Source organism: Diospyros lotus, chromosome 6 (assembly GCF_014633365.1).
Source record: "Diospyros lotus cultivar Yz01 chromosome 6, ASM1463336v1, whole genome shotgun sequence".
Classification (NCBI taxonomy): Eukaryota; Viridiplantae; Streptophyta; class Magnoliopsida; order Ericales; family Ebenaceae; genus Diospyros; species Diospyros lotus.
Window position 1 is genome coordinate 46,556,150 of NC_068343.1, and position 59,258 is coordinate 46,615,407.

Below are 59,258 nucleotides of genomic sequence, written 5' to 3' on the forward strand. Positions count from 1 at the left end.
TATTTGTGTTTATTTCTTGATTGAATTCCTTTGTAGCTACTTTTGATCGCCAAACCTCTTTAACCAGTTTACTTTCAGGGCATACATAAAAGAACTAACATAAATGGAAGGCCAGCTAGTTCGTCGAATCAATACCATATGTGTGCTATGTAGCTCTCAACTCGGGAGCAAGAAGGATTCTCATTTCCACATCCACCGTTGAGGAGCTGCTAGAAAAATTACACGCTTATACTCCACGGCATGATCCTGATGAGCCACAGATAGATTGGTCTAAGGCAATCAGAAGCAAGCGACAAATGAGTCTGATTAACTTGGAATTATCACTGTAAGGAGTACTTTATATTAAGATGGCTGAGTAAGGAGTACTTTTTGTTACTCTTAAGACGCATCTGTTTATTTTATGTTGGTATAAAAAAAAAAAAAAAGAGAAAGAGAATGTGGAATGCCTTATTATTTTTTTTTATCAAGGGTAAATATGTATATTGATAAAAAATGAACTGTACAAAATCACTAAGCATACCCAGGAACACAAAACAATGATCAAGACTAAAACCCTATTGCAAGGGCTTCAAAGTGGGATAAAACATTAGGATATAAAGTAAAAATAACTCTATATACATGTGTTTCAACCCTCTTAATGATAACCTCCACTAAAGGACTTTGAGCTTCAAAAACATGAAGGTTCTTACTGTCCATAATAAGTAAACAACATGAGCAAACACAACTTTCTTTGCCATGAACAGCCAAGATGACCCACGAGTAGGGGTGTGCAAAAAATCGGATAAACCAATTTAATCAAACTGAACCGATCGGTTCGGTTGGTTCGGTTCGGTTCAGTTATGTTGATAAAAATAACCCAAAATCGAACCGAACCGTGGAGTGGAATATGCTGGTCGGTTCGATTCGGTTCGTAATTTTTGGACGATTCGTTTCGATTATAACCCGATTGCACACCCCTACCCACAAGCCTCCTCCTTAAGCCATTTCAGCCCAGTAGCAATGGTAGACATAGACCCTCTGAATACCAATCCAAGCACTAATATGATTCCAAATCTGAGAACTGATTGGGCACTAGAAAAAAATGTGTTGAGGAGACTCCTCACTGGACCCACATGAACCACAATTTTTATCAATATCCAAAAAAGTGCAGTTTGTCCTTTAGTAAGAACCTTAGATTTAGCAGTCAACCATAAAACAAAAGCATGCTTGGGAGTGATGGCAGCATTCCAAACCTCATTGGCCCACATCACGGAATGGGCCTTAGGACGTAAAAAATGATAAGCCGTTGAAACACTGATGAGTCCCCATGCTCCCAGGTTTGCATCATCCTTCTTGAAGAATTCTTTGAAACACTAATGACGTAAAAAATGATAATGTGTCTCTGATTTCAAGAATTCTTTTAATAAGAGGCGAATCATCCTTCTTGGGTAATCTGTCCCACACCGAACCACTGCCATGGTAATTGTGATTGACCCAACGGATCCATAGAGAGTCCCTTTTCTTATGAATGTTCCATAGGGTCTTAGCAAGGAGAGCCATGTTCCACGAATAATTTAAATCTTTGAAGCCAAGGCCCCCTTCCTTTTTCGGAAAACTTTCCTCCTTCCACCCAATGATAGAATGCTGTGAGTTCCATAGAAATCCACGACAAAGCCTGTAGATCTTATCAATAACCCAGTTGGAAGTGGAAGAATAGAGAGCCAGAAGCATTCCACCCCCTGGAACACCGACTTGATCAATTTGGCCCTCCCCGCATATGACATAGACGCAGATTTCCAGCCTGTAATATGATCCGCAATCTGATTAGTGAACGGAGGAAAATGGCTGATTTTAAGCTTCTCCGCTGCTAACGGAATCCCCAAGTACCGAAAAGGCATGAGGCCACTGGAGAAATTTGTAAGTCTATGAATAGTCTCAAGATCAGTAGCAGGAATTCCAGCAGTGAACATATTAGACTTCAGCTCATTGATATTTAAACCTGAAATCGCAGCAAAATTCCTTAGGCGGTCCATTATAATTTTAACCGAGATAATATCCCTTCTAGCCAATAACATCAAGTCGTCAGCAAAAGCCAAATAAGTAATCTTCATGGGCCCACATTTTGGGTGGAAATTAAAGTCAGAGCAATCCGTGGCAATCCTGATAGACTTGCACAAATACTCCAAACATAGAACAAAAAGAGGGGGGAAAGAGGATCCCCTTGTCTCAAGCCTTTTCTCCTTTTAAAGAAACCACATAAACCTCCATTAATGATCAATGAAAAAGTGGTAGAAGTAATGCATTCCATTATCCAAAAAATAAAAGTAGAGGGGAAACCGAGACCTTCCAGGGTGCGTCGAAGGAAAACCCAGTTGATAGAGTCATATGCTTTCTTGATATCAACCTCGGCAATCCACCTAGGGGAGCTCCTTTTCCTGTTGTACTTTCTTAATAATTCTTGGGCCAAGTGAATACTGTCAACCATACCTATACTTGGAACAAACCCTAATTGAGCTTGATCGATCAAAGAAGGCAGAATCTGGCCAACCGAACAGCTAAGATTGTTGAAATGGCCTTATAGGTAACATTACAACAAGAAATCGGCCGAAAGTCATGCACAGAAGAGGAATGAGAGGATTTAGGAATCAAGGTAATTGGTGAATGATTAACCCGTTTTAACAGAAAGAAACTCAAAAAACTCCTCATTTGCCTCATAGAAAGAGTCTCCAACAATGTGCCGGGCCCTTTTAAAGAAACACGAAGTATAACTGTCTGGGCCGGGGGACTTGTCTTCACCAATACTAAATAGAGCATCCTTTACCTCCTGTCTACAAATTGGCCTTGTAAGGAAATGAGCTTGTTGAGGGGTAACTTTAGCACTAGAACAAAAAATGTTAGGGTCAATATCCACACAGGCCAAGTCAGTGCCCAGAAGGCCTTGAAAAAAATGAATAAATTCCAATTCCACCTGCTGCTGGGACGAAGTAAATGATCCATCCTGCTTCATAACAGCCGCAATGAAATTCTGTTTAGCATTATGTTTAGCCAACGCATGGAATAACTTCGTGCATTTATCAGTAAATCCTTTCAGTTAAAACAACTAAGATTAGTAAAAAAAGGGGTCTCTCTCAATCACTGATTATGTGCTTAAAATCAAGACTATAGGCCACGCCCTTACTGCTATAGGAGAGTCACTTAGTGACAAAGACTTGCTGCTAGCAATCCTGAATGGTCTACATAGTGATTATGAGACTGTTGTAAGTCTTATCACTTATCAAATGGATGATATTGACTTAGAGAAGGTTCAATACCTATTGTTGATGCATGAACAAAGGCTAAATTCTAAGAATTTGCCTCGGTCCTCACTTAATATGGAGTCTTTTATGCCAAATGCAAATGTAGCTTCCTTTACAATACAAGGTGGTGGAAGTTTTAATGGTAGAGGTACTATGACACAAAAGAGAGGTGGATTTATTTCAAGAGGAGGAAGAGGTAGAGGCAGACAATCAAATAGAAGGATCTATTGTTAGCTCTGTGACAAGTCAGGGCACTTTACTGACCGTTGTTATCATCGATATGACAACAACCTTTAGAGAAATCAAGTTTCTATGACTTGACAACCAAATTTTAGCAAATCAGTGATGTTTTTGTAGTCAAATTCAAGAGCATTTGTAGCTTCCATTAGTGACTCTAATGAGTCCTACATGATTGACTTAGGCTCTATTAAAGAATCTTATCCTAATCACTTCAATTCTTCTATTGATATTTCTTCGTCATCAGTTCAAGGACAGCTTTCTTTTGCTCATCCTTCTTGGTGTGTTGATTCGGGAGCAACCAATCATATGGCCTCTAGCCTTAACCAACTGTCATTGCATGCTTCTTACAATAGCGATGGAAGAGTTTCAGTTGGCAATGGTAAAAAACTCTCTATTCCAAACATTGGTCTTGGACATTTACCCACACAAACTAAACTTATCTTTACCATCTCTTTACCAAATGCTTTGCATGTTCCCAATATAACTAAAAATCTATTCAATGTCTCTCAACTCACATGAGATCATGATTTAGTTACTGAATTTGACTCTCAATGTTGTTTGATTAAGGACAAGAAGTCAGGCCAGGTGCGACTCAGAGGATGCTTTAATGATGTACATTATAGGCTGCATTCAACACCTCTTTCTGTTGTTTCTAGCAATCCAATTCATCCTACTCTTTTCATTCAGCTATTAACAGGACATTGACTTCGTTTTGTAATGATTTTTCAGCTAATGAATGTACAAGACAACATTCATTTACTCATGAATTGTCCTCTAGATCTTTAATTTCTCCTTCAACTCAGTTGTATAAACGATGGCATGCCAAATTGGGCCATCTTTCTTTCAATGTACTATGTTTAGTATTAAGTAAAATTCGTATTCCTTGTGTTCAATCTATGTCTTCATTTTGTGATTCGTGTCATGTTAGAAAACTCCATTAGCTTTCATTTGTTGATTGTCTAATTACAGCAAAGCATCCTTTAGATATAGTTTATTCATATCTTTGGGGACCTTCATTTATTGTGTCAGTTGAAGGTTTTTGTTACGACATGGTGATAGTTAATGCCTATAAAAGGTTTACATGGCTATACCTATTGAAACTTAAATCTGATGCCTTGTCTACATTCCTTACTTTCCATAAGCAAGCTGAAACTAAACTTTTAGCTAAACTTAAAGCCTTTCAATCAGACAACGGGGGGGAATTCAAAGAGTTTGTACCTTACCTTTTAAATAATGGGATACAACCCCAGTTTACTTGCCCCTATACACACCAACAAATTGGTGTTGCATAGAGGAAACATCGTCATGCTATTGAAATGGGCCTCACCTTGTTGTTATATGCTAGAATGCCTCTCAAATTCTGGGTTGAAGCTTTTCAAATTGCAGTTTCCCTTATCAATTTGCTGCCCTCTACTCCTCTCAAATTTTAGACCCCTTTTGAGCTCCTACATCACAGAAAACCCAATTATCACAATTTGCAGCCTTTGGTTGTGGCTGTTTTCCTTACCTGAGACCTTAGAACAACACAAGTGAGTTTCATTCTACTAAATGTATCTTCATTGGGTATAGTCATATTCAAGTTGGGTATAAGTGCCTACATCCATCTAGTCAAGTTTATTTATCTCGGAATGTTCAATTCAATCCATATGAATTTCCATTTCCGAATTTGTTTTACAATTCTTCAAGTGTCTCTAAGTCAGAGTCAAAGGAGTTTTCCACACTATGCTTTCAGCCACAATTTTCTTTCAAATGGTCACCCACTTTAGTAGCACCTACTGGTCTTCCCTTCTTGTCAACAAGACATCCATTTTCTGCTTCTTCTTCTATGCACTCATCTTCACCTATTGATTCATCCCCTGCCAGTATATCTATCTCAAGACCTATTAGACTTCCTATAATTCCTGCTCCCTCAATTCATCCAATGCAAACTTAGTCCAAGACCAGCCAACTCTTGCATAACTCTCCTATTGCCTTAGTGGGATCCCCAGAGCCTACCTTAGTTTGTGAGGCCTTATTAGATTCACATTGGGTTCAAGTTATGCAAGATGAATTAATTTGCAGCCTTGGAACATAACCGTGCCTGGGAGCTAGTTCCATTTTCTAAAGATATAAACTTAATTGGCTGCAAATGGGTGTTTCGAGTTAATTATAACCCTGATTGTTCAATTCTTAAACATAAGCCTCGACTGGTTGCAAAGGGTTTTCATCAAACCCCAGGGATTTATTTAGGTGAGACTTTCAATCAGGTGATAAAACCTCCTACAATCGGGGTGTTATTTACTCTAGCTATCACCTTTGGATGGATTATTCAACAAGTTAACATGAATAATGTGTTTTTGAACAGTGATTTGACTGAATCAATGTTTACGATGAAGGTAGAAGGGTTTATCCATCCACAGTATCCTAATCATGTTTGCAAACTTCGGAAGTCTTTATATGGCTAAAACAAGCACCTCGTGCTTGATTTACCAAATTGAAATCTGCCTTACAGTCATGAGGATTTATTAGAGCCATTTTCAATGCTTCATTGTTCATCAAGAAGACATCACAGTTTGTCTTGTTTGTTTTAGTCTATGTAGATGGCATCTTGATCATAGGGTTTGATAATGGTGCTCTTAGAGGCTTTATCAAGGATTTGGATACTAATTTTGCTCTAAAAACACTTGGTTTAGTCAATTATTTTCTTGGTTTTAAGGCTCATCGAAATTCTGAAGGAATTTATCTCACATAATCCAAATATACTCTGAAGGAATTTATCTCTGGACATACAAGAAAGATGCTTTTATCCAAGATAATTCTTTTCTGATGTAGAAGATCAAACAAAGTTGCGACCACAAAGCATTCTAAGAATTTCTTGAAAAAAGACTAACACTTTCGTAACCAATAGCTTTGATACCACTTGTTGGGAAAAATAGGATAGAGATTCGAACAATCGCAGAAGCTTCTCAGAATCACATTTTCCCATCACGAAATAGAACACAAGAAGAAAATAGAAGAGACAAAAATTTAACGTGGAAAACCCTCTAATATTGAGGGAAAAACCATAGGGCAAGCTCTGAGCAATATTCCACTATAATAAGGATAATTAAAAAAAATCCTCACACACTCTACTATCTTTCAAATGATACAACAATATAGTGGCACTCACAAAACACCATCACTTTGAAGCCTTTGCTTCCTTGCCTCTCTTCTCTAATTTAAACTAGAATGCTCAAGCTTTGAATGGATAATTTGGGATGAATAAAACCTTATATTTATACTTGAGGCTTACCCCCCAAAAGCATAAGTTAGACAATAGTTAGGCAACCTAAAATTAGGCATGTTAGATAGCCTAACATAATTAGGCTGGAACCCATCATGATACACCCATGAATTTAATTAGCAGTTCATTTAACTGATGAAGTTGATTGTTATATTCATCCATCTCTATAAAAACAATTATTGGGTCATTGCAATATTTGACTTATACCTAACCTGATATATCTCATTTGCGGTGAATGTTTGCCAATTTTTATCCTCTCTTATATAGCAACACTAGCTGGCCTGTAAGATACTCCTTAGATATCTTAAATGTACTGTCGAATTGGGCTTATTCTTTGGTCCAGCATCTATTGACCTTCCTTTGGTGGTTTATACAGACTCTGACTATGTTGGTTGTCTAGTCACTAGATGCTCCACGAGTGGGGTTTGTGTTTGTCTTGGAAATAACTTGATTGTGTGGAGTTCTCAAAAGCAACATGTTGTTGCCCGATCAGTAGGGGAAGTTGAATATCGAGCCATTACTCAAGGGGTGATTGAACTACTATGGTTAAACTCTCTCTTTATAGAGTTGGGCTATAAAAGTGAGCACACACCTATAGTATGGACTGATAAAATAGCTGCCAAGAGTATATCAGAGAATCCAATGTTTCATTCTCACACAAAACATATTGAATTCAATGTTCATTTTGTGCTAGTCAGCTTGCTGATTTGTTTACAAAGAGTTTACCTTAAGTTAGATTTCAATGGCTATGTAACAAGATTTGTTTACGGAAGTCACCTACTCAAATAGCAATTACTAACGGATCAGTCAAGGAAAACTCAAGGAGAAGGGAGTCTAATCTTCTAGGGAATGTGAAAGAACTTATCACGTGATTTTATGCTATTTCTGTTTATATCTTATAGTGGCACGTGTAATGTTTTATTTATGTTAGTTGTTAGTTATATGTTGTTGTTTGTTATTTTTATATCTATGTAAGGCGGTTATGTTGTGCCTATATAAAAGCCTTTCCAGCCATATTCTGTTTAGGTTGTTCATTTCTGAATTTTCTTTGAATCAGACGAGCCTCGTTTTCTCTTTACCTAAAACCCTAGCTTGCCTCTGTTTCTCATTTCACACCGTTGATGATGATAATGATAGTATATTGTATATTGGAAAAATAACATTAGTCCAACAAAATGATTTAATTAAATCCAAAATGATGAGAATATGATTTTATTCCACTCGTAGAATAGGAAAATTAAATGTTTTGTGGGTACTGTAATTAGGCCATTTTTTTGTTTTCTATTATTTATCAAGAACATATATTTTTTTCCTATGGCTTTCTCTTAATATTCTTTAATACTTACCAAAACTTATTGTGAATTTACTAAAGTATTCAATCTTTTTATTTGTATTTCTTCTCTCTCTCTCTCTCTTCTGGGTTTTTGTTGCTTTATTACACATGTTAACTAGGTTTATTTATTAATTTGTATTGCTGTTCTAGTTAATTTTTTACATCTATCTAATTGTCTTTTTATTTGTTGAGAAGGACTTGGATATACTAGAGAATGGAAACAAGGAAGAGCATTTTTCTAGGTCTGCTAGCAAAGGTGAGCTCCTTTCTCTTGTCTGTGGAAGAAGTATCACATGTACCCTCAAGGCAATGAAATGCTTAAATTTTGTAACTCATAATGAATGGTTTCAGGCCCTGCTACTGATAACGTAGCTATTAATGAGGATACTTGTGATAAATTCAATGGAGTTGATGCCATGAGTAATATTGCTGATGATGAACAGGAAAATTTTTTTGATATTGAAGATAATGAGGTATGAATCCAAATCCTTTAAAATAATTTTTCTTTAAAGTTTTTTTTTTTTTTTAAATGTGTTGGCGGTGATTAGATCTTGTGCCTGCTAGTTGTCCTATTGGGCTATGTTACATGGACTTCGACTAATAGGCATTGTACCAGTGTCAACATAAGAAGACACTGGTGCTGGTACAGAATATGCGTCAGAGCCAGCATCTCTCCAATCAGCAAACCTCGCTCCACTCAACTTATCTCAAAAGAAATACCCAGATCTCAGTTGTTGCAAACCAAGATGTGGGTTTGTACAAGCCAAATCTGGGTTGTGATGTGAGAATTGGACTTACCTAGTTTGTGCCCTGTGTTGGCTCTAATCGCAACTACCTTGCTCTGAACAAGTTCTTGGCCTTCAACAAACATGTTTGGTGGTGTTTCTTAGTGATTACCTCTGACAACAAGATCTTCTCGGCAAGCTTCTCAGCTTTAAGCAACTACCACCTCTGGTTCCATTCTTGAAACTCTTAACTCATCTCTAATGTCATGAACATTAGAAGGAAATAAGTTATAGATAAATAATAAATCATCTTTCTTATTGCAGACGGAGTGGACTTTCATTTGGGCTTTCAAAGATAATGAAGATTAATAGGAAAAAAAAAATTCTTTTTGTGATTTAGAAGAGAATATATGTAACTTTTATAATTAAAAAAAATATTAACCCACTACAATTTAAATTTCAAATATAAAATGAATTCAATTTTTAAATATACACATAATAGTTAACAATTAATGAATCCTAATTAATCCTGTTACAAATAACAGGAGATAGTAAACACTCGCTCAAGCCAAAATCACACACTGCTGAATAAAACTCAAATAGCCGAGAGTATAAACATAAACACAGCAGATATCAAAAATAAAAAACGTAACAAGAGGCAAGAAATTTATAGTGGTTCACCCCAAATAGGGGCTACATCCACTTGAGCTCCGGTGAAAAGAGCTCACTGCACTATATGAATAAATCTGATTACACCCATATAAACAAGATCAGACTGAATAACCCTGGTTCTCTAAAAACGCTCAAAATCACTTAATACAAATTAGGAGCTTACCTTAAACGAACCAGAGAACACATAAGAATGAAAACGAGGACGAAGACTGTACAAAGGATTTACAGAGAGAGAGAGAGAGAATAAAACCCTAACAAAGATGAACAACTCTCGACCACCCCCTCTTTTCTTTCATCTCCCAATTTCATTCACCAATCTCGAGACCGCGAGATAAATAAGGCAATTGGAGGCTATGATGGTAAAGGATAAAGGAACAGCAACGACTCGGATGTCATCATGCAACACGATCTGCAGCAGGTTAAGAGACAAAATTAAAGGCCTTAGGCTTGGGCCAAAAAGAGGCTGCCAAAGTGGCCATCCAGTGGGCGCCCAAAGGAAAGCCCACAGTTGCCAAGTGACCCCCCATTTTTTTGGCATCATTTGATGCTTCATTAAAACAACAAACTCCGCCTTGAAGCATCAAATGACTAGGAAACCAGATCTGTCATATGAGTGCAGCATGCTACAATTCTCACCCTCACTACTCTAGATGGCTGAAGAATTAGCCATCATCGATATGCAACAAGTTTAAGCAATGCTTAAACTTGGTTGCAGTTAATACCTTGGTGCCCATGTCAGTAGGATTGTTGGCTGTAGAAACTTTTTGGATACCCATAGTTCCATTTGCTATCATTTCCCTTACATAATGATATTTCACATCCACATGTTTGGTTCGATCATGATACACTGGATTTTTGGACAAATGGATGGCACTTTGGCTATCCGAGAAAACCACCACTTTGCTTTATAGGAAGTGAATTTCCTTGAGAATACCTTGAAGCCATATGGCTTCCTTGAAGGCATCAGTTATAGCCACGTACTCCGCCTCAGTAGAGGACAAGGCAACAAGTGGCTGCAATTGAGACTTTCAGATGATACAATTTCCACCCAAGGTAAAATAAAAGGCAGTGGTGGATTTTTTGGAATCTCTATCCCCTGCAAAATCAGAGTCAACATACCCAACATAATCAAGTGTATCAAACCTTTTCTTAAAATTTAAACCAATACCTACAGAACCATTTATGTACCTAAGCAAATGTTTTAAAGCATCCCAATGAAGTTTCCCAGGGTTTGACATGAATCAATTGAGTAAGGGACATTTTCCTTTTCTACAATTTCAGAATTGAATGTGGGACACTAAGATTTAGATAAAATAAAATGTCCAGCCAAGAGAACTATAACAGTTTTACAATTTTGTATTCCAAATTTATGAACAGCTTTTACCAAATAATCATGCTGATGTATTTTGAGGCTATTGTTGCTTCTATTTCTCTCAATTTTCATTCATAATATTTTCTTAGCAGGGCCTAAGTCTTTCATATCAAAGGTTATGTTTAGCATTGATTTTAACTCCTTAATCTTTGACTTAGACTTGCTAATTAGCAAGATATAATCTACATACAACAGTAGATAAATAGGAATATCGAAGAGCATAAAGTAAAAGCAATTATCATATTGACTTCTAACAAAACTAGCCCCTAGAACAAAATTGTCAAATTTTTTATACCATTGTCTTGGGGCTTGTTTTAAGCCATACAAGGATTTTTTCAACAAACAGGCATGATCAGATTTATCTAAAACAACATAACCAGTAGGCTGAACCATGTAAATGTGTTCATCAAGGTCACCATGTAAAAATATAGTTTTAACATCTAATTATTCAAATTCTAAATCAAATTGAACAACAACTGCAAGCATCATGCAGATTGTTTTGAATTTAACCACAGGAGAAAAAAATTATGTATAGTTTATTCCCTCCCTTTGAGTAAACCCCTTAGCTACTAGTCTTTCCTTATATCTAATATGGTCATTAGAAGACATACCTTCTTTTAGTTTGAACAACCACTTACACTGGATCAACTTTTGATTTGTTAGACGAGGGACAAGAATCCATGTTCTGTTGGCCATCAAGAAGGCTATTTCTTTGTCCATGTCTTGCTGCCATTTTTTATTGTCCTTAGAGCTGATAGCCTCCTCATAAGAGGAAGGCTCACTACTCCTCATTTCAACACCTGCTAAGTTTGAATAAGCATACATAGCAGGAGGTCTTACAATCCTCCTGCTTCTATCTCGGGCAAGTTTGTAATCACCAAGATCATGTTGAGGGGAGTCATGCTGCTCCACCTCAATCTTAGTTTCACCATTTTATTCCTCATGATCAGAGGTCTGGTCTAAGTTTGATATGGGTGAGGGATCACCTTTTGGTTGAGGTTCTAGTATAACTGGAGCACCAGGTGGGTTATCATTTATAGCTAGGTTCTCCACCTCAATTTGATTTCCTCTTAAGCTGATAAAATTATTTGTGTTACTATATTGGGTTGTTTCTTCTGTTTTAGATCATTTGCAAGGGAAAATAGCTTCATTAAATATAACATCACGGCTAATAATAATTTTAACACCCTTAGACTGTCTTTCCCATAGCCTATATCCTTTAGTCCCTTCTTGCTCCCCAACAAATACACACTTTATGGATCTCGATTCCAGCTTACCTTCAGATTGATGAGCATAGGCTTTATAACCAAAAATTCTTAGGTATTTTAAATTTAATTTTCTTCTGGTCCACTTTTCTTCAGGGCATTTAAAATTAAGGGTAGTAGAAGAACTTTTGCTTACTAGGTGTGAAGCTATTGCCAATGCCTCTCCCCATAAGGATTTAGGTATAACAGAAGTGAACAAAAGGCACCTCACTTTTTCCATGAGGGTTTGGTTCATTCTTTTAGCTACCCCATTTTATCGGGGTGTGTTTCTAATAGTTTTATGCCTAAGTATATCCTGGGAATTGCAAAATTCATCAAACTCTTTGCTACAGAATTCTAACCCATTATCTGTTCTAAGAGTTTTGATTTTCCTATCAACTTGATTCTCTACTAAGATCTTCCAAGTTTTGAATTTCTCTAATGTTTGATCTTTTGTTTTTAATAGAAATACCCAAACCTTCCTAGTAAAGTCATCCACAATAGAGAGGAAATACCTGTTACCACCATGGGTGGGAACCTGGGAAGGTCCCCACAAGTCTGCATGTAAGTACTCAAGGCATGCCTTCACCAGTGAGTTCCCTTATGGAAACTCATCCTATGTTGCTTACCTAGCACACATGGTTCACAAAAATCGAGGGACTCAGTAGACACTGAACTAAAGTATCCTTGGTTTGATAGTGTCTGCAAACCTTTCAGGCTCATGTGACCAAGTCTCTAGTGCCATAGTTATGTCTTATCAGTATTAACATAGCATACAGAGTTTGATTTAACAAAGGAGTGAAAACAACCATTTAAAACATATAAACCATTTTTCTTTGCATCAGTTAGGATTAAATCTTCTCCTTTAAAAAAATTCATAGAACCATTTTTAGCTTTGTAAGAAAATCCTAACTCGTCAAGTGTACCGAGAGAAATCAAATTTCTTTTAAGACTAGGTACATATCTTACATTAGTGAGTGTTCTTACTTTGTTATCATGCAACTTAAGACTAATATCACCTATACCTTGAACACTACATGAATGGTTGTTAGCTATATAAACTATTCCACTTTCCTTGTTATTAAAGTTATGAAACCAGTTAATATTGTGACATATATGAAAAGAACAGTCAGAGTCCATAATCCATTCATTTTTAACAGAACAATTAGATACATTAAGCACCTCAACTAAATAGTTAGAACTACTAGCTGCTACAGTTACATTACTCCCTTGTTTCTATTTTCTTAAATAATCATAGCAATATTTCTTTATATGTCCCTCTTTCCCACAATGGTAACATTTCTATTTCGTTTGTTTTTGTTTTCCCTTTTTGTCTTTCTTTTTTCCCTCCTACCCTGACCCATTAAATTGTTCAGCATTCTCTGTATTATTTCTTTTATCAGCATTTCCTTTTACAAACAAGTTATTGCCCATTTTCTTAGATGTGCTAAGTTCCAGTTCCCTAGCCTTAATACCAAAAATAACAAGTTCCATACTAGGGACTATACCAGTATAACGCAAAGCATGCTTCACAACATCATAGTCATTAGGTAATGAGTTTAACAGAATCATAGCTTCACTAGTATCACCTAATGCCTGATCAGTACCTCTTAATAACAAAGCAAGTCTAGTAAATTCATCAATGTTTTCATCCATAGATTTAGAGGTATTCATCTTAAAATTAAACAACGTGCCTTTTAAATAAACCAAATTAGGAGCAAACATTATAAAATACAAAGATTCTAATCTATTCTAGAGATCAATGGGGTTAATCATACCGTCAACCTTACGGATTATAGAATCACCAAGGTGGAGGAATATCAAATTGAAAGCCTCATCTCTGATTTCATTAGTTCGAGCTAGCTGCTCAGGTGACCATTTACTGTCATCTGCCTCGAGTGCTATAAGCACTTTGTGATGAGAGAGAAAAACTCTCATCTTCTTTTTCCAACTTCCAAAATCCTCCTTTCCATCGAATGTACTGATTTCAAATCGGGTTGATGTCATCACAAAGTGCACAAAACCTAGATTACTGACTCAGACTTGCACAACAAACACCCGCTGACAAAGGCTCCTTAGAAAAACCCTAGGATTTAAAATAACACCTTCACAGAGAAAAGAAAGGAAACCCTAGATTTTGAGAAAAAGGTCAAACACGGTTTTGACTTAGAAAACTCTAGGACACAGAAACTGAGCTCTGATACCACTATTACAAATAACAGGAGATAGCAAACACTCGCTCAAGCCAAAATCACACATTGCTGAATAAAACTCAAATGGCTGAGAGTATAAACATAAACACAACAGATATCAAAAATAAAAAACGTAACAAGAGGCAAGAGATTTATAGTGGTTCACCCCAAATAGGGGCTACGTCCACTTGAGCTCCGGTGAAAAGAGTTCACTGTACTATATGAATAAATCCGATTACACCCATACAAACAAGATCAAATTGAACAACCCTGGTTCTCTAAAAACGCTCAAAACCACTTAATACAAGTTAAGAGCTTACCTTAAACGAACTAGAGAACACATTAGAATGAAAATAAGGATGAAGACTATACAAAGGATTTACAGAAAGAGAGAGAATAAAACCCTAACAAAAATAAACAACTCTTGGCCACCCCCTCTTTTCTTTCGTCTCCCGATTTCATTCACCAATCTCGAGGTCGCATGATAAATAAGGCAACTGGATGGTTGCGATGGAAAAGGATAATGGCAACAGCAACGGTTCGGATGTCATCATGCAACACAATCTGCAGTAGGTTAAGAGACAAAATTAAAGGGCTTGGGCTTGGGCCAAAAAAAGGCTGCCAAAGTGGCCAACTAGTGGGCACCCAAAGGGAGGCCCACGGTTGCCAAGTGACCCCCCATCTTTTTGGAATCATTTGATGCTTCATTAAAACAACAAATCCATAACCTTAATTTTTAGTTATAGAACTAATAAGTGTAGGGGTAGGTTAGCGAGATTTATTGTTCTCTATGTTGTATTCTTGTGTCGTGTCTTATGTTCGGATGAAATTCATGAAATTGACAAGTCTGACCTCTAGATACATACCAATATCTGATATTTGTACCCAAGTCTATGTAACATAGCTCTTGGGTATATACAATCAATTTAAGGGTGCTATGAACTATTGAAATGTTTGCACATAATCTGATTATGAAATTGAAAAAATATATTTTTCACAATGCTCCTATTTTGTTTTCTCTGATAATTTAATTTTCAATTTATATGATGATTTCCTAGATGAAGATGACTTCTTTAATGTCACATTGTGTGCTTTCAGGTGCACCTAGTGGTTCTTTATTCATTAGTAGTTTGTTGTTTGGTTGTTGCAGGTTTCTAGCTACCTTCTCAATGAGCAGGAGAAACAATACAAAAAGAAAATCTGGGAAGAAATGAACAAGGAGTATAGACAGGTGATCTAATTGCGAATTGCAATTGATTATTGACTATTGTCATAGTGTGAATATAAGTGACTTTATATTATTTATTAATCATTTTAGAGGGTATTTTTTTTACTCATTGTAACACCCGGTGTAACCGGTGTTAAGAAAATAGGAAAGGAAGTAAATATACTTCCAAAAATGCCCTTGAGAAAGTGATGATCCTTGAGAGTGAGAATGCCCATGAGAAGGGTATTTCGATAATTTGGATAGAGAAATCCAATAAAGGGTATTTTGATAAATTAAAAATAATTCCTATGTGGAATTAGGTGTATAAGTGAATAAAAAAAATCCCAATATGGTATTTATGAGGAAATATGTGGGATTAATAAATTCACAAATAGTATTTGGGAATTTTGGAGAGATGCCATGAAGGAAATTAATTTTGGAAATAGGGAAAATGGTGGATAATAAATTATTTGAGGAGAATAATTAAATTTTCCCTAAGTTAGTGAATTAATGTGGTAATGCCACATGGAGGACCAAGATAAAGAATTGGAAGCCAAGTTTGTGTCTTAGAGTGACACTTGGCATAATCTTGGAAATTTAAGAGAAATTATATATGTGGATTTATGAGTTGGAGAAGGAATTAATTAAATGCAAAAGATATGATAATTGGTCTTGTAAGCATTTAATGTGAAGCATAATTATATGGATTAAAGTAAATCCAAAAGAAAATGGTAAATGGTCACCATTAATGCCTTGGAAAATATGAGATTTAAATAAATCTAATGAAAAATGGGAAAATGGTCACCCATTAATGCTTGGAAAATTGTGGGATTTATTTAAATGAGAAAGAAAGTATTATGTCTTTCAAGTGGTCTCTCATGTGATGGTTATGAAAATAGTCCCATTAATTTAAATGGGAAAGAAAGGATAATTTCAAGGGATGAGATTAATTCTTGAAATGGGAAAGTGATCCAAGGGTTGCCATTAAATCTTGGAAGTTGGCATGGATTGCCAAATGGTGGAGAGATGTTGAAAGAGAAATGATTGGAAGGTGGAGATTTAATCTCCAAATTAAATCAAAGGCTAGGATTAAAACCTAGCAAAGCACATGGATTGTGCTTCCTTTGGATGGCTAAGATGTTGTCTTGTAAAGTGAGAAAAGATCCAATGGTGGACTTTAAACAAGACTTAATGCCATGGATTGTGTTAGTTTGGATGGTGAGGATTTATTCTCACCAAATAAATCTAATGGCTAGGATGCATTCTTGAAATATGAGGGAACTAGTATAAAATGGCAAGAAGTGAGGTCTTGGTTTCCTTTGGCCATTTGGAGATAGAAATGAAGAAGAGAGAAAGAAGAAGAAGAAAGAGAAGAAGAAATCCAAGAAGCCTAGAGGTAAAGGTTTCTTAATTTTCTTGTATTCCTCATTTTTAAAGGATTTCTTTATAATCCTAGGCTTGTTTTTCATGTAAGGAGTTTGAGGAAATTAAAGGAAGTGATTTTGGAGGCTTGAAGTTGTTGGAAACTTGAAGATCCATGGAGTATGAGGTAAGGGGAAAGCCCCAAGTGGATGGTGGCTAGCATGACTTTTGTATGCATTTTAACATTTTGTGCTTGCTTTGCATATGCTTGTGTGTATGAGACTCATGGCCATGAAATTGTGTGTTGGAATGGGTATGTTGAAGCCTTTAACCTTGAGGGTTGAGGTATTGGAACCCTAGGCACTTGCATATGGCATTAGCATCTATGTTGTTAATTTCCATACTTTATGTCATTGCACCCTTATTGAGCTCTTGGAGCTCATGAGGTTTATTTGACCTCTTGTAGGTATTGAAGCATGCTATGGAAGGGTTTGGCAAGAGAAAGAAGCTTGAGCATGAAGGCATTAAATATTTTTCTCAAATGGTGTAATTTATGCTTAAAATTGTATATGCTTTAAGTAAGGGTTTCTTAAGCCTAAAGTGTATATTTTGAGTGTATATTTCTTGAAGTGTTGATTTTTTTTAGTGAATGAGATTGAGGCTTATGGCATGTTGAAGCCTAGGCAAAACCTCACTTTGGTATGATATGTTGTATATTCATCAAGAGGTGGATTAAGCCTTAATTATGGAGAATTAAAGGCAAACCAAAGTGAATGTGAGGTTTATTTCTTTAAATAAAATTCTGGAAAATTTGGGGTTTTATAGCCCAAAAAAAAAAAAAAAAAAAAAGGAAGAAAAAAAAGTAGGGAACCGGCAGCTGGAAGCTGCTGGAAATCAGCAGCAGCAGGCTGCTGCCTGCGCGCGGGCTGCCGCGGCCGCGCCCGCGTGCCGGCGGGCGCGTGCGGGCGGCCGCGCGGCATGCACGGCCAGCCCGCGCAGCTAGCGCCAGCGGGGCCCCGCGCGGGCCCCGGGCGTGCCAGTGGGCCCCGCCGGCCAATTTTTTTAAAAAATTGGAATTTTGGGAGAAATAAGGGGCATTTCTTAATCGATTTTGGGCCCCGGAGGAATTTTCAAAATAAATGGAATTTCGGGCATTTTTGGAGAAAACGCCGAAATTTTGGGAAATTGAAAATGATGAGTTTTTCCTCCAAAAAAAAAAATTGGTGATCCATCAATGGATTGGTCTGGATGGTGATTTTGGGAGCCCGGTAAAAATTCTTCAATGGAAAGAATTAAATATAAAAAAAAAAAAATGGCGGTTGGGCGCTTGAAGGAGATTTTCTTTATAGCCAATGCGGTGTGGCTAAAGCCCAATTCTGCTAGCGAATCCTGGGATTCAGCGAAGGGAAGGACGAGCCTAGATCCCACCTAGGGCGTTTCGTCTTGAAGCATGATCCACCCTTCGCCAAAGGCCGGGCAGGTGGACAATTCGGGTGATTGTTCACGAGTAACACCCGTAAGTGGGAGCGGGGCGTTACACTCATAATGAGTAAGCTTCCATAAGAAGCCTTTTTGCTAATTTATAGTAGACAACAGCTATAATGTAATAGTTATTAATTTCCTTATGTTGCACTGAAACCCTTAAATCTGGCTGGCATCTTGACGTAGCGGAAGCCTTCTAATAACCCGTTGATTCACCCACGAATGCCAGATTATAGGACTCAATCAATGATTCTTTGATTCTAAAGAATACCGAAAAAATTGAAGAGAATTATGGCAAAAATTTCAATTGAAATTTTATTAGAATTTTGAAATCAACCACTAAAAATAACCTATAAACATAGTATTTATAGGCTACAACAATTAGCAAATTGAAAAACATGCCAAAACCCTAAAACCCAAATCTTACCAAAAAAGGCAAGATTGAGATTTCATTACAGTGTCAAAATTAGATGGAAATAAATAAAATCCCCAAAAATGGCATATTACAAATCACTCCCTAATGGAAGTTATTCCCAAATTAAATATTTCCTAAAATAGCAAATATACTAATTTCGAGGCCTAAACGAAGGAATTTGCCTGAAAAAGCATGGACCTCACCAGCAAAGCTGGTGACTTTGAATCATCAGCCGATTCCCTTGAAATTAGCCTTTAAAATCACCCAAATCACACATTTCATAAAATGCTAAAGCCATCTCACCCACATCACATCTGTCATGAGTCCTTTTAGTAATTATCAATATATTGTTATGCCTATTGTGTTTAGTGGGTGTAGCCTATTTGGACTAAATGTAATGTGTACAATAACTATTTGTTTTCTCTTGACTGTGAACAGGACCAAGCTACTAAGGAAATAGCTGCAGCAACTGCCAAGAAAGCTTATGAGGCAAATTTTCATAACTGTCCGGAGGAAATGCAAGCTGCTCAGGAGCTTGTTGCAGCTGTAGCTGCAACTGTGGCAAAATCTAGAAAGGTAATTTCTCTTAGGTTTCACAACATTATTATAACTTCCTATTATTTTGTTATAGGCTTCTTTACACCTAAATGTGGCTTTTGGGAACTGGCCTTAGTGGGGTGGTAAGGTTCTTTTGTGTCCCATCTCATCCTAAATGCCTTACCTGGGATGTGTTGCCTGCCACAGCCCTTGGATTGTCTTGTGGTACAAATCTTGAATACCTTTCCATGGCTTGTATTTGGTGTACTCTGTAACTTATTCAGTACTTTCATTAAAGTGAGTCATTAATCATCATTAAGTGCATCTTATCCTAACCAAGTTAAGGTTGTGATGCAACATTTATGATGTCGGTTAACTTCTAAAAATCACATTGACAATGTAAATCCTTGCAAAAGTACAAGTGAAAAATTTTACGCCAATGTACTCTCACTTTCTCACCTTATACCAAAGAGCTCCTTTGTTTTGGAGCAAGTGCCTATAGGGCCTATTTTGTAAGCAAATCAAGGTGATTGACAAGTTGGTGAAGCAACTTGCTAACTGTCCATGCCATTTTCAGCCACCTACTCCTATTTTGGGGTCACTCTTCCTTCTTCAATGTTCAAGACTTGTACAAGTACCATGGTCCAAAACCAATACCTCTACCAACTCGAGGACGAGTTTTTTCTAGGAGGGAAAGAACTGATGCAGCCCAAATAACTAATGCAGTCCAAATATTGAGGGCTAAATAAAGCCTAACTTATGGAAGCTTCTTAAGTAGGTCTGTGTTCCATTATTGGGTGGGATTAGTGCTTTCATTATTTAAAGTAATGAGTGGGTTTGTTAGTGGTGGTCTTTAATTTAAGTGTTGAGTGAGTGGTTGTACCTAACTCCCTAGTTTTTTTTTTAAAATGTGTGGTCTCTAATACTTCTTGTAAACTATAAATAGTTCATTTGGATTGCACTTGGAGGCATCCAACCTTGAATCAAAATACATTTGTATTCTTAGAACATTCTCTTTGAGAATTGTTCTTCTCTTTTCTCTTTGTGAGAACGCAAGTTAGAGCGAAATCTAGCAAGCCGCTGCATCAGCCTGCTATGAGTATAAGATTTCGAGAGAAGACCATACCTCCTCTAAGAAGATTGACAATGTATGACATGAGCAAATACTTCTCTATCCATTGTCGAAAACAACCAGTCAGGAAAAGTTGATCGAGACGAATCCACGTCATATATGCTGGATTTAGAATTGATGAACTCGGATCAGAATCATTAGTGTCTTAATTTGAAATATAGTTAGGAGGTAAAGACTTGTTTATGGACTGAATCAAGTTAAAGGCTCGAATGGTAGCTAAGATTTGTGCTTTCCAAAACATATAGTTACTGGTGTCAAGTTTAATTGGAGCAAAATTCAATGATTTCACAACTGATGGAAAGTTAATTTGTGAATCGGAGGAACAATTTGATTAAGGTAAAGAAGAAGAAGAAGAAGAAGAAGAAGGAGCAGTGTAATCGCGATTAGAAGCCATAGACATCGGTCGTGGCTCTGATAAGATGTAATTAGGGTCTTAGAAAAGAAAATAAAGAACAAATGCGAGAGAAAGTTTCTGAATAATGCCTCGATCAATTGATTAATGAATAATAGGATAACTCAATTATTTATATGAGCCTATCCTCTTACAATTGAACAATTGCCTCTTCTACTAACAACAGAATAACCATCTAACTAGCTACTGAAAAAATACATCATCGTAACAGAAGAAATAACAAAATGTAACATAACACAGAAGCTATCGTATAGCAATACAGTGAAGCTATCAGCACTATGAGCATTTGTTTTCTCTAACATTCAACACTTAACAACTTGATTCAACTCACCATGTTCAGGCACCCTTTTTTCCAAAATACTACATGTTGAGGTGTGATACCCAACAAGTCCAAGGCGATGATGTTTTGGTCAGGTAAGTTATCTATCATAGGCCTCGGCCCAAGATTGATAGTTATATTGAGAGGTTCAATCCCACAAAGAGGTGGCCTAACAAGAAGATGGCCCAAGCACATTTACTTTGGTTTTGAGGAAAGCTGGGCTTGGCCCAACTGCTCAACACAAAGACCAAGCCCATTTCTCCACAGCCCACTGCCTTATCTAAAAGCCCACATATTTATTCTCTTGTTTTTGACCTAGCCTCTTCAGTTCTGTTCTTTAGCCGATTCCAATGGAGGTTTGGATTTCTTCCTCTAACCGATTCCATGCAGGTTTGTTTCTCCTACCTTATCTCAATCTATCGGATAACCCGATGGTTATCCTCATCCTTGGAGATCTATATCTGGTTCTTGGGAGGTTTTTTGTATCCATATATTGGGGAAATAAGGGGCGCCGAATAGATCAGAATGCGAGAAGAGAGAGAGAGAGCCGAGAGTGAGAAGAGGGTTCTCCTTGGTGGAGTTTCTTTGTCCTTGTGTGGGTGTGCGATTCTCGGTTGTGGGTTTTGTGTTTAAGGCCGTTTTGGGTGTTGGTTGAATGTAGTTCTTGGGTTGTGCTTCGAACCGATTCTTGGTTATCTTTTGTGGGTGTCAGACCAATCAACGCTGAGGCTTGAAAATCCACCTTCTTCTTCTCCATTGCCAAGCGTCGAAAAGGAGTTTATTGTTCTTATCTTTCAGCTTGTTGTTTGTTTGAGTTTACTTACTCTTTTAATGTTTTCTTTACCCTAACGATCAGTTCTTGTGTTTGTTTTGCGAGGTATTAATCTCTACACTACAGAATTCTCACAAACTTCTGGATCCTTGATTCCAACTTCTACAATTCTCAACCAAACCGATACGAGTTATGTATTTATGAACCTCTTGTGAAGCCTAATCAAAAATGAAGGCTACTTGTTGTAATCCTTTAGTGTTAATGTCCACTACTTGATTGTTTCTACAAACAAGTCGAATGAGTTAACATATCTAAAAATACGAGTTTTTCTTTTTTAAAATTTAAAACTATCACCAAGAAATTTCTACAAAATAAAACTCTGACAGAATTTATTCCCACACTAAAAATCTCGATCACATCACTCAGTAATCAAATTGATGTGGGAAAGTTCTGTCTATTACAATACTACAATTGTACAAGGCTAGCTCTTATATACAAGTGTAGAGAAGCTATTCTAGGGAACCAGAAAAATAAGATCCTAAAATTACTCTAGCCTAAATGCTGATTGTTTGCATGATCCACAATTTACTCCTATCACATATCAATTACATATGAATGCAAATTTCCTTTCCTATAACACTCCCCCTCGAGTTGGAGCATGAATGTTAATGACTCCCAACTTGCTGAGATGCGTGTGAAACACTGGTGCTCGTAATGGCTTAGTGAATAAATCTTCAATCTGACTTTCTGTTTACATATAAGCTGTCTTGACTTCTCCTCTTTGGATTTTCTCACGGACTGTGTGACAATCTAATTCAATATGTTTCGTCCGCTCATGGTAAATCGGATTGGCGGCAATGTGTAAGGCTGCCTGATTGTCACAAAATAATTTTACCAATTCAGGATGAGATACTTGTAAATCCTTCAATAAGTATCTGAACCAAGTGAGTTCACAAATAGCTACAGCCATGGAGAGATATTCTGCTTCCGCTGATGATCTTGACACCGTTGCTTGCTTCTTACTTTTCCATGACACAAGTGACTTGCCAGGAAAATACAATAACCTGTCACTGACCGTCGTATAATCGGGCATCTTGCCCAGTCGGCATCATAGTATCGAACCAAGTGAAGTGGACCATTCGAGGGAAATAACAAGCCTTTCCCCAAAGTTGCCTTCAAGTATTTGAGGAGTTTATGTGCAGCTTTGAGGTGATGCAACTTTGGTTCCTGCATAAATTGACTAAGAGTATTCACAGAGTATGTGATCTCTGGCCGACTGATTGTAAGGTAGATTAGCTTCCCAATTAACCATCGGTATCGAGTGGGATCCTTAAGGGCTTCACTCCCTGTTTCCGTTAGTACCAAGTCAGGTTCCATGGGAACCTTTGCTGGTTTTGCTCTGAGTAATCCAGCTTCCTCTAATATGTCCAATGTGTATTTCTGTTGACAAATTGTAATTCCGGCTTTGGAACGTGCAACCTCAATACCAAGGAAATATTTTAGCGATCCAAGATCTTTAATTTTGAAACAACTATTAAGGAACTTCTTGAGATCATCAATGGCCTTCTCATCATTTCCTGTTATGACCATGTCATCAACATAAAGTAGCACAATAGTAATGGAATTCCCACAAACTTGTGTGAACAAGGAGTAGTCGGCGCGGGACTGATGAAAGCCAATTTCTTCAATTGCACAAGAGAAACTTCAAAACCAATTGCGAGATGCTTACTTGAGGCCATAAAGGGACTTGTGAAGTCGACAAATGAAATTCTCCCCCTGTCGATGAGAACCCAAAGGCAGAAGCATGTACACCTCTTATGCGAGTTCTTCATGGAGGAAAGCATTTTGTACGTCCATTTAATGTAATGGCCAATTCTAAACTGCAACAATTGCTAGTAAGCAACGAACAATGATTAATTTGGCCATAGGAGCAAATGTATCTTTGTAATCAATGCCTTCGCATTGAGTGAATCCTTTGACAACAAGCCGAGCTTTGTATCGCTCGATGGAATCGTCAACATGATATTTGATTTTGAAGACCCATTTGCAGCCGATAGGATGTTGCCCAGGGGGAAGAGGGACCATGGACCATGTGTGATTATCCTCAAGGGCCTGAATTTCAGAGTTCATTGCTGCAACCCACTGAGGGTCATGATGAGCTTGTTCATAAGTTATTGGCTCAACTAAGCGAGATATACTACATTTTAATGCATTGTCATGCCTCAGAATTTGGTGGTCATTTTTCAGGGAATAAGACTGCTGCAAGTCTTGCAGTCAGGTTTTTATTGGCCTACTCTTTTTAAGGATGCCTTTAACTTTGTTAAAAATTGTGATAGATGTCAGAGAGTAGGTAACATATCTAGCAGACATGAGATGCCATTAAACATAATGCTTGAAGTTGAATTGTTTGATGCTTGGGGTATTGATTTCATGGGACCATTTGTTTCTTCATTTGGAAATAAATACATCTTAGTTGCTGTGGATTATGTTTCCAAATGGGTAAAAGCGGTGGCATTGCCTAAGAATGATGCTAGAGTGGTGACTAGATTTCTGAAAAAGCACATTTTTACTAGGTTTGGTACTCCTAGGGCAATTATCAGTGATGGAGATTCACACTTTTGTAACAAATAGTTTGATGCTTTGCTTGCCAAATATGGGGTTAACCATAAAGTTGCCACTGCTTATCATCCACAAACTAGTGGACAAGTCGAAATTTCTAATAGGGAAATTAAAAGAATATTGGAAAAGACAGTGATTAGGCCTAGGAAAGATTGGTCTCAAAAGCTTGATGATGCATTATGGGCCTATAAAACTGCATTTAAATCTCCTATTGGAATGTCCCTTTATAGACTTGTATTTGGTAAAGCATGTCATTTGCCTATTGAACTTGAACACCATGCATATTGGGCTATCAAACATTTAAATTTTGATATGCAAGCTGCAGGTGAGAAGAGACTTTTGCAATTAAATGAGATGGATGAATTCAGGTTAGATGCATATGAGAATGCCAAATTGTACAAAGAGAAAACTAAGATGTGGCATGACAAAAAGATATTGAATAGGAAATTTGAACTTGTCCATTTGGTGTTATTGTTCAATTCTAGGTTAAAGCTTTTTCCTGGTCAATTGAAGTCTAGATGGTCAGGTCCGTTTGAGGTTATTAATGTTTCTCCTTATGGAGCAGTGGAAATTCGAAGATTTGGGTACTAGTATGACTTTCAGGGTTAATGGACAATGGTTGAAGCATTATTTTGGTGAACATATTGATCGTCAAGTGTCCACAATTACACTTTCCAGTCCCCAGTGAAGGTGGTCAAGTCAAGCTAAAGACTCAAAATTAGAACTATCATTTCTTTTTTTCTTCCTTAACTTTTTAGTTTCATGATTTATTTATTTATTTATTAACTATTTCTTTCTTTCTTTTCGAGTGCTGTTGTGTTTCTTGTGTTCTCTAGTGTTTGCAGGTTTCTTAGATGATGGTTGTGAGTCAAATTCAAGGCTGTTCTTCAGGAAGTTCAACACTTACGCCTTTCTATGCGTACCATTGTCTTTCCTCTTTAGCACATGTGCCGCATGTTTCAAATTTGCAATCAGGGGAGTATTGTTTTTCTTTTCCTCTTCTCTTGTTTTTAAATATTGAGGACAATGTTTAATTTAAGTGTGGGGGTGGGAAATCTTTTATTTTTTCTTGATTGTTTATTTGAAACTTCAAAAAAAAAAAAGAATAATATGTGTGAATGATGATTCCTTTAAAAATAAAATGTTTTATTTTCATGTGTAGGCCGTGTTAGAACAGTAGGTTCTATGGCACACACCAAGAGGGGGGTGAATTGGATATTTTAAAAATCTTTGATAGAACTTTGAAATCCTTTTGACCCAATTGAGGTTTTAGTGACTTAAAACATAGAACATATGAGATGATAAATGTAAAGCAAGAAGAATAAAAGACACAAAGGATTTATAGTGGTTCGGCTTAAACCAAGCCTAATCCACTACCTTAGCTCCCACTAAGGATTTTAAACCAATTCACTAAAACCTCCTACTTACACAAGTAGGCCCTCTAGCTACACAAGCTAGGAAATACAACCTCCCAATTTAATGGGCCCTCTAGCTACTGCTAGGAAAAATACAACCTCCCAATTTAATGGGCCCTCTAGCTACACAAGCTAGGAAAAAAGAAACGATACAAATGAAAGAGATAAGCTAAGAGTTAACACTCTTAGTTACAAGTTCTCTCACAATGAAAAACAAGGCTTAACAATAAATTTACAATTATAGAACAGCAAAGCCTTGGAGAGAAAAATAAAACAATGAAAGCGCAAAGATTGTAAGCTTCGAGTAAAAATAATTTGAACTCTTTAGATCAACTCGTTCCCATCCATTGGTCTCTCCTTGATCATCCATGAGTTGTATATATAAGCATCCATAAAGATTGAAGAAGAAACTAGTCGTTTTTGTGACCGTTGGAGTTGAAAAACTAGCCGTTATAAAATTCTGTGAAACACAATAGTCGACAGAGAAAATGATTAGTTGACTATTTTTACATGTAAAGCAAGAAATAGTCGACAGACAAAACGAATAGTCGACTATCTTATAACACAAATTTTCAATAGTCGACAGACACATTCTAATAGTCGACAGATGTAAAAATGTGAAGAAAATTTTGAAACTTATGAACAAAAATAGTCGACAGACCAAAAGGCATAGTCGACTATCCTTACTCGATAGTTGACAGATGCTAAAATAGTCGACAGAAGCTTTGAATAGTCGACAGATCAAACAGAATAGTCGACTATTTTCAGGCATAGTCAACATAATGAAAAACATAGTCGACTATCCTTTTGAAAAGATTGAAAATTTATCAAATCCTCATTTGATTCTTTTGAATCCTCATTTTGATTATTTTGAAAGCAAATTGAGATTATCAAAAGTATATTTTGAAACAGATCTCTCTCAACAAGCCATACTCAATATTTCCTCTATAGGATTTCATATCTTGCTTTAAGACTTATATACTAAAAATTCATTTTCTCATTCATATAATCCATAGAGATTGATTTTATATTACAAATTCATTTTCTCATTCATATAATCCATAGAGATTGATTTTCATATAATCATTATCAAAACCATTTTACTAAGAATAAAATATCAGGCCGAATTCATGTTTCCTATTTAACTTTGATCAATGCATAGTTAGTTCAAGATTGGGAATTGTTCTATTTGATTATCGATTCTAAATTTAGCAGTGTTAAGGAAAAGGAATTGATTTTGCCAAATTATCATGATTGTTGAAATATATGCTTCTTGACAAAATTCATGAGATTTTGTGATCATGCATGATTTATTATGTGAGAATAATTTTGTGATTATTTCTCGAAACTAGGCCTAAACAGAGTTAAAGTAAAATGGGATGATGAAAAAAAAAAATTATTACTATTTATCTACTCCTATGTTTTGAGCTGCTTAATAGTAACTGGGGGTTAATAATGTGCTCTTGCATCATCCTTCACGTCAAAAGGTGGTTCAAAATATAAGTATGCAAATGCATTTTAAGTATTTATTTAGGGGAGTAACCAAGTGTCTTCATCACAAAATGTCGACATTCGCGTCAAAAGTCAAGTAATGCTTAGGAAAGATTGAAAAAAAAAATAAAAAAATAAAAACATCCCTGTTACTACTTATGTTTGTAGTAGTAGAAAGAAGTGATTACAAGAAAATTATTGCATGATTTAATTGTGTTAGTTGTAAGGTTTCATGAATTAATTTTAAAGTATGCATGGCATCAAAAGTGATGATTTTGCATGTTTAATTCTTTCAATTAATGCTTTTGGATTTAGAGTTGATATGATAATATGGATGGTAACCAAGGTTGTGATTAATTATGCATTGATATGTTGTTGGATTTCTTGATTCTAGACTAACATGAAAATAAAATATTTATATATATATATATATTTTAGTATTTTCCTTGCTTTGCTTGAGGACAAGCAAAATGTTAAGTGTGAGGGTATTTGATCGGGTTTAATTATATGCATATTTTTATTTAATTTTTATCTTAACTTTGTATTATTTTTCTATAAAAAATGTGTGTTTATATGGATTTTATATTATTTTAATCTTTTTGTAGGAATCTAGCAAATGAAATAAATTCGAAAATTTGGACATAAAATAAAAAAAGAAAAAAAATAATAAAAAATAAATATTAAAAATAATTAATATTATAATATAAATAAAAATAATATAATTAATAGCATATTAAATATTATATTATATATATTATATTATACTATATTATATATTATACATTACTTATATATATTATAATTATATTATTAAGTGAATGTCCTGAATGAGGGGAGGGCTAGGCCCATATGTATACATATATATTATAATGTGCGCACAGGGAATAAAGAAATTTTGGAGACTGGGACGGTGCAAAGGAATTGAAGGAATGGGAGGTTTCTGAGACGGCATAATCAAGAACGAATAAAAGAGAAGCAGCAAGCGGCGTAAAGGGTTTCTGCACTCAGCTGCGCATCTAAGATCCAGATCTGTTTCAGATCTGGGTTAGGGAATTTCTTCCTTCATTCTTTTCAGTTTTCCTTTTCTATTTTCTTTTAATTGTTTAGGATTTCAATTATGTACTAACTCTTGGTTAATTTTGAGAATATTTTATTTATTATGAGTGGCTAAATAATTGTCTAGGGTTTTTAAAAGATCCTATGCATTAACTTGATTACATGTGCAATTTGAGATTTCTTATGATGCTAGACATAGATAAATAAGAAATAGACTTTGGACAAAATAACATATGTTAATTGGGGAAGACATTAACTTGATTACATGTGCAATTTGTGATTATATTTGTAATAAATATTTTTATATAATGAGTACTTATCCTTAATGTGTTCTTTAATTCTAATTCACATAGACATACAGTGAGTTAGGTTAGTTGAATAAACTTGTTAGACCTAGACATAGGTGAACAAATAAATTAGAGTACTCCATTGACATAATTTGTAATCTAATAAACCAAAAATTGAAGTAATTTGATAAAGTGAATTTGCTAGGTGAATTTAGAAAACCCTAGGTCTTAACCAATTGATTTTTAATTAATTTTCTTAATTAATCAATTGTCCAAATATAGTTAATTGTGAATAATTTTAGTATTTAAAAGGATAGTAATCAATCTCAGTAGAACGATATTTTATTCATCACTTTACTTGTCTTGACCGCATATACTTATGTATTATTCGTGGGTTATACAAAATCACGAACACATACCCATAAATACCTAAATGGATTATATTAGTAGAGGCCTATTTTGAGCATGGGCATTATATTGTATTATGAAATTAAAATGTATTAAGGTAATGCAGTACAATCTTTAAATTAGCACAAATTTAGTACAGTAGTGTTTGAAATTTACACAATATATATTGTATTAACTAATTAATACTATTTTCATTGGTATAAGAGAGATAGGATAGAGATGAGTTCATATTGTATATTAATTGATAATAACAATAATATTATTATTAATAACTTATTTATTTATGCTATTAAATTTAATACCTAAAATAAAAAATAAAAAATAAATATTATATTAATATTTTATTTACAAATTAATTATTTAAAAAGGCCTAAATAAATATAATGAAATTAAAATTTTATTTTAAATTAATAATATAATTATAAAAATTAATTAAAATATGAAAAATCATTAAATATTCTTGAAATTGTAACGTTAATAATAATTTATGTAATAAAAATATTATTTGTATAATATAAACCAAAATTATATACTTTTACATTTATTATTATAAAATTTAATCAATTTTATTATTAAACATAATATTCATAAAAAAATTAAATCTAAATAATATATAACCTAATCTAGTGTAATACGAAATGTCATTGATTGTATAACAATAATATACCCTGTACAATATAATCCAATTCAATCTAATTGAAAACAAGACCAATAGAGTACTAACTAATAAGCATAGCCTTAGAAAGTTATGTTAATATTAAACCTTCAAAAGTATATGATAAGAATCTAAGATTTAAATAAAAAGATTAATATTTGTTCAAAACTGCACATAATTTCAAGTATTTTGGGAGTATAAATCACTGCAATAATGGTGTCTTGTAAATATATTGATAAGAAAGCTTGGTATGTAGTCCCCACGGGCGTAGCATGGTTGGTTCTCAAGTAGCAGATTGCACCCAAGAATGTAAGTTCGAGCTATGGCAGTCGTATTGTGAAAGTTTTACCCTCTTGTGGGGGTGGCTTCTTGTAGGCATCATGTACTGTGTCTCCTAGCTGGTGCGATGTCGTGTACAATGATTAACCCCTTCCACGTGTATTAAACAATGTATGAGAGACCCTTAAAGTGAGAGATTTCGCACTACCAAACTTGATATATAAGTACATATCCAGAAGAGTACTCATGATTGCGATTCCCAGAATTGTATACTGTTACAATTGTATGTGTGGACAAAGAATAATCCATTGAAGTCACTATCACTTATTTTAGCACAACCATAATCCTTCGTAAAAATTGAAGTAAATTCAAGCTTGTGTTCAACAAGTCCATCAAGAGACCAACTTAATTTGTAAAAAATATAAGAAAATTAATGCACACCTTCTGCCAAATAAATTGAAAACGTGAACTTTTAACATGAAAACCATTGATAACTCGATAGGTAGATTGGTCTAGGAGTCTTAATTAATTGGACCACCTACTACTATAGTACAAAAAAATTTATAGTAACAATATATTGTTGATTAAAAAAAAAAAAAACCCCTACAAATCTATGAATGCAATACGCTTCACCTATCAATACTGTCTCATCTTTTTATGTACAAAAAACATCGTACACGTGAAGATTATACATATCTACACAACAAAAGTCGAACATGTCAACGAATAATTTAAAAAAGACAGGGGACATATAAATATTAATCACTTTATTGGTTTTGTTGGACTATCATTTCTGTTATCAATTATGTGATTGATCTTCTTGATTCACTTCAAAGTTAATATATATCTCCAACTTTTTACAATTGACCAATCCATAATTATATATCCAACAAGAATAATGCCAATCCATTGTCTCATTACAATCAATCAAAGTATCATTAGAGGTTCTAGAATATGTTGGCCAACGACAATTAATAGTATGGTTTTTGTCATTATTCTACTGAGATGGTTATTGTTTATTAGTATTATTGTGGACACGAACGTTAACGATCCAAAATTAATAATAAAAAAAAAATTACTCAACCATTAAATTTATCAATACTCTTTTTGAACACAATCCATTTTTTTTTATTTCTTAAATTGTGCATTAACCATATGTAAGTTATACATTGAGACGAGCTGTCTCAAAATTCAGGTTCAAAATTTCGATCTTTACAATGTTTGTAATATGCTGTGCAAATTGTTAAATGCAACTTATGATGAAAGTTGGACATCTGTGTTGTTGACTTGGTGAGATATGCTTGCAACACCATGGTATTGCTATATGGGGGGACATTTATAACTTGTGAGGGTTAGATATATTTATAGTATTTATAAATATTTAAGTGATCCTCCTCATAAATTTACAGATATTTTGCTATATAACATGCATGTGTTAGTGAGTGGAGGTGGTGATGGTGATGAGATGGTTGGTATTTTGACATAAATTAACAATTATGGACAATTACACACTACTTAACAGACTAGTATAACTTTATGTGAAGTGGTAGAATGGAGAACAGACAGAACCGCAAGTGAATCCTGAAACATTGCAGATATTTTGAACTTGTAATAAAATTATTACAAGTTAATTGGCATTTTCAAAACTATGGTTTTAAGATGATTAAGCTGTGATGTTTAAGAGAACGTGTATACATATAAACACAAAATAAGAAACTTTATCAACAAGTTGGCTAAACACTGACGAGAGTGGCTAATGAGCCCAATCGGGTTTAACTCCAATTCTTAAAGGCCCAAGACAAAATAGAACCCACCCCCAACTAACCCTGCTTGGTTTGATGGTTTCCATGGAAATGGAGGAATGGAGGAATGGACTACAAGACAAAATAGATTATTCTCTGTTGATAGACATTTGCAGAGCAATATCCGAATAATTTCAAACAAGTTTTAGCACAGAATATCCAGGTGGACTATTCTTCCATCGCTCTCTTCTTTTTAATTAACGTATCAATTTATCTTACAATTTCCTTCGTTTTTATCATCGCACACAAAATTAAAAGGGTTTATTTAAAAAAATAATAAGAATAATAATAAAACGTTTTAAATTAGTAAATCTCATTACTCATTACCTTTTCATTTTTATTTAATCTGATTTTATTTGGAGCAACTAATCACTAGTCACTTATAATCGAAAATTACTTCTGTGGTAAGGAATATAATGTGTTTCAAAGGAAAAGTTTGCCTTTAGCAGCAAGTACAAACAAAATTGACTTGTTTTGACTTAGCTTCTAAAACAACATTAAAGAACTTGTTTATTCAAGCAACAGCAATACTGCAATAATTGCAGTTGTTTTATTGAACTTGTTTAATGCGAAGAACTTGGGTTTAATTCAGTTTCATAAGATCTGGTGCAATGTTTGTAACAACAGAAGCCTTGACAAACTCCACAAGCAAAGGTGGGTTGTGTAGAACCAGACGTGTTATTCCTGTTGGGAAAATCGGGCAATTTTCCCCAAAATCAAAAGCACCAAAATAATACCCGATAAAAACTATTGAATATAAACATAAACAGAACACCAGAAAATTAACGAGGTTCGACCAATATGGCCTACATCCTCGGGCACCACCAAATCTTCTCTAATATCAAAGAGAGAAAATACAAAGTGTGTAAGAGAAATACACACTCAAATGAGGGGGTACAAATGCAATAAATGCAAATTTGTTGGGATACATTTAACAAAGGGGAAGGGGGCATTAAATAAGGTGAAGGAGGATCTCCCTCCCACTGCCCAACCGATGTGGGATATGGGAGGAAGCCATAAAAAGTCTACAAATCTCCACCTTGGCGAATCTCCCAAATTCCAATCAAAAACCTCAACAATCTCTTCAAAGAATCAATAATCAGTAGGTGTCTTCAAATGCGCTATGAAGCGCCAACTTCAAATACTAAGGATATAAATCAAGTCCAAACAATGTTGAAACTTGACTGCTGTCACAACCTTAGTCATCATATCAGCAGGATTTTCAGCAGTTGGGATCTTCTGAATCTGTATCTCTCCTTCTTCTAGAATTTTCCGTACAAAATGATATCTTACGTCGATGTGCTTCGTCCTTGCATGATAAACTTGGTTCTTTGCTAAATGAATAGCACTCTGACTGTCACAATGTACCTTGATGTACTTTTGACCAATTCCCAATTCATCAAGCAACCCATAAAGCCAAATAGCCTCCTTCATAGCCTCTGTAACTGCCATGTACTCTGCTTCTGTGGTAGACAGAGCAACTGTAGACTGTAAGGTGGACTTCCAACTGACCGGTGCCTTTGCTAATGTGAACACATAACCAGTCGTAGATCGACGTTTATCCATATCACCAGCATAGTCGGAATCACAATAACCAACTATGCAATTATCCATTTTCTCATCCTGCTCAAATACTAAGCCAACATCTACGGTGTTCAGAATATACCGTAGAATCCATTTCACAGCTTGCCAATGTTCCTTTCCAGGATCATGCATATACCTGCTCACAACTCCAACTGCCTGTGAAATATCGGGCCTTGTACACACCATAGCATACATCAAGCTACCAACAACTTTTGCATACGGAACCTTTGACATATACTCTTGTTCCGCAACACTCTTCGGAGATAAAGATGCACTTAGTTTGAAATGAGGAGCTAACGGGGTACTCACAGGTTTTGACTTTTCATTCGTGCCGAAACGTTGTAGTACTTTCTTCAGATATGTTCTCTGAGTCAAACAAAGCCTTCCTCTTTTCCTGTCTCTGATTATCTCCATGCCAAGAATCTTCTTGGCTTCACCTAAATCTTTCATTTCGAACTCCTTATTCAACTGAGTCTTCAGTTTTTCAATTTCTCCACTATTCATTGAAGCTATCAGCATATCATCAACATATAAGAGAAGATAAATAAAAGATCCATCTTGTAGCTTACGCAAATACACACAGTGATCATATTTGCTTTTTGTGTACCTCTGCCCCAACATAAACTTGTCAAATCGCTTGTACCACTGTCTCGGAGATTGCTTCAATCCGTACAACGATTTGTTTAGTTTGCAAACCCAATTTTCTTTATCAGCAACTCTGAATCCTTCTGGCTGAGTCATATAGATTTCCTCTTCCAAGTCACCGTGTAGAAACGCAGTTTTCACATCCATCTGAACTAGTTCCAAATTCAATTGCGCTACCAAGGCCAACAAAATTCTAATGGAAGAATGTTTCACAACTGGAGAAAACACTTCATTATAATCAATACCTTCCGTCTGAGCGTAGCCTTTAGCCACCAACCTTGCCTTGTAGCGAACATCATTCTTGTCAGGAAATCCATCTTTCTTTGCATATACCCATTTGCATCCAATTGCCTTCTTTCCCTTCGGTAAGCTGGCTAGCCTCCATGTCTCATTCTTCTTAAGGGACTGCATTTCTTCATTCATAGCTTTCCTCCATTTTTCATTTTCTGAACTTTGGACAGCTTCATTGTAAGTGGCAGGAACTTCATCATTTACAATTGGAGATGCATAGGCCACCAAATCGACAAATCGAGCAGGCTTTCGAATCTCTCGTCGTGGCCTTCTTGTTGCTATTGATTCTTGTTGCTGTGGAGGTTTTTGGGTTGGAACCTCTTCTTCATCTGACGACTCCTCTGCCACAGGAGTGTCTCCACCTGATTTGATACTTACTGCTGGGTCAATTCTTCTTTCAAACTCCACATGTTTTGGAGTATTCTCCACCTGTTGTGGAGCATCATCAAACTGTTGCACAACTTCATTTGTTACTTTTTCCAACATGGCAAATTCATCAAAAGTAACATCCCTACTAAAGATTATCTTCTTCGATTCCGGACACCAGAGTCGATAGCCCTTTATTCCAGAAGTGATCCCCATGAACAAAGCTTTCTTTGCTCTTGGATCCAACTTGGATTCCTTAACATGATAGTATACAGTGGAACCAAAAACATGTAAGGAATTATAATCATTAGCAGGTTTTCCAGACCATACCTCGAAAGGTGTTTTTCCACAAATAGCAGTTGATGGCAATCGATTGATGAGATGACTCGCATAAGTCACAGCCTCAGCCCAAAATTGTCTGCCCAACCCAGCATTGGACAACATACACCGAACTTTCTCCAGCAACGTTCGGTTCATGCGTTCTGCCACCCCATTCTGCTGTGGTGTATCTCTAACTGTAAAGTGTCGAACAATACCTTCATCTTGACAGACCTTATCAAATGGATCATTTCTATACTCACCACCATTATCTGTTCTGAGTCGTTTGATCCTTTTGCCAGTCTGAGTTTCCACCATATTTTTCCATTTAAGGAAACATCCCAACACTTCATCCTTTTTCTTCAAAGAATACACCCATACTCTTCGGGAATAATCATCAACAAAGGTTACATAGTAGTGTTTACCTCCCATAGATGCTGTCTTGGATGGTCCCCACACATCTGAGTGAACATAATCCAGAATACCCTTAGTATCATGGATTGCAGTGCTAAACTTCACTCTCGTCTGCTTCCCTTTGATACAGTGCTCACAGAAGTCTAATTTGCAGGTCTTGACGCCTTCCAATAATCCTTGCTTGGCTAAAATTCGCAAAGATTTTTCACCTGCATGTCCCAAACGCATATGCCACAGTTTGGTTACTTCTGTATCCCTGTCATCATCTGAAGCTATTGCTGCTGTTGTCCCAATAGCTGCATTACCCTGATAGTAATACAAGTTATTCTTCTTTCGTATACCTTTCAATATTACAAGTGCGCCAGAGAACACTTTCATAACTCCATTTTCTGCAGTTACCTTCAATCCCTTGGACTCCAATGTTCCCACAGAAATGAGATTCTTTGTCAAACTCGGCACATATCTTACATCTGTCAGTATTCTGGTTGATTCATCATGATTCCTCAAATGGATTGTGCCAACTCCGTTTGTTTCACAAGGTGTGTTGTTTGCTGTGTAAACAACTCCTCCATCAAGTTCTTCAAAGTCAAAGAACCAATTCCGATTAGGACACATATGGTGGCTGCAACCCGAATCCAAAAGCCAAGCTCCAGAATAGCTTGTTGAAGACGTAGGAACTAATGAAAGGTCTGAATCCTCATCATTAACTTCAGCAATATTTGAGACGGCTTTCCCTTTGTCAGATTTGCCCTTAGCTTTTAACTTTGGGCAGTCCTTCTTCCAGTGGCCTTTCTCCCGACAAAAGGCACATTCATCTTTGTTCGGTCTGGGTTTCGAACTAGACCTCCCTCTCCTTCCTTTCTTCTGGCTTTGCAAACGGCCTCTTACAATCAATACTTCTGCTGCGTCATGCGTTGTTTCCTTTTTATCTTTCTTTCTCAACTCATAACTATACAAAGCAGCACAAACTTCACTAAGAGATACCTGAACCTTCCCGTGAAGTAGAGTCGTCTCAAGAAATTCAAACTCCTCGGGAAGGGATCCCAACAGCATCAAAGCCAAATCCTCATCTTTGAACGTTTCATCTAAATTCATCAAATCAGCTACCAACTGATTAAAGGTAGTGATATGATCATTTATTGTGGTACCAGGAACATAAGTAAAGCGGAACAATCTCTTTTTCATGTAGAGCTTATTCTGACCGCTTTTCTTCAAAAATTTCTCCTCCAATGCCTTCCATAGTATACCGGCAGAATTTTCCTTTGAGAATGCATACTTCTGCTCTCTGGACAGGCATGATCGAATTGTACCACACGCCAATCGATTGATGGTCTTCCAATCTTTTTCTTCAACATCTTCTGGTTTCTTTTCTTCAATGGCGATGTCTAGACCTTGCTGGAAAAGAGCGTCTAGAACCTCGCATTGCCACATGCCGAAATGACCCGAGCCATCAAACACCTCCACTGCAATTCTTGTATTCGCCAGATTCCTCGCCCAAGTGGACGAAGAAGAAACTCCCGATGTGGATTGTTCTGAATTCTTTTCGCCTGCCATCTCTGCCATCTTCTATATTCAATAGTTATCAAAGCGGAAACAATCCAAGAAAATCTTTTCTGATGTGGAAGATCAGCCACAACTGCAACCACAGAGCATACTAAGAAAAACTTGGCCAAAAAAGGAATCTTTTCTGATGTGGAAGATCAGACTCAACTCCAACCACAGAGCATACTAAGAACCTTGGTCTCTGATACCAATTGTTGGGAAAATCGGGCAATTTTCCCCAAAATCAAAAGCACCAAAATAATAACCGATAAAAACTATTGAATATAAACATAAACAGAACACCAGAAAATTAACGAGGTTCGACTAATATGGCCTACGTCCTCGGACACCACCAAATCTTCTCTAATATCAAAGAGAGAAAATACAAAGTGTGTAAGAGAAATACACACTCAAATGAGGGGGTACAAATGCAATAAATGCAAACTTGTTGGGATACATTTAACAAAGGGGAAGGGGGCATTAAATAAGGTGAAGGAGGATCTCCCTCCCACTACCCAACCGATGTGGGATATGGGAGGAAGCCATAAAAAGTCTACAATTCCATCATCAGTCTCATAAACACCAAGATTGCTGCTTAAATGTGGCCATGTCTCGCAAACCCCACCAGGAGAATGAACAATTCTGTAAGCATGCTTAGCTTCAGTAGTTAGATTCTCAAATTGAAACCAGTTAAGCAACGTCTCGGCTCCCGGGTTTCCTTCAACTCCGTTGGTCGTTATAAACCATTTCCCAAACTTTTCATCGTAGCTGTCGACCTTCCACACTGCTGTTGTGGTGTTATTGCAGATGGGTGGTGCACCGGTGAATTTGATGTTGAGATCAGAGGATTGGTAGATGACATTTTCTTGGGTTTCGACTGCAGGTGAAAACGTTAGTGCACGGCCAAACGTGTGGGTGGTATGACGGAAGACATCCAAAGGACAGGTTTGGTGTCTTCCACGATCAGAGAGATCAAGACCACCGTTGACGGACTTTGCTCCTCCTGTCCACTCCATGAGGTAATATTCAGCACCGGCGACGACCATGTCGCCATCTATGTCAATCACCGGATAAAGCTGAGCCTGAGCCCCCAGTACTAGCAATGTTTTCGTGGTAAAAGCAAGGAGAAGAGAGAAGATCATAAAAGCTACAGATAATGAAGCCTTCATCGTTTTTTTTAGAAGCTAAGCTAAGCTAGGTTGGTTGATGGGTACAAATTAAACTCATATACAGGAGCATTGTATTTATAGGGCTAGAGCCTATTGGAGAGGTTAAGTTATATACCACTACTTGTCCTCCATATATGTATCGCAACAAATTAAATTAAATTATCATGATCTGATTAACACAATAATGTTCTTTGGTCTTTAACAATCACTACAAGAAAAATCGAATTTAACGACGAAATTTAGAGACAGAATTATTCTGTCGCTAATTAGGGACGGATAGCGACGAAAATTTCGTTGCTAATTTTTTTAATATTTTTTTAATTTAGCGACGGAATTAGCGATGGAATACCTGTCACTAAATTTACCTACGGAATTTGTGATGGAAATCCCATCGCTAAATTTTAATTTTTTTTATTTAAATTTATTTTATTTTTTAGCGACGAGAGTAACCCAATCGCTAAATTTTAATTTTTTATTTTATTTTATTTTTATTTTTTAGTGATGGGAGGATGACCTGTCGCAAAATTTAGTTTTTTTTATTAATTTTTTTTTATTTTTTAGTGACAAGAGTAAGCCCGTTGCTAAATTTTAATTTTTTATTTAATATTTTTTATGTTTTAGTGATGAGGATGCCCTCGTCACTAAATTTTTATTTTTTTATTTTTTAGCGACAAGAGTAAGTCTGCTGCTAAATTTTAATTTTTTATTTAATTTTTTTAATTTTTACCTGGTGTGCTAAATTTAAATATTTTTATTTAATTTTTTTTTATGTTTTAGCAAATTTGAAATCTTTTATTTAATTTTTTTTATTTTTTAGTGACAAGGATGCTCCGTCGCTAAATTTAAATTTTTATTTAAATTATTTTTATTTTTAGCGACGGGGATACCCCATCGCTAAATTTAAAATATTTATTTTTTTATTTTTAGCGACGGGGATGCCCTGTCACTAAATTTAAATTTTTTTATTTAATTTTTTTTATTTTTTAGCGACAGGAGTAAGTCTGTAGTTAAATTTTAATTTTTTATTTATTTATTTTTTATTTTTTACCGGTGGGGCTGAATTTGAATATTTTTATTTAATTTTTTTATGTTTTAGCAAATTTGAAATTTTTTATTTAATTTTTTTTTTATTTTTTAGCCATGAGGATGCCCGCTGCTAAATTTAAATTTTTATTTAAATTCTTTTTATTTTTTAGCGACGGGGATACCCCCATCGCTAAATTTAAATTATTTATTTTTTTATTTTTAGCGACGAGGATGCCCTGTCACTAAATTTAAATTCTTTTATTTTTTAGTGAATTTGAATTTTTTTTATTTAATTTTTTTTATTTTTTTAGCCACGGGGATGCCCGTCGCTGAATTTAAATTTTTTATTTAAATTTTTTTTTATTTTTTAGCCACAGAGATGTCCCTAGCACTAAATTTAAATTTTTTTTTTATTTTTTAGCGATAAGGATGTCCCGTCGCTAAATTTAAATTTTTTATTTTTTAGCAACGGGGTCGATCCCGTCTCTAAAAGTTAAAAAATAATAAAAAATTAAATAAAAAATTAAAATTTAGCGACGGGACACTCTCGTTGTTAAAAATAAAAAATAAATAAATAAATTAAATATAAAATTAAAATTTAACGACAGGTCAACTCCGTTGCTAAAAAATAAAAAAAATTAAATAAAAAATTTAAATTTAGCGACAGGGTATCTCCCATTGCTAAAAATTAAAACAAAATTAAATAAAATAATTTTAATTTAGCGATGGGCTCAACCCCGTCGCTAAAATAGAAAAAAAAATTAAATAAAAAAAATGAATATTTAGTGACGGGTCAACCCGTAGCTAAAAAAAAATTAAAATAAAAATAAAAAATTAAAATTTAGCGACAGGGTCTACCCCGTCACTAAAAATAAAAAAAAAATTGAATAAAAAATTAAAATTTAGCGACGGGTCAACCCGTCACTAAAAAATAAAAAAAATTAAATAAAAAATTAAAAATTTTACATTTAAACATATCACACTAATTTTTACTAATATTAATATTAGTAAAAATTAATTTTTGAAATATATTAAAATTAAAATCAAAATCAAAACATAATTTTTCACTACTAATATAATAATTAATAAAGTTTTATTTAAATTAATAACGAAATATAATTAAAATTAATATTCATTTCCCTTTACTAACATTAAATAGTAAAATTAATATCATTAAATAAGTTTGAGAAATTTTGGTGTATAATATAATTCTGAAATATTTGAAAGAGAATAGTATAAATATATTTTATATACATCAATGAATAAGAAGGCTTCCATATCGGTTGGCTTGAGCGCGAAACTTGGTCACATAAGAAATTGGGGGTTCGAATCTTGTTGAGAGTATTACATAATTACTTGGAATATTATCCCAACGCTACCATGTGGCGAATAGAGGAGTGGCCACGTGGCGCACATGAGGGGTGGCTAGGGCCTGACGCGCGTTGAATTTTGAATTTTGGGGTTAAATTTAGCAACGGAATTAGGGACGAGTCAATTCAGTCGCTAAAAAATAAAAAATAAAAAAATTAATTAATTAAAATTTAGTGACGGGGTCAACCCCGTCGCTAAAAAATTAAAAAATAAATAAATAAAAAAATTCAAATTTAGTGACGGGGTCAACCCCATCGCTAAAAAATTAAAAAAATAAAAAAAATTCAAATTTAGCAATGGGGTCAACCCCGTCGCTAAAAAATAAAAATAAAATTTACTGACGGGGTCAACCCTGTCACTAATTCCGTCCTAATTAGCAACAGGTACAACCCCGTCCCTGATTCTTTTGCTAAAATACACCCGTCGCTAAATTTCAGCAACACCCTTTTTAGCGACTGAAAAGTGCCCGTCACTAAATTTGTTGCTAAATTTTTTAGCGACGGATTTTTATGTTTTAGTGAGAAATTTTTCGTCACTAAAACGCTGATTTTTTGTAGTGAATGAATGAGTTTAATTTTTGTTGGTGGAGATAGAACTATTGCCTACTTGACTGCTACTTCGGCGGCAAGTGGAGGTTGTAGAGAAGCAACAAATGTGTAGAGAAGCAACAAATGCTATAGAGAAAGGGACGGCAGCGAGTGGCTGTAGAGAAGAGGACGGCGTGATGTATGAGATATATAAGGGTAATTTTGGAATATAGATAGCTGTAACAAGTAATAATAATGGGTGTGAAGAGTAATTGTTAAATTTATTTTAATTATGGCTGCGAAGAGTTAAAAGCTGGCTGTAACTAGAATTTTCAAAAAATAGGAGGTGTTGGGAGCAAATTTCCAATTTTGCCCCCCAATTGGATGGAGGTTTTGTGCACCTAAATGGCACTCCTTTGGAGAGCTATACAATATATGCATCCCCTATCTTATATATGATCCGCTTCAACATAAATCTCTTTTGCTTTGAAAGCCACTCTCAAATTGAAGTACTTTAATTTAGAAGCCCCATGATTAATCCTTAAAAATGATTTTGCAGATAAGTTTGTGATTTATATACAATTTATTAGACAATAATGTTATTTAATCCAAATATTTAATTCAAAAATCAATCCAAATGATGTGAGAAGTGAGTTGTGATAATCATTTCATTAATCATCACATGATCTCATGATTGAGGAGACAATGACAACTCATTAGCCATAATTTTTGGGTTAATTGTTTAAGTGGAATAGCATTAGGATGATGTATTAATTAATGTGATAATGAAAACTCACTTGTCATATCATTTTGTTCAAAATTTAAATTAATTTTTTTTGATGAAATGACGTTATTCTTATATTTTTTTTCTTTTTCATGATAAAACATGAAAAAAAAAGGAGCTAGAATTCAACTCATACATTATCAAAGACCAAATGAATCTAGTTGATTGAAGAGAGTATTTTAATTTTTGAAGTGTAAGTTCAGATGGTTGTGGGTATAAGAGTATATGTAGAGAGGTTATTCAAAAGCAATTTATATTGAATTTAAGAGGTTCGGAGAAAACATGCGTTAGATGATACCTGCAAAAATCAGTATTAATCCTAAGCCTTCTTTACCATGTGATCTACGTCTACCTTCATCAGAGCCATGAAAATTTATTTAGTCCTATTAAATAAACAGTCAACACATGAGAATATACGATACAACAACATTAGTAGAAGCCTTGTATTTTCATAAGAATCAAGATATGGAAAAAATTATAACTGATTTTTGTTTCCATCTAGTTAAGGAAATCAAAGAGAAATTCCAAAACACAGATCATTTAATTAATTGCACAACACAAAAGTTGTATCTCGACAACAGATCACACCAAACTAACTGGAGAGACCAATTCAGTGCATCATAGTAGCAGCATTGTTTTCACGGCTTAGATTGAGCTACACATAATAGTGGTTTCGGTAGAGATTTTATTAGTTGTAACCGTGAGAGTCTTCTTGTCATGTATTGATGACCCTCCTTTGAACTGACGCCAAATCAGTCACTTTGTTGATCTTATGCATGGTATCTCGGCTAGGTGCCACCTTCCTGCAAATCCAATCCGGAACCAATTTTTCTAGAAGCTCAATCTGTTCTTCAACCTCTCTTCTAGCAGTGATGTCAAGGTAATTCATAACAATCTTGTGCACAAGTTCCTGTTCCGTGATTGAAGAGCAATTGGTGGACTGAAAGATACGGTGAATCAAAGCAGCCAGGGCGGACAAGCCAGCAGATTCATCAGTGTTTGCTGCAAAGCCTGGTTGACTGTGATCCTCAGTAAGGTTGCGACGGCTCCCCTCAACCTACAACATCAAAAGCTGAGTTGATACTACAAGTATAGACGACAATTTTAATCATTCAATGCCAATGAAATGGGACAAAAATAAAACGGGCAGTGCACCTAATGCATACATAATACAGAACGGAATATATACCTACCTCACATTTTAAATCACAAGTTGATAATAAGATGAATACAGCATGAAATAGGCGTTTTTAGTTACTTAATAATACGTGTGGGCAACTTCACAGAACATCTAAGTTTGCCACAAGTAAATTAGTGAAAGTGGAACACCATTATGACAACCCCTTGTCCATAATATGTTTTTCTCCATACCAAACACAAAACACATGATTTTCAAGGTAGTCACTCCCAAATGTAAAATCCATTCAATATTTAATAAGCCTAAAACTACTTTCTTTTTTTGTTATCCACAGATCAAAATCTCTCCCCAAGATAACAAGACACTGATAACATTTAATAAATGATACGAGAAAAAGAAATTGAAAATGGTATAAAGATTAGGAGCAAATAAATTCATGATATTTGAAATGATATGTCGGAAGCATAGCAAAATGAAAGAATGGAAAATATGTGGACCTTTTCAAGTAATGCAGGAGACAATGACATTGCCTTCCCCAAAAAATCCTTTTGAATCCACTTGAGAAATGCCATCATGTGACACGGGTGTTTTCTGGAAATTCTCAAAAATTTCAGCAGCTAATTGAAGTTTGTCAAGATGAAGTGAGCTGTCAAAATGCTCTGTTTTGGGTCAACTTCAACGAATAAACTGTACCAATTCACAAGGCCAAAAACTGGGAGCCATATATGATTGGAAAGCTCTGTGAGTCTAGTTTTCAATGCATCACACGGTTTGACAATCGGAGTCTTCTAGAAGAAGTTATGACTTATTTACTGAGTAAGGGTCTGCTGGGAAGCTGCAACAGAATTTAGAGTTTCATTTAACTAGCCTATATATAAATAATATTAAGATTAAAATATAATTATAATTTATACATATTATGTTAAAATTTGTGAAGAATTTGTAATAATTTTATTTATATTAAACGCTCTACAAAACTCAAATAATAAACAAACATATAAGATTTATAATATTTACCAATATATTGCAAATCAAAATACAAGAGCAAGCAAAAAAAAAATTATAAATACTAAATAAAAAATAGAAATTAAAGTTATTATATACTTGTTAACGTTTTATAATAAAAATAAAAAAAATTACTAAATCTATATAATAAAACACATCAGTAAGTGTTCTACAACATGAACAAATTAAAATGATAATTAAATATCAAACAATACATATCAGTCACCGTCGACCACTATGGTCACGGCCATCAATCGGGGGGGGACCCCACTTCGGGATCGAAGAACCTTGGGTTCTTGACCGTGAGTGGTCAGGAACCCTTGTGTTCCCGAACCTTGGGTTTCTCGACCATGCGTGGTCAGGAACTTTTTGATTTTTATATTATTTTAATTTAAAAAAGATTTCATTGTACCTAAAATAAAAAATAAAATTAATATAATAAAAATATAATTAAAAAAAAATTCTTTTTGAATATTTGCATCTTTAAGTAATTCAATATGATAGATTAACCAATTTTACATTTCTTTAAGTATAAAAAATTCAACACCTAAAGATAAAAATATTAAATTTCAAATTAAGCTTCCTACTTTGATATCATTATTTGAATAAAGTTTTACACTAAAAACAATATTTGATCATTAATGATTTAAAAAATAGACTTTTATTTCTTTTGGAATTAAATCATTCATGTCAAATTCTTATACATTAAAACTTACACTGTTGGTATTTTTTTATTTAAAACTTACATGATATTTCAAAACTTACACTGTTGATATTTAGAATACTTAAAAATTAAGTATTAAATGCTTTTAAAATTAGAATATTTAGAATGATACTTTTTAAGGAAAAAAAAATTGTAATCTATGATACTCTTTATTTTACAGTGGTCGAGTAGACACAAATTATAATTATAATTTTATCTTATTAACAGGCATAGGTAAATAGACACAAATTATAAGTGTAATGTTTCTAATTTTAAATATCGATTAAGGTAATTTTTTCTAAATTTTTTTACTTTTTATTTCTAACTTTAAATATTTTATTTAAAAATATTATAAGTGTAATGTTTTTAATTTTCTTTAAACTTTAAATATCGATTAATGTTTCTAATTTTAAATATTTTATCTAAAAATATTATATATATAAAAAAAAAAACAACGAGCAGGGGGCACGACCTGCAAAACCCACCTATTAACAATTTTCAAAAAATACCAACCAAAGATTTAAATAATTAACAAATAATTATTTTTATATCAATCAATCTGGAGGAGAAACCCAGCAAATGCTCACATCCACATTGCCTTTTTGGCTACCTCCCTTACGCCAAAACCCACCCATCAACAATGCCATTTCCTCACATTTTTTTTTTCATATTTTATATTTTATTTTTTTTTCTTTTTCCCTTTTTTCTTTCTTTCTTTATTTTCTTCTTTCTTCCCATCTTCTTCTTCCTCCTGCTTCTCCTTCGGGTGAATCCTTTTTTTTTTTTTTCCATATTATATATTTTCTTGTATTTCTTTTCTTTTCTTTCTTTATTTTCTTTTTTCCTTCCCATCTTTTTCTTCCTCCTGCTTCTCCTTTCTTTTTTCATATACACACATATGCGTTTGTGTGTGTATATGCTTGTGTGTGTATATATATGTATGCGTATGTGTGTGTGTATATGCATGTGTGTGTGTATATATTATGTATATATGCTTGTGTGTATATATATGTATGCGTATGTATGTGTGTGTTTGGGTGTGACAATGAAGGCGATGGCGTGGGTGGGTCTATGAGAGAGAGAAAGAGAGAGAGAGGTAGTAAGGAAGGATGGGATGGTTTTTTTTTGGGGGGGGGGGGGAATATATTGAGTATTTGATCTTAGCCATTGAAATACACTGAAAACTCATCAAAGCTATAGGGTCAAAATGTATCTCTAATATATTTTAAACATTTTCAAAAATTGTTCTACTTTATTATATTGATGTTTTATGTCATTTTCTATGTTATTCCATATTTTCATGTAACTAGCCTTTAATCTCAATTATTAGACTTTGAAACACAGCGATTGATGCTTGGGGAATCGTTCTAAGAAACCCTTAAGATAACCTTTGAGTTGCGAGAGTAGAAAAAAAATTTGATATTGGAGTTTTAATAGAGTTTGCTAGAAAGCATTTTTTTTTCTCTATAATCCTTGGTTTAGGGTGGTGAGATTCTTGAATTCTGTATCTCTTGTTGAATCCTTTGGGTTGTGAGTTTCTGTAGCCCTCAAGAGTTAGCTTGAGTGGTGAATTCCTTTTCCTTTGGGATCAATTGGTATCAGAGCCATTGGTTACCATGCCTTCTCAACGTCATCACGAAAGAGATCCCCTAAATATGGAGATGGATGATTTGAGAGGGCAAGTTGTAATACCTTAAGAGCCCAGAGAATGGTAGTATATATTGAGGATAAGTAAAAAAGAAAACAACACCACATGGATACCCTTTTGGATGAATATAGGCAAAGAACTTTCGGGTTAAACGTGCTTGAGCTGAGAAAGCTCAAGAATGGGTGACCCCTGGGAAGTTCGCGTAGGCCCATCAGGGTAAGTTGTTCCAATCTTTCATATCGTTCGATGTGGGATGTTACAAGTGGTATCAGAGTCGACTCTTAGTGAATGTGATCCAATGAGGGTGGGGAGTGGCGCCAGGGCGCGAAGGCCTAAACAATGAGTGGCTCTTGGCAAACTTTTAGGATGGCAGCCCCCAAATGGGAGAAGATATTGGATTAGTTGTAAGGTCACATGATGAGGATGTTATGTGCTCAAGGGGGGAGAATGTAATACGACAAGAGCCCAGAAAATGGTAGAATATATCGAGGATAAGTAAGGAAGGAAACAACGCCAGCTGGATACCTTTTGGCCTAAATATAGGCAAAGAACTCTCGGGTTAAGTGTGCTTGAGTTGGGAAAGCTCAAGGATGTGTGACCCCTTAGGAAGTTCGCGTAGGGCCATTCGGGTAAGTTGTTCTGGTCCTTCCTATCGCTCGATAAGGAATGTTATAGGTGGTATTGGAGCTAACCCTTGGAGAAGGCAGTCCAATAAGGGCGGGGACTGGCGCGGGGGTGTGAGGGCCTGAACAAGAAGCGGCTCTTAGCAAGCTTCAAGGATGACAGCCTCCAATGAGGAGAGCTGAGACCTGTTATAAAGTCGCATGACAAGAACGTCATGTGCTAAAAGGGGGAGAATATAATACTCCAAGAGCCTAGAGACTGGTAATATATATCGAGGATATGTAAGGAAAGAAACAACACCAGCTGGATAACTTTTGAGATGAATATAGGTAAAGAACTCCTGGGTTAAGCATGCTTAAGCTGAGAAAGCTTAAGGATGGGTGACCCTTGGGAAGTTCACGTAGGCCCATTAGGGTAAGTTGTTCTGGTCTTTCCTATCGCTTGATACGAAATGTTATAGGTGGTGTCAGAGCTAACCCTTGGTAAAGGCGGTTCGATGAGAGTGGGGAGTAGCGGTGAGGCGCGAGGGCCTGAACAAAGAGCGGCTCTTGACAAACTTCTAGGATGGAAGCCCCTAAAAGGCAGAAGATCTGGGACCAGTTATAAGGTCGCATGACGAGGACATCATGTGCTCAAGGGGGGAGAATGTAATACCCCAAGAGCCTAGAGAAGGGTGTTAGTTCTATATAATGGAAAATATATCCCAAGAGGGGGGGTGAATTGGGATTTGGGTAAATTTTTGATGGTTTAAAAACTTATAGCATGCAGGACACTATATTTTGAAATATGAGGAAGTATGTTTCGAAATAAACCTTTCTATTAAGTATATTTCAAAATAAAAGTAAGTGTGTTTCGAAACTAAACTTTCTGTCAAGTATGTTTCGAAACCTACTATGATATATTTTAAAACTTTCCTCCTTGTTTTTCTTATTTTGAAACTTTTAGCTTTTGAAAGCATGAACAATGAGAATAAGTAAGTAAAATAGTAAAGAAAATTGCACACGAGATTTATAATGGTTCGTGTAACGACCTGCTCCCACCTACGGGCGCTATCGGTGAATAATCGATTGGATTACTCACCCGACAAACCAACAACTGAAGGGTTGGACTATGTTTCAATAAGAAACGCCCTAGGTGGGTATTAGGCTTCGTCCTTCCCTTCGCTCCACTCGAGGAATCGGTACCAAACACAAACAAGGAAACATAGTAGAATTGGACCCAAAACCTGAGTGAGCTTCACATTTCTTCTGCTCGCCTCACAGCAAGCCAAATGTGACCTAGGCACTAAACTAGCGCACCAAACTAGCGCATCAAACATCCACTGAGTACTGGGCATTTATGGGAACATAGATTTTCGATCTTTACCTGATCCAAAACTTAGCTCCACTGATGAGTGCAAAATTTCATATATTTATTTCCCTTACGTATGGTCTCTTGGGTGATATTTATGCCTTATTGTGTTGATCTATACTTCTTTTGATGGTTAAGGCAATTTTAGATAGGTTAGAATAAATTGGGCTTTTACTTACAAAATTTCAGCTTTTTAATATTTTGAATTTTCGAGCTTCTTGCAGATTTTAGAACATGTTAGAGTTCATGAACATGAATAATGTCTTCAGAGATTTTGTAGAAGACTTCTTGGTGTTTCCAGAATGGTATGATTTGTCCAAATCAAAGTTTGTTTGGGCCTCCAAATATTGCTTCATGTTAGGGCCAAAAAGCTAGGCTAAATCCTAATTGGATTAGAATTTTGCACAAACATGAAATCTTTAAAAGGCCATAACTTGAGCTTCTGATGTCCAAATCGATTCAAAAGCCTAAATTCATCTAAACATTCTTAACTACAATTATCAAGAAGGGGATTGTAATACCTGGTATTACATGGTATTGAAAATAAATAATTTTTGGATTATTTTGTCAGGCCTCGGGTGGTCCGGAAAGCTCAAGGATCAATCCCGATAAATTAATTAATAAAATTACCGAATTGATAGCAGGGAGTGCCTCGTGACTTGGATGTCCAGGGAAGAGGGAAAGAGATTGATGAGAGTCTCGAGATGAGGATAGTGACGCTAGAAGCGGTCCGATCGGGAATAATTTTTGGAATAAATTCTGTATAAGCCCGAGTGGGTGCCAATATCGGATAGTCAGAGGGGACCTCCTGGAAGCTGAGGGGACCCCTAGGAGTGGTTCGATTTTCTAAGTAAGGCAACCCTTAAGTATTTTCGGGTCGAATAAAGGTCCCGTGCAGGCGCAGGGACGAGGTCGATATTCCCGAGTAAGTGTCGGTTATTAGTTTTTTGGAAAATCAAGAATCTCAGTGGCTTAAGAGTAACTAATTATTGGCTTGGAGGGTCTAAGTGTAATAAATAAATTTTCTTAAGTGAAATTAAGAGGTTCTTGAGTGTAATAAATGTGAAATAAAGAGGTCAAATATGTAAATTGTGTATATATATATTTATATACGCGTGAGCTTGGGGAGCAAGCTTGCTATAGTGCATTTGTGTTCTCTGAAATTGAAATCAAAGAGGAAAGGAGCAGAGCTGAGTAGGAGAGGAGATCGAGAGGGAGTTATGGCCGAGAGGAGAGAGAGCTCGCGGGAGAGAGAGAGATAGCGAGAGATAGACATGGAGCCACCATGGCTGGGCGCGAAAGAGGTTGCAGGCAGCAATGGAGAAAGGCCGATTGGCCATGGCTGAGGCGGCTCGCGACGGTGCTGAAGCGGGCGATGGCCAGAGCAGTGCGCAGTGTCGTGTAGGGCAGCCAATGGTGGTTGCTGGTGGCCGGCTAAAGCTTTGGCAATGTCGGCCATGGAAGATGCAGCGCGTAGGTCGCATTCACACGAGGGGAACCCAGCCGCAGCAATGGCCACCGACCGACGGTGGTGCGATGGTCGGGAAGCGCTGGTGACGGCGGAGCTGGCCTAGGCAGTGGCCGGCGGGTGGCTGGGCTGCGCTGGTGCGCTCGCGGGAGTCACGAAGAAGAAGAAGCAAAAGGCGAGCGGAAGAAGAGAAGAGCAGGGAAGAAAAGAAGAAAAAATAAAAAGAAAAAGAAAATGAAAAAAAATAGAAAATAAGGAAAAATCTGGAAAATAAGGAAAATAGGAGAAAAATTCCAGAAAAATTCTGGAATTTATTTTTGAGGCTCGGGAAGTATGCTGGAAGCTCGAGAATGGGATTTTGGGCATGCGATGGCAGCTCGGGAGCCAACGCCGGTGTGGGCATCTAATCAGTTTTCTTCTCCAAATTAATTGAGGTAAATTAATTTAATTACTTTCTAGTTATTTTCATTATGTGAGATAATGAATTGTGTAGTATTGGTTGGATTGAACCCTCGGAGGGGTTGATTGGAAATTGTTGATGGCTGGTTTATGCCATGGTTGGCGTTGTTTGGAGGTAGTTTGTTGGGTGATGTTTGCGGTGTATGGCAAAAATCGAAGCCTTGGATTAATGCCTGATGTGAGTGGGTTTTTGTGTGTGGTTGCCTCTAGGTCCGACCATGAAGGCAGTGATTCTAGAGGAACTTGAGGATCAGGCTGGAGTGCGTGCCGAGATGGAGATGAGGCTTTGAGCTAGGTAAGAGACGGCCTCATGTGGAGGTGGCCTTGCAAGTTGGTAAATATGTTTGATAATATTTTTATGTTGCATTGGCATGTAGTGGTTATATCTTGTGTGATGCAAGACCTAGTGGACCTATGGCCATATGGAGGACTAGTGTGATGGGGGCTGATAGGTTGATGCCTCAAACCTTAGTAGGTTGTGAGGATGAGTGGACCTAGCCTCATTTGCATGCATTTGGCATACATAAACATGATTATATTCATATTTACATGCATTGCACCCTTATTGAGTCTTTATGACTCATGAGGTTTTACCTCATGTGTAGATGATGCAAGTCCAGATGCAAGCAGGGATGGCATCGGGAGGCTATTGTGGCAATTAGCTTGTTGCCTGAGACGTGTTGTTATGTAATCTCCTGTATTCTTTCATATGTATTCATGTGTTTGAATGTAAGCGATATTGAGCACTAGAGGTATCTGAAAGTAAAGCAAGATCGCTACGGGGCAAACAACGTAGTTCAAAAATTTGAACTTACCCCGATCCCGGCAATTGGATCAACGTCGAAATCAAATCATTCACAAACAAATAAATAAATCTAACCTTTAGATTATCGAGTCGTTCACGGATTCGAGCCGTCCAAGCGTCCGGCCTCTAACTCGTGATACGCGGCACGCATCCATTGGCAAGGAGAGCGAAATATGGGTGCTAGCTCCTTCTCCTTTGCGCGGCTTGTGTATGGACGGTAAAAGAACACCCACGTTTCAAATCGATGCCAAAAGAAACGGGGAAGAGTGAACGGCAATACGTTTTTCAACTCTTGAAAAACGACACCAAAAACACTACGATTTTGGGCAACCCATAAAGGGATATTTATAGTGAAATATTCTAGGGTTTCTAAAAACCCTAATGGATTGGGCTAGCCCATTAATTCTAATTTAATTAGAATCTTAAGTGGGCTTATTCTAATCCAACTAGAAATATAATTAAATGGCCCAATCCTTTTATAGGTTAAATAAAATATTATGGCCCAAATCTAATTCAAGCCCGAATATATTTTATTTAATATTTAGCCCAAATCTAATTTGGTCCAAATATAATATTTAATATTTGGCCCAAATCTAATTTAGTCCAAATATAATATTTATTTTAATATTTGGCCCAAATCCAATTTAGTCCAAATATAATATTTAATTTAATATTTGGCCTAAATCTAATTTAGTCCAAATATTAATTTAAGCCCAAATATATTTTATTTCCTATTTGCCACTCCAACAAATAGAAAATTATTAAATTAGAAACTCCTTCCTAATTTAATTAATTGTCATTTTAGGAAACTCTTTCCATTATGACGACTCATCGTCATATCGACGTCATTACGTCTATTTGTTCTTTTTTCGTGAGAACCTATGACGGCAAAATTTCTTGCCGAAGTGTCCCACTTAACCATACGTCCACTCTCCTGGTTTAAGCCAAGGACCGTGCCTATTGCGTATGACTCATTAGGTTTCCGAATATGTTGGCAATGTGTCGGTACAAACACATAAGACAAGATTGGCCTCTAGCAAGGCATCATGCCTACCCAATTATTCAGAAGGATTCATAATCCGCAAATAACCTTTCACGAGCATGGTTACCGTGTAATTCGATCCTCTCGTCAATGTATCTTATGTGATCTCAAGTATGGCGACGTGTTGCTTGATAACGATCATATGAGTTTTCTTCGGTCTTCCGAATATCTTCACTTAATTAGAGAGTAAATCAATAACTCCTTATTGATCTCCTTCACCATGGCCATGGATTTAAAGTGAATATCCACTAAAGGCGCCTTAGATACATCATCCTCTATCAAGGGATAGACGAGTCCCATCTTGGTTATACACCCATCTCCATAAGCCTCACGATATACCCAACGATCGCCCACATGTAGCCTTTGTCTAGGCCCATCGAAACGATGTCAAAGCATACCGGTCTTCTTATGAGATGACCGTGACAACCTCAGGTCCAAGGATTAGTTACACCCATCTCGTATGAGAATTCCATCAACATATAACCAAAATGGATTCTCATGGCGAGTCATGTCCAGTGACACGTTCTCCAACATTAGTCACCTATGTACTTGTCTAGGCATCCCCATGCCTATGGGTGTGAGACCTCCATTGCTATCACATAGCAAAAACATAGCACATACAAGTCTTACCGCAATTGTCAATGTCCATTCTTGACATTGCTACGACTTGGGACATTTAATGATGTCTAGAAACTGTGATGCATCATCTCACATCTTTATAGATTATTCACAGTATACATCATATGGACTTCTATCTAGTTTCATTTGGTTATTACAATAATAACAAGAAACTAATAGAATGACTTCTTATGAATTTGAATAACTCCTTATTCAAATAATAACATGATTACAATTGTCAGTGTACAACATGCCCAATCTGATTGGGTCTAGAGCACCTACACTAACAGTATCTAGTTGTTGTAATCATAGCAGTGTGATAGATGATTATGAGTCTGTATGATTTACAGGTGGCTTGAGTCGTTGAAGCCAAGTTCGGATCGAGTAAAGATTAGCGAGGTATGTTCTCATAAATCCCCAATACTCAGCGATGTGCAGTTATGCTAGCTTTGTGCCTGGGTCACCTCTGGCTTGCTATGCGGCGAGCTGAAGAGAGGTGAAGCTCACTCGGGTTTCGGGTCTCGATCCGCTGAGTTTTTCTTGTTTGAGTTGAGACCGATTCCTGAGTGGAGTGAAGGGAAGGATGAATCCTAGTTCCCACCTAGGGTGTTTCCTGTTGAGACATAGTCCAACTCTTCAGTTGTGGTTCGTTGGGTGAGTAATCCGGTTGATTATTTACCGGTGGCGCCCATAAGTGGGAGCGGGTCGTTACAGTTGGTATCAGAGCATGGCTAGCTATATGAGTAAGGAAGGCTAGCGTGCTTGGGTGTTAAGTATGGTCGGTTAAGTGATTGATGTGAGCGATTGCCAGAGTAGTGAGTCGATGATGTCTGGAATGCCTTAATTGTTGAGTTGGGGTCGAGAATAATTGATTTGAAATTTTGAGATTTCAATGTAAGGTTGGTCCGGTAACCTTGAAAGTTGGACATGTAGACTGAGGACCCTACGAGATTGGGTCAAGTTATTGAGGCCTGCAATGGTATGTTTGGATATTCCTGTTCTTGGGGTGAGAAAATACCCTAGATTGAGATGATATACTTGTGAGAGGTATAAGGGTTGAGCAATGAGGAACTGAAAACCCAAGTGTGGGTGTTGGTATCAAGAAAACTCGAGTGTGGCATTTCGGGGATATGAAGTGTTTTAAGGATGGGGACTCCTTGAGATTGAAGTGTTGAGGCTCGTGTTGGGGACACAAAGCCGAAGCGTGACTAGTCCAGGAGGGAATTTGTGGAGCGTCCCTATGTTAGGGATTTGCTGAGCATGTTCGAGGGAATAGAATTGTCCCTTATAAGTGGTGTAGTAAGGCATGTACCCTTGAGGTAAAATGAGCTAAAGTGGGTGTTAGCTCGAGGCCCAAGGAAAAGATTCGTCATCAGGCGATGTGATCGTACTGTTAAAATAATCCCGGATGGGATGTGCCTAGGGTATGAGTGGACCCTAATTGGCTTCTTGATGAGACGAGGTCTATCCTTGGGAATGATAGGCGTGTGGCAAATGGACCCTAGCGGGTGTTTGTGTGAGATGGAAATCTCAAGTGAGTCGAGCCGGAATCCAGGGGAATCCAAATTTGGGATAAAAGAGTTGGGCATGCATAGATATGCGTGTGAGAGCCATGGGATTGGAAGTCCTAATTGTGAAAGGCCAAGTGACTGTTTATGTGATTGATGGATGAGGGGCTAAACTAAACTCTCATTGACACTTGGGGTCTAGTGGGACGCCTGAGGTTGGGAGATGAGAGGTGAATAGACCCTCACTGTGATGCCTGGGGTCGAGATGATGCCTAAGGTCACGAGACCCTTGATGGGTGATGCGGAGGTCACCCAATGAAGGGTATGAGCGGTGTGTGGTCCGAGGGCGATGAGTTTGTGGCAACAGAACATCCATGGGCTATACGCGAGCAAGAAATGCCAACTTTGGAGGCCAAGTGAGCAAGGGCATGGTGAGCAATGTAAAGGCCCCAAATTGTAAATTCCAAGTTATGGAAGGCTAGGCCGGGCGTAGTGACTAAATGCATTCATGAGTGTGCAAAGAGAGACGAGAGGTCTCAATTTACCTGGAGGGTACTGGCAGGTGCCTTGGGCTATGTGTGCTGGAGCTCGAGGTAAGCTCAGCTTGTCGGTTATCGATTGAGAGATCGCTGGCAGTCAAGCTCTGGGATGAGCTAGGTGGTGAAATGAATCACGATGAATTTGGATCCATTGTCATGGAAAATTGGAGCTTTCAAATGTTGATTGAGAGCCGTGAGGTATGATCTTGTGGGGTAAGATCCTGAGGCCTCAAGGTGTGAAGTGGTTTAAGAGTCTCTTAAGCGGTAAGAGATGTAGAGTCTTGAGAAGCAAGGCTCATGGTATGAGCTTGAGGTTATCAAGACAAAGATAACCAAGTAAGATGGCTTTGGTAAGATGGTGGTGGAACCATCGTAGCTCGGGGAGGTTTAAGTAGCTTTGATGCTATGGGTGCAAGGCTCGATGTGACGGATCTGATACTATGGACCGTGTGGCAGAGGACTAATGAGTTGGCTCGTGTTGAGGGCAAGTGGCCCATGGGCCTGAGCAATTTAGTGAACTTGCAGGTGATGGTCAGATGTCGAAGATTTGGAGCAGCACCTTAAGAGGAAGATGGTTAGGTGAAATCGATAATCTCCTTCAAGGGATAGGACATCTAGAGTAGTCCTAAGGAGGAATCGTTGAACGCAGTAACATTCTGATGGAGTAGTAGTCGAGTAGGAAACTCGGTGAGGTGATGCTACGGGTGCAAAGCAAGTTAGTGTTGGACTTGAGCCATGCTGTTGGGAACTGTTGTTAGGCCAGTGTAAGGGAGCAACACGGTAATGATGATTCGGTGTTGACTCTCTGAGGCATAGGGTAACACGATGGGGAACCAGTGTTGGACCAGTGTATGGGAGTGACATGGTAATGATGACCAGGTGTTGGCTCGTTTAAAGCACAGAGCAACACAGTGATTATGCAGATGGTTAAGGGCCAAAGAGTTGTGAAATGCACGGTAAGGGTGACGAAAGCAGTGGTTAGTCCCATAACTCAGCTGCGAGTAATAAGCGGTGTTGAGGCAATTTGGCGAATGTTAAGGTGTTATAGCGCCTCGAGATGTTTGAGAAAGAAACCTGGGAAAAAGAAACGGGTCTAGCGTGGGAATAACGCTACGGTTAATGCCTACCGGTGACGGGTCTAATGCTAGGTACCATTGGATACAGACGGTTAGTTTACAGGAGGGATTGCAACCCTCTATGTGGAGTAACTCGTCTGCAGTGGAGATGATTAGATGCTGAAGCCGGGGGTATGCTGTAGGTTATGCCTGAGGCAGACTTAAATTTTCGTGAGGGTTGAAGTATCGTAGTGGTGCCTTTGGTTATCATGGCAGCCAGAAGGTTTGTGAATCGATTGAGTGGTATCTTGTGGTGTGAAAACAAGACGTGTGGCGATGCTCCTTGCTAAAGGATGCTAACGCAGTTGTGGTTAAATTTGATCGAAGTTGACCGGGTAAAAATTTGAGATGATGGACCTGGCGTGACCTTGCGGTGATGCAAGAAGATGGGTCAATTGAAGGAGTCGGTAAATGACTCGAGAATGTTACGTAAGTGTCGTAGAAGGCGAGACTTACGAGTTAGAAGCCAACCATGAGATGGGAATATTGAGGCGTGCGAAAGTTTCAAGTATGAGGATCTCTAATCCTGTGATGTGAGTTGTGGCAGGTTGAACGTGTAGCTGAGGCACGGTTTGAAATTCGTGAAGGCTTGCAATTGCACGGTCTAGTATTAGTCCTGATGTGTCGATGCAAAAATGAGGAAGTACCCTCATGTAGCACCGGATGGATTTCTGGTTGATGACACAGGATCAGTTGCCAGGTGGTAGCACCTGATGGCAATGATGGGAGCGTGAGGCTCGAGGACTGTGATATAAAGCCTTGTTGATTGACCGTGTACATACAGGTTCAGTGGGTCCTGGTGATCAGACCAGGCAAATTTTTGGAAAGAGATCCAAGTTGATAAAAGATGGTTGATCAGGGCAGAATTGTGCCACTTAAAGGAGCACTACTCAGTAGCAAGAGCTATAGATGGTAGTGTTGAAATGTGGCTGGCGAAGAACTTGAGATGTTCTCCCAATAAAGGTTGGGCATGGGGCAACAACACTAGATGAACTTCCTAATACACTACAACTCTATCAGGGTGGATCACCCGGAAAGGCTAGCGTAATGGCGAGTGCCTGAGTAGGAAGGTAAGTCCTACGGCATCGAGTGGAAGTGTGAGTTCCATAGGAGTGGCATGGGTGATTTTCAATAGCTGGAGTTTCTATTGAAGCGGTAGTCGATGATTGCAAATGTAGTGCCTGGAGGAAATTGGTGTTGGTTGTGAGCCGAGCGACCCGGCTAGTGCTAATTGAGTTGGTTAGCTGAAAATTGAGGGCGAATTTAAGATGTCGCCAATAGGTGACAAGAGCTCGAAAAAAAAAAAAAAACTTATGGGACGAGATTGGTTCCCAGGAATGGTGTGAGGTGATGAGATCACCTGATAGCTGTGAGTGATACAGCTAAAGGGATGCCTGGGTATGGGGGCAATTGATGAGATTTAACCTCGTGGCTAAAGGTTAATGGTTGTGAAAGGAAATCAACTAGTGGAGCCGATTGGTGACCGGCTGAGGGTAGCCGGTGGCGACCGAAGGCTACCCTAGGCGTAGACCGGTGATATCGGCAGCAGCGAGTAGCGGCTGCTATGGTCATGTGGCGTCGTGAAAGTAGTTAGTCGGTGGCGTAAGTGGCTTTGGAGTCGTGGTTGTGGCTGGATATGGCGCCAAGCAATGGTAAGAGGTGGTCCTAACCGATGATGATGGCATTAAAGACAATGTGGTCGCTCACTGGGTGATGTGAGCCAGTTGAAGCAAAAGGTACAAGCAGAATCCGGAAGAAGCCAAAGTCTCTTAGGGAATTAGCTAGCTGCTATCAGCATAGTAAAGTGATATGAGGAAGGCGGCCTAAGAGTGGGGGCATGCTGGTTGCGATGACCAGTAAGATCCAAGGAGCAACGAGTTTTTTTTGAGATGATATGGTGGTGTTATCGTCACTGTTAGGGAATTCGTTGATGTCATGGTGTTGTCCTTGTCGAGGAGGACAAAGGGAACCATTATGCATGGTTTAAATCAGGTGTTTATTGCAGATTGAGAATGAACCTGATTTAGGATGGCTGAAAGTTTCATGCCTCTAGAGTAAGAGGCTTTGTTGAGAAATGTGAGATTTGAAAAGTCCCAATGGAGTTAAAGCCGGGCAAGTAAATTTGGCTAGAAGACCGCTACAAGAATGGGGGTGTAACCATGTTAGCTTGTTGTGGTGCGGACCAAAGGCATGAGTCATCCTATAGGTGCGATGCAATAAGTGATTGTGTAGATGGTAATAAGCCAATCACTTGTGCCACGCACCATGGGTGATGATGAGGGCCGATTAATGGTTCTGCGACCTTAAGCGTAATGGTAGGATCCTTGACTCGTGGTAGGGTTTAATAGCCAAGGTAAGGCCTAGCATAGGGCAGATTATCAAAGCTGAAATGGGATGAAGAATTGAAGGGGGTTGCTCAATGAAGAGTTCCCTGGTATGGGTATGAGACCCCTACCAGCATGCAATATCGGCCAGTGAGAAAGGCCAAAGTACCTCTGCGTGCTTATGCGAAGAACTTCTGGTTGGGAGAAGGTTATGGCCCGAGCATGATTAAGCTCGAGGCGAGAATGTAATGGTGCGTGCATCGCCAAGCGCGAGGTGGACTCGGGTAGTGCACATATGGTAGAAAATGTGTAATTACCTGGCATAGTGTGGGTATGTCGATTATGCATAATTATGCTTATAAATGAGGGTCGGCTGGTTAAGGTAGAAAACCATGTATGAAATGGTCGAAGTTGGCAAGGTGGGCCAAATGGGTGCTTCCCATGTAGTGCTAGCATGGTTAGTTGATCGGCAATGAGAGGTTGCCATGAGGATTAACTCAAGCTATGCATGCATGTAATTAATGGCAGTATGCCATAGTGGAATGGGTGTCAGAGTGTCTGTGGGCACTAAGAGTGACATTGCGGCGAATGATCAGTGCTAAAACGTTGCTAGTTGGACTAGCATAAAATCGTGGCCATGTGTCATTGGCAGTGGGAAACGTTGCCATGTGGGATTGACGTAAAATCGAGGTAGACTGATCGGTGATGCGATGTTAGCGAGTGTTTATTTCGATTGATGGGAAAATGGGAAGTAGACTGCAAAGTGATGCTTAGAGGCGAGAAAATCTGTCCGGTGATGGACATCGTGCAGTAAGCATGACCAGTGACCAGTGGTGCATTTTGGCTGGAGGCCAAGGCGGTATTCGGTTAGTAAATGTCCTCGAGAGGTGGAGGACCAAATGCCTAAGTG

The 59,258-nt window shown here is 37.0% G+C and overlaps 4 protein-coding genes across 4 annotated transcripts; 1 reads left to right on the top strand and 3 right to left on the bottom strand.

Moving 5' to 3' along the window:
- Positions 1-1,553: 1,553 nt before the first annotated feature.
- LOC127804583 (uncharacterized) lies at positions 1,554-2,090 on the bottom strand. Its single transcript, XM_052341454.1, has one exon. It carries the CDS (start codon positions 2,088-2,090, stop codon positions 1,554-1,556), a length of 537 nt encoding a protein of 178 aa, XP_052197414.1.
- Positions 2,091-22,913: 20,823 nt separating this feature from the next.
- LOC127804584 (uncharacterized mitochondrial protein AtMg00810-like) lies at positions 22,914-23,543 on the bottom strand. Its single transcript, XM_052341455.1, has one exon. It carries the CDS (start codon positions 23,541-23,543, stop codon positions 22,914-22,916), a length of 630 nt encoding a protein of 209 aa, XP_052197415.1.
- Positions 23,544-24,043: 500 nt separating this feature from the next.
- Positions 24,044-25,163, top strand: LOC127804585 (uncharacterized). Its single transcript, XM_052341456.1, has 4 exons — positions 24,044-24,231; positions 24,290-24,372; positions 24,427-24,491; positions 24,585-25,163. The coding sequence occupies exons 1-4, from the start codon at positions 24,044-24,046 to the stop codon at positions 25,161-25,163; spliced, it is 915 nt and encodes a 304-aa protein (XP_052197416.1).
- A 12,002-nt stretch (positions 25,164-37,165) lies between these two features.
- LOC127804586 (21 kDa seed protein-like) lies at positions 37,166-38,294 on the bottom strand. The gene is made up of 2 exons (XM_052341458.1): positions 37,683-38,294; positions 37,166-37,219 (listed from the first exon to the last, which is right to left on the bottom strand). Exons 1-2 carry the CDS (start codon positions 38,292-38,294, stop codon positions 37,166-37,168), a joined length of 666 nt encoding a protein of 221 aa, XP_052197418.1.
- Positions 38,295-59,258: the final 20,964 nt, after the last annotated feature.

What these genes read in the sequence shown, in the direction of transcription:
- LOC127804583 (XM_052341454.1), bottom strand. Translation starts at nt 2,090, where the DNA reads ATGAAGATTACTTATTTGGCTTTTGCTGACGACTTGATGTTATTGGCT.
- LOC127804584 (XM_052341455.1), bottom strand. Translation starts at nt 23,543, where the DNA reads ATGGTCATAACAGGAAATGATGAGAAGGCCATTGATGATCTCAAGAAG.
- LOC127804585 (XM_052341456.1), top strand. Translation starts at nt 24,044, where the DNA reads ATGTGTGATTATCCTCAAGGGCCTGAATTTCAGAGTTCATTGCTGCAA. An exon ending in TGAATTGTTTGATGCTTGGG is followed by an intron (nt 24,373 to 24,426) that starts GTATTGATTTCA and finishes AATACATCTTAG; the next exon opens with TTGCTGTGGATTATGTTTCC. An exon ending in CTAAGAATGATGCTAGAGTG is followed by an intron (nt 24,492 to 24,584) that starts GTGACTAGATTT and finishes TGTAACAAATAG; the next exon opens with TTTGATGCTTTGCTTGCCAA.
- LOC127804586 (XM_052341458.1), bottom strand. Translation starts at nt 38,294, where the DNA reads ATGAAGGCTTCATTATCTGTAGCTTTTATGATCTTCTCTCTTCTCCTT. An exon ending in ATGAGACTGATGATGGAATT is followed by an intron (nt 37,220 to 37,682) that starts GTAGACTTTTTA and finishes CTGTGGTTGCAG; the next exon opens with TTGTGGCTGATCTTCCACAT.